This window comes from Sus scrofa, chromosome 15 (assembly GCF_054392235.1).
Source record: "Sus scrofa isolate SSC_HxYL_T2T_F1_AM1 chromosome 15, Sscrofa_HxYL_maternal_Yorkshire_Landrace_v2.0, whole genome shotgun sequence".
Taxonomy (NCBI): domain Eukaryota; kingdom Metazoa; phylum Chordata; class Mammalia; order Artiodactyla; family Suidae; genus Sus; species Sus scrofa.
Window position 1 is genome coordinate 132,277,011 of NC_139397.1, and position 72,089 is coordinate 132,349,099.

General features: G+C 38.4%; 1 long non-coding RNA gene across 1 annotated transcript; it reads left to right on the forward strand.

Annotated features, from left to right (window-relative positions):
- Nucleotides 1-8,073: 8,073 nt before the first annotated feature.
- LOC146396131 (uncharacterized) lies at nt 8,074-41,444 on the forward strand. The gene is made up of 3 exons (XR_014829288.1): nt 8,074-8,194; nt 38,779-38,923; nt 40,023-41,444. It is a non-coding gene; the product is annotated as an uncharacterized LOC146396131 (long non-coding RNA).
- The last annotated feature ends 30,645 nt before the right edge of the window (nt 41,445-72,089 follow it).

The window sequence follows — 72,089 nt, forward strand, 5'->3', positions numbered from 1 at the left end:
CATCTGCAATTTGTATTATTCAAAAATATGGTCACACTCTGAGGTACTGGAGGTTAGCATTTCAACATGAATTGCGGGGGGACACAGTTCCGCCCATAACACTTGCTTTCCAAGGTTTACAATCCAGTAATGGAGAGAGGCATACATGGTACTGGAGTTTGTTAAAAATTACTAGTTACTAGGATAAAATCATACTGGAATTTGTTCTCATAGCAAAGATTTTTCTACTGATATCTACCTACCATCTGTTTCACAATTTGTCAGTATGGTAATAAATATAACTGGTTTATAGACACATAAGTATTGTACACATATTTTAACCATGACAAAAAGGTGAATAACAATACTACTATAGAGAAATATTATGTGATTTTTTCTTTTTTTTAGTATGAGGTGAAAAGTAAAAAGGCTCAACAATGAATCCATTAAAGTAAGGTAGAAGGAAATAAAAGTGATATTGATGAAAGCCTTGCATTTCAATTTATCATAGCTAAAAAAGCAGAGTATTTAACCACTTAAATTGCATCTATGTGACAGGGCAGAATGGGACTTGGTGATTATCTGGTTAATCTAATCAGTTTGGGCATCCACTTGGATAATTCAAACTCCAAGTTAACAGAACAGATGTTTGAAAGATGGGGTTCAAAGAAGGAGGCTTAGAAGGTAGAGGTCAGGAAAGATGGTTTTGAGACTTTCTCCTGGACTTTTCAGGCTGATAATGATCATCAAAGGAATATAAACTTTTTTTTAAAAGGATTCAGATATACTTCAACAGATAAAATAAAGAATTCCAAGTGTGGTGGAGTCTTACCATAGGGACATTGAAGTCAATCCTGCATTTGCTGCTGTGAATATTGGGCACGTAATTTAACCTGATCCATTACTGATGGCTTTCCATTATGATGGAATCTGGGTATGGTTTCATCCAAATGTCACTTTATGTTCTATAGACATATTTCCTTGGGTATATTTTGTTGTACATTTTCTTGACCAAATAATAAAATATCATAAAAATTTTGCCTGATGTGAGGGTGTTATCTCGGGTTTTTTATTTTACATCAAAGTATCAAACGAAGTGGCTTTTCAAACACTTTTTCTTTCCATACTGTTATTTTCTCTTCTATGTACTACTTGAAACAAATACCAATCTGATGATGACATTCCTTTGCTGAAAATGCTTAAATGGCTTCCCACTGCCCTTGAAACCAAGTCCAAGCTCTGAAAGATGATCTGCAAAGTCCCGCAGGGTCTGACCCCAATTCACTTTTTTAGTCATTAGGAATAATTTGTTTTTATTCTTTCACTTTCACAAATATTCAAAGCTTTCTGTTGACTCTGAGCATTTGTCCCTGCTGTTCCCTTTAATCTGTATTTCCTCGTCACTGTCTGGTTAGCACTTATTCATCTTTCAGTAGATGTCACTTGTTCCAAGACCCACCTCTGATACCCAAGTGAACATGCCACCCCCTTTCTTTGTGGCATTTGGCACTTCCTCATTTTGTAGCATTTATCACATAATTGCCTGCTTGCTTGTGTGTATTCTCCCGTACACTATAATTTTTCCTGTGGTAAGACACTGATTTTTTTTTTTCTTCAGTATTGTATTCTCAATGCCTTGTGGACATAATTTGTGGACATACCTTGTTGGTACTAGAGAGTTTTTTGAACACAAGAATAAATGATTGAAGGAAAAAAGAAATACACTCTCTGTAATCTTTCTGGAAGATGAGTAACTACTAATAGTTGTGTTAAATATACTTTCTGTTCAAAAACAAGAAAAAAATCATTGCTAGTAATGAAGGTCAGAATAGTGGTTACCTTTGGGAGCACCAGCTGCAAAGAGGCACAAGGAAAACTCCTGAGGAATAGAAAATTTTCCCTCTCTTGCTCTGGGAATTAGTTTCATGGGTTTCTGCATTTATTCAAATTCACTGAGTGGTGCACTCAGGATCTACACACTTTATTGCATATGTTAATAAAAAAGAAAAAAATCTTTTTCACTATTTTTATCTCACTCTCATGCCAAGGGTATTTTATACCTTACATTAGCTCAAGAAAGCCTGGGTTCTGGTTTTAAGAGCAGTCTTGTAGTTCTGTTTAAGACTACAATTGTTTGATGAGATTGCCCTAAACCTCTGAACACGGGGAGGGTGGGCCAGGGAGGGCTTTTCCTTCTACCTCCAGAGCCCAGAGAAATTTCAAACTAGCTAAGGGGCCAGGGTTGGTCTTGGATGAGCATTCCCTGGGAATCAGCTCCCTTCCGGGCTCCCAGTCATACAAAATCCACTCTATCCTGTAAACAGCAACCAGACTGTACTTCCAAAGCTTCTTTTCAAATGGGTCTCAGCAAATCTAGGAATCCTTCTTATCATTAGTCACCCCAAACTCAACCCACCTCCAATAGTATTCACAGATCCCCTTTGACCGATGGTGGAATTCCCCATTTCTCAAATTGACGCCTCCAAGGGGGACTTCCAATGAATTCAGTGAAATTCTTGTAAAATTAAGCCATCATTCCAGCATATTATCATTTCAAATTGCTTCAAGAAATTATTCCATACTTTGAGGGGAATGGAATTAATTTTCCTCTTGTAAACTGATTTAAATGTGTATGCATGTTTATTAAATTCTCAAATTATGTTCATTTATAGTTACATTTGCTCCAAGTATAACTATCAACATTTTTCAAAATACACTCTTTATTCATTCTGGGGCCATATTTAAGATCAATTATAACATTTCTAAATCAACTGTATTCAAACCTTTCTCCCTCATCAAACTGATCTTTATTTGCTGTACTTCAGTCTTGCCATGGCTGAAAGTGTCTTCAGCCATTTGGAGGGTTAAATAGGCTATGCACACTGAACACAAATTGTCTGCATTTTGGTCTACATTGTTATTCTGGCTTTGTAGTATCCTGTGGTTATTCAATCTGGAGTAATGGTCAGAATCAAGTGCAAACTTGTAGTTGTCTTTGACTGAGGAATACTTATTATTGTTATTAGATGATGAACGAGCTATTGGTGCACTACTTATGGAGGCAGGAGCATGTTTCTCTCGGAAGATTTTATCTTTTAAAGAGCACATAAAATTTTTAGACTTGCATTTCAGCTTCATAAATACACATATAGTTGCACAGAGTTAACAAGAGATCATCCATCTTGCATTTTTTATGGTTCAAGAAGCCGATGAACTAAATCCCATATAACCTATATAAGCCTGTGTATTTAAATAAGTTTTAACGAGGGGAAAAAAAAGTTTGACTGCTTGATAATTCAGGACAAGAAAATATTGTAACTTGAATTTAACAATATTTTCAACAAAGTGATGTACCATCAGAAATGTGAGCTTAGCTGTAGCTTTTTTCAGCTCTATGTACATTAAATACATAAATATTTTTCAGAAGGTTCTAAAGTCTAATTTGAAGCCATATTAAAGATTTTTACTTCTAAACTTTAAAAACCAAGACACAACAGAATATTGTAGGTAATCTACTTATAGAAATATACACACACATACATAATACAGGACCAGTATTTGATAAGGTAGGTAAATAGAAATTATTCTGGAATTTAATAGCATTTTTGCCATAGTAATGATTTTTACCCTGTCTTCCCCACTGCTCTGCCTCCCCTCCCCCATTCAAGCATGGAGCCCAGTTCTGTGTTCATAACGCCTGGGAAAAGCAAGATTGGGTGAGAAACAGAAGTAACCCGAGAATCTTTAGCTTTGGTGTTTTCAACAGCTTGAGTCCTTTATGGTGGAGCTCCTGCTAGACGCTTGGGATACTAACATCACTTTAAAAGGAATTCTCTCTGAGGGAAAATCATCAAGATTAAATGAAAGAAGCATCTTACCCCCAGATATTAGAGTCCTGGGAGGAAAACCTAAATCTTACAGGTATTTCAACAGAGTGGGTTTAATTTCGTAAGTTGGCTCTCCAGGTTCAAAAGGGCTGAGAGACGGGAAGGGGCTCTGGGGTGCTGATCTGAAGGCAGTAACAAGAGGGAGCAAGGACCACTGGTCTGCTTGCAGGGAAGTCTCATGGAGGGGGCTCAGACCTGGGAGTGGGGGGCACCGCCCAGCTACTGTTGGCTATTCAGAGGGGCCCATGTGGAGGTTCTGGAAGTGCTGACAGATGCTAGAGCTGAGGTCTGAGCCAGCTGCCCCTCGTGGGACAAATCACCAGCCATGAGCCACCCTGACAAGACCAGCCATAAACAGGGAGGAAGCCACTTCTCCCCAGCCACCACCCCCCACTGCTTCCTTCTCCTCCACTGCTGCCAATTGGCAGGATGAGCAGAAAGGCTGCTGGCAAAAAGTCTGGGAAATACAGTTTCCAGAATCCCATTCCCAGCATCACAGAGCAGAGTGTACATAGGGTGAATTTGGAGCTGAGAGACAATAGGTAAATCACCAGCATATCCCTGTACCAGGAAAAAAAAAAAAAGAAGGAAAATGTACCACTGGATTTAGGAGAGAAGAAATTGGAAGCTGTTAAGAGCTAGAATTTGGTGGGTCCTGGGAATTTGTTTCCTAGGCAGAAGCATAGAAAATAAAGAGAAAGAATGCCAAGAGGGACAAAAGTTTCTTAGCAGAGACATATGTGGATGATTACTTGATGATTAAGTGCCCTCTCCCACGGCTGATGCAACCCTGTCAACTTGGATACACCCCCAGAAAAAAGGAGGTGTTCCTGAGTTGATTAAGATGAAATTTGGGTTCCCAGGCAGAGTAAGGACTTGAGATCGAAATTGATTTGAGCCTTAGAAAAATGAGGAAAGTTAATATTTCAAGTATGTCTGAATTGGTGGACTAGCAGTTAAAATCCTTTAGAGTGAACTTTCATTGCGTAAAAACTGCAGACATAGGAAAAATGTTGGAAGGTTAACACCAATTACTTTTGCAACTATTATTTCTAGAATCTAGCATTGTCATTGGTTCTTTTTTTTTCTTTATGTCTCATTATTTTCCCCAACAAGCATATACCACTTTTACAACACTAATTATTTTTTAAAAGCTTTCTGATGGAAATGTTATATTGCAATTTATTGTTATATCCTGCCTCAAATATATTTCTGAGCTGTCCTGATAAAAATAATCTAAACTTCTCCTTTTATTCTCATATTTTGTGTTAGAAAGTTTAGAAAACAGCAGATCCTAGGAGTTCCATCCCTTAATGTGTCCTCCTAAACCTCATGCATCTTCTGAATAAAAAGAGGGTAGTCTTCATTTTCTATTTCATTTTGACAAGAAAGTATTAATTCCAATCATTTTCTTATTTGAAATTTTCATAAACCCTTTCTTCTGCCTGTCGGCACCAGAGTCTGGCTCAATTAGGGTAGCACAGGATTGATCTTGAAAACATGGCAGAAATGATTTTCCGAAAATTTTTGGAGAACTGTTCCAAAAGCTCAGATAGAGTTCTGTTTTTGTCAGAAAAAGGCAGGCAATGGAACAAGGTCTGGGAGATAAATATGATTAAAGGGAAGAAACAGAAAAGAAAGGTCAGGCACTTTATTTTCCATAAAGCCTTTACACCATAATATTTACAGTATGAAAAACTCTTTTCTATATTTAAAAAAAAAAGAAGAAGAACAGAGAGAAAGACTGAGATTATTTAACTTTTGGAGAAGTTTGATTCCCAAGACAGACAAGGACCTTGGAGTTTAAAATTTGCATCTGCCTGTAGGCATCGTGCCTTGAAATCTGTTGCAAATTCCCTGTGTTATTAGTCCAGGAGATTTCACAGAGAGCAACATTCCTGAGTTTCAAAAGAAAGAAAAGACACCCATCAGAGGCGCATTCCAGTTAGCATCTGTAAACAGGACACCTGAAAGTGTATTTTAGGAGGAAATAAAAACAAGAAGAAAGAGAGAAAGAAAAAAGAATGAATGGAAGTCTGTGATCATCATTAGACTCAGCTATCTACCTTGCCAATTCCAGGAAAAATTACTCTTTTTTCCTCTGGAGTGCTTGTTGGACAAACACTAACCCTACCCACTCTGGTATTAGGCTTGGCCAGGTGATGTGCACTGGCTAATGAAATGTGAATGCGACTGATCTGTGCCACTTCTGTCTTCTAAGAAGACTACGAGCCAATACCTAACCCCCCAGTTCTCTCCTGCCAGTGCATAGTTGGCATCAGTCGAGGTTCTAAGCAGACCCAAATGAATAAAAGTTGGGCTGTTGATCCTTGGTGGACATGTAGCATGAGCAAAAAAATAATCTTTCATCTTTTAAGTCACTAAGATTTTGGGGTTGTTTGTTATTGCTTTATAACCTAGCCCATCGAATGTTATGATAGCCATCCTTAAAAGCATTTTAGGAGCTCCCGTTGTAGATCAGTGGGTTAAGAACACCACATAGTGTTTGTGAGGATGCAGATTAGGTCCCTGGCCTCACTCAGTGGGTTGCAGATGCATTAGGCTGCAGATGCAGTTTGGATCCAGTATTGCTGTGGCTGTGGCGTAGGCCCCAGCTGCAGCTCCTGTTCAACCCCTAGCCTGGGAACTTCCATATGTTACAGGAGTGGCTGTAAAAAGAAAGAAAAAATTTAAAGAATCTATGTTTATGTTTACCATGAGAGAGAGTTGCTGTAGGTAATCATTTCAGTGATTCAGGGCAGGGGGTTAGATATTTTATAACATGCCCTATATATAAGGATGTATGATGTTACACTTCCATTTAGTATAGACATTTTACTTCTGCCATGCCTTTCAAAAAACACTTTTTTTCTTTTCTTTTCTTTTCTTTTTTTTTTTTTTTTTTTAGGGCCACAGCATATGGAAGTTCCCAGGCTAGGGGTTGACAGAGCTGCAGCTGAAGCCACAGCCGCAGCCACGCACAGGATCTGAGCCACACATGCAAACTACACCACAGCTCATGGCAACACAGGATCTTTAACCTACTGATTGAGACCAGGGATCAAACCTGCATCCTTATGAATACTAGTCGGGTTCGTAACCCACCGAGCCCCAAGGGAACTTCTCGAAAAAACACTTTTAAACCTTGTGGGTTGAACCAGAGAGAGCTATAGCTGCTGACCTATACTACAGCCAGAGCAACTCAGGATCCAAGCTGCATTTGTGACCTACACCACAGTTCACAGCAATGCCAGATCCTTAACCCACTGAGCGAGGCCAGGGATCAAACCCACATCCTCATGGATACTAGCTGGATTCATTTCCACTGTGCCACAACAGGAACTCCTGAAAATTTTTGATAAATGCCTGATGTACATTCCCACGAATGTAACTGATAGATTTCTGCTTTTTCAAGCATTACATTTAGGTGTCTGCATCTACGTAAAAAAAAAAAAATTTCATTTTGATGTTTAGGTACTTCATCTGGCAACCACACATTAACTAGATTATACTCTTTTTCCCTTCAATAAACCCCTCAAGGAACAGAACAAGTAACAGGAAATTAGTGTTTGAAAAATCAGCCATTGCCTGAATGTGGGAAAAAAAAGCTCTCCAAGGACAAGACTATTATAGCTATGAATTAATGAAAAAATATTCAACTATTTTCTTTAAGTCAGTCTTTCCTCAACATCTTGTGAGGCCTTCTTCTGGGCTGCTAATAGTCTCCTTTATTCAAACTTGATCCTGGGCTTTTTGTTTGTTTGTTTTAATCATTCCATTTTTTCAGGTGCTCCCATCAGTCGGGTGAATTTCAAATTATTTCTGCTGGCTGTGGATCTTTTTGAGAGAACTGGCAAACCCAGGTGCCTTTGAAGCTGCATTTTTTCATCAGCTGGGGGCAGGAACTTGATCCCTGACTTCTGACTAGATCTGACCTGAGTGAACACAGCTTGCCTCTCACTGGATCAGATTGGAGGAAAGAGCGGGGCTGCAGGTCCCCAGCCAAGAAAAAGGGAAGGCAGGGGAAGATAAGAACTATGGTTTCAAATATCCTTAATGGGAATTCTCCATAGTCATTTGTCACTGGTGCTGGGTGCTGTCAAAGCTTTGATTACTGCCTCCTCTTCCCTGCAAATCCTTTCGTTTGGTCCCCCTAGTGTTTGGGCTTTGTCTGGAACAATTTTTTTTTTTTTCCCATGTTTTCCAGGTAACTGTGGGTCTGTCTCCTTAAAGCCCTGGAGTGACTGCTCCGTCTGTAACAGATAGACCACCGTCTGATTTTCAACAATCCAAGTTTTCCTCTCATATTCACGCCCTGAAAAGCAATGGTGAGATTTTTCTTTTTTCCCTTTGTTTTCCCACCTGTTATCTTGCTGGCTCAGAACACGTAAAATGTATTCAAGCCAAGGAATCGGGGATTTTTATCAGTCTTTTCACTTTGTATTTTGGGTTATGCATCCTGAAACTCAATCAACATGTTAAAAAAGAGAAGACGATCAGAAGAGGAGTGACATTTGTTCATGGTTTCTGGTGTCTGAATCTGAAGGACCTGTCAGGTGGAGCCTGGGAATGACTTCAATTAAATGTGGGACTGAAATGCTCTATCCGTGGGGCCCATTAAAGCCAAGCCATCCGATGAAAGCCAGAAAAGGGAGACTCAAAAAGATGCGCACAGGCCAGCTGTGAACATAAGCCTCACCACTCATTTTTGCCTGTGCCTCCACCCTGCTAATAAGAGGTAGTTCATCCAGACACATTTTCCAGTTCTTGGTTTGAGAAAGTAGCTGTGCATACTAATGAAGACCCACCCAATTTTTGCCTGTTCCTAACGTAGCGCCTGAAAGGGAGAAACACAGACAGTTTTTTTTTTTTTTTCTTTCAAATATGAAGGGGATTCCTTGAAGAATTTCAAGTCATGTGCCAGTAGGCTTATCCTGGCCGGGCTGCAGACCCCCCGAGGGGGTTACATCGCCTTCACAGGAACAGAGCTTAGCAGATTGTACACTGGGTCTGAGAGCTCATGGTCAAAAGAAGTCCAGGATTTTCAGGGATGCTCCTGACCTAGTCTGGAGAGGGGCCATGAGATGAATGCATTGTCTGCACCTCCATTTCTGCCAGTGACCTAGTGGTCTTTTCCATTATGAGTCTCAGCTGTGACCTTTTTCTGTCTCCAAAAAGGCTAAAACCAATGCTTGGTATTGTCAGGAAGGCTACTGAAAACCCAACAGAGAAGCAGACATATTTTATTTTATTTCATTCATTCATTCATTCATTCATTTTTGGCTTAAAATTTCTTAAAAATTTAGAAAATTTTTGAAGGTTACTTTTCATTTACCATTATTTACAAAATTATGGGCTATATTCCTCCTGTTGTACAATACATCCTTGAGCTTATCTTACACCCCCATAGTTTGTACCTCCCATTCCCCCACACCTCTGGTAACCACTAGTTTATTCTCTATATCTGTAAGTCAAAGCAGACTTATTCTTTTTTTTTTTTTTTTTTTTTTTTTTTTTTTAAGGGCTGCACTCGCCACATATGGAGGTTCCCAGGCTAGGGCTTGAATCAGAGCTACAGCTGCTGGCCTACTCCACAGCCACAGCAACTCGGGTTCCGAGCTGTGTCTGTGACCTTTGCTACAGCTCACGGCAACGCTGGAACCATAATCCACTGAGTGAGGCCAGGGATTGAACCTGCATCCTCATGGTTCCTAGTCAGATTTGTTTTTGCTGCACCATACCTGGAACTCCAAAGCAGACTTATTCTTGTTCCAACCCTGAGAGAACCACGTGCTGACCTGGGTGCCAAGATGCTGGTGCCGTTCTGGGCGAGGGCTCCTTCAGGAATGGGGGTCGTGTAGGAGATGGCTTGTGAGAGCGAATCAGGAAAAGACCATAGCTTTTCAATCCAAGGAGGCGAAAACTGAGAAAAGACATGCTGGAAGTCCTTAAACAAGACAATCTAGCACCGATAAGAGAAGATTGTGGCTTTATTGCCTGGGAATTGTGCCGGCTATATCTCGCACTCCTTTCCAACTCAAAAAACTCCCTTCAAGCCAAGAAGAATTTGTCACTGCTTCACAAACATGGCCTGCCCGTTCTTGTGGCCAGGCTCACACCTCACTCATGTCATTTTCCCCCACGTGGATGTCCTTGTTCTCTGCTACGCAGTTTACACCCAAGTGCGTATGAAAGACACGGTGCATAGTTTGCAGGAATTAGGTGGCTGCGCATAACAAAAACCTCAGGAAAACAGTTTAACAGGATAATTTTCTCTCTTAGGTAGGGAGAGAGTCTGATGTCATTAAAGATAGACGCCTCTCTTTCTGCTACACGGCTTCTGCCCTGAAGGTTACTTAATGAGGCAAGATGGCAGCCCAAGTTTCATTCACCTTGTCCTCAGTCAAAAGCTGGGGAAACCGAAAGAGAAGAGGAATGAGAGGCCTCAGGACCCTTTTATGATATCTCATTGGCCAATTCATTGTCATGTGTCTACCCTTGGCAATAAAGGAGATGAGAAAACAGTCTTAGCTTGGGTCATTGCCACCAGGTATAAAATACTTGTTTTGATACAAAGGAAGACTAGATGTTGGGTGTCAGCTAGCTGTCCCTGCCTCATGTTCTGATAAATAAGTTTATGGTGCATTATTTGAGTATTTAGGCTACCAGAAAACTGAAAACCATAGGACATTTTAATGAGTTATAGAGAAGTAATGATCTGGTGGTTTGCAGACCAAATTTGACCTGAAGACATACTTTATTCAGCCAACACAATGTTTAACACTTTTTTAAGCCAAAACTTAAAATGGGAGAATGGACATAAATTCCAGTGCAAGTGAAGAAATGGAATAAAGAGCTCTTCAAAGAAATCTACTTATTCCTCAAAACCCCCCCAAAACTTTTATGTGGGCTCACAAATTGATGCATCAATTAACAGTCATGACCACTTTGTCCCCCCCTCACTCCCCATGTTCTAGTCCCACTTGTGCACCAGCACAAAGGCTTTTCATGACTACTTCTCCAAGAGTCCACTGGAAATCACCAACATTGCCAGGGTCACTCTCAAGATGATCAGTCCTCAAGGCGCTAGAAGTTTCTCTGAAGTGTTGCTCAACTTGGAGGGAATTGTGACTTCTGTCTCCCAACTTTATCATTGCTCCCTTGGAGCAGCACTGTCCATGGCCTCTCCGAGTTCTGCCTATGTTTCTTACTTGTACCCTGACCCACATCCCCAAGTATCTAATTAAAAGCATGCATCTGCTTTTGGTTCCCAGATACCCTATGTGCCAAGTTACCAATTCAATATAAGATGCCCAGAAGAGAATAGTTGCTATGCCTTCCTCCTCCTCCACTTCCTCTCCCTTTTTTTAGACTGTGCCTCCAAACCAACTCTTCTCTCCTTCACTTAAAAATAAACCTGGAGCTCCTGTCGTGGCACAGTGGTTAACGAATCCGACTAGGAACCATAACATTGCGGGTTCGATCCCTGGCCTCAGTCAGTGGGTTAAGGATCCGGCGTTGCCGTGAGCTGTGGTGTAGGTTGCAGACGTGGCTGGGATCCCATGTTGCTGTTGCTGTGGCTGTGGTTTAGGCTGGCAGCTACCACACTGATTAGACCCCTAGCCTGGGAACCTTCATATGCCGCAAGTGCGGCCCTAGAAAATACAGAAAAAAAAAAAAATGAACTTGGCCTTGCCCATCTATGGATGGAAACTGTTAACTACTCTGGTCTTGGGGAGGCAGCACATGGCCATTTCAGAACTTCCCCTCAGCAAGTTGAAATGTCCCATTACTCAATGAATGGTCACCAAATCTCTAGGAAGCCTGGGCAGAATCCATCTGAATACCGAAGAAACTGAATTCAGGATTGCAGTATTTTTTAGGGAGTCAGAAAGGCAAAGACAGAGACATGGAAAGGCAGAGAGGGCTCTTTAATTGCTTGTTCAGTGTGGTCTCCACTGACTCATACTCCCATAACTATGAGCAAGATGCATTCCTTAAAATCTCAGAAAAAAATCAGACATGGAGAATGTCTGCTACAACCATGGGACCAAGTGTGGGACAAAAATTTTGTTGTTCCACAAGGGCTCTTTTAAGCCCAGAGGGGCATTTAATTTGATAATGCAAAAGAGATAGGATAACTTTTGCTTTCTCTGCTTCTTCCAGGCATCTGATAAGCCAGGATTAATGTTTATGTTCAGCTATGTGAGACCACGGCAACTTCTCATGGTTACCATGGGATACCTTCTAAATATGTGCCTGATGTTATTTCCCTAAGTTGTTATGCAATGAAAAGTCATAGATGCTAAGTATGGAGTTTTCTCAATTGCATACCCAGAGAAATATGATATTTCCCCCTAGGCTTGTATTGTTGTGGGCTTGGCTATGTGTCGGTAGATTTTGGTACTGGAGAATTAAGGTTTATCTAGCTACAGGGCACCAACAACTGGAAACTGATTCATCTGGGGTTGATAATTTGAATGATGCCATTTTTTTTTTATTTTTTTGAACAAGGGAAATTTCCTTCCTAAAAGATAACATAAGAAATATTTTCCACCTGGAGATTTTTACTTATGCCAGATGTGCTCATCACACCTTGTACAGCTTTTACGACTGAACTTTTATAGAGTGATTATTTGTTCAGTGTATCTCTTCTCTACTAAACACCAGCTTCTTGAGGGCATGGACTTCATTGCTTGTTTTTAATCCCCAACATCTGATGCATTGAGGGTTTCCCATAAATGGTGGCTAGTGAGCTAGCAGGTGATGCAATGCAATGGTCTACATAGATTAGTGGTACTGCGGAAAAGAGGGCTTAGAAGAAAGACAATGCCCAGGAATAAAATTTGTTCTAAATAAAAGTCTTTGCCATGCCCACAATGTTTCCTTCAGGGTGAGAATAACAATACTTTGACTGGTACTTCGCTTCCCCACAAATATATACAAATCCAGAAAACAGACTGAGAACTGAGAGCAGTAAGACAAAATCTTCATGGTCTATGGAATGAGTCTGGCCATCCTGTCACCCTGAAGGTAATTATATTTGCAGTTTAGATGGGGTGATGCTTTGTGTTTCTCCTGTTCCTCTGTGCTTCTACCATTTTCTCTGCTTCCTTCAGACACAGCCTTGAATCATAGTTTCTTTCCAGTGAGAGTGATTACTGTGGGCTTGCTAGAGTTAAAGGAAAAGAAAATTTTAAACCAAGATATTTAGGCTTGCCTGTGTAAAACTGCACGTAGATACTTTCTGAAAGACTTAGTCATTTCTCACCTCCCTTGTACATGTTGGGTGTGTTTCCTTTGAACTCTCCTTTATTTAAAGATAGCATAAACATCCATGCACATAGATCCCTCTGTCTTTCCTCTCTTCCTCATTATCCTTTCATCTTCAAATTTCTTTCCTATCCAGTGGGAAGCTCAGATCCTCAAAGCCTATTGGTTTGCAGCAGTGGCCACAGAGAAAGCTTGGGTGAAGTTCAAGTTTGCTTATTTATTGGAGGGGAGGAGTGAGGAGGTTCTGCCTCCACAGTAGTTGCTAGGTGGGGGACTCCTATCTATTTCTTCATATTCGTCATTTTTCTCTCTGAAACTTCTTGGGTCCTACATGGGTCTTGTCTTCCGAGCTGTGGTTGCCATGACTTCAAAGGTTTTTGCAAATTCAGCTCTTAGAAAGTTGTGCTTTCCTTCATGCTTGCCCATGATTATGGCCAGCAGCCATAACCAATGTTCTTTGCTTACCTGATTGCAGCCAAAAAGCCTCAGCATGATGTAGGTAAGGAACAACGTAATAGGCTCAACACAATCAGACAGCATTGGGCTCAAACACTGTCCTTAATGCTGTGTCTTTGAACGGATAACTTGCTCTCTTAGCCCTTTAAATTTTCTTTCTTTCTTCCTTTTTTTTTGGGGGGGGGTGGCGCGCCCAAGGCATATGGAAGTTCCCAGGCCAGGGGTCAAATCAGAACTGTAGCTGCCGGCCTACACCACAGCCACAGCCATGCCAGATCCAAGCCGTGTCTGTAACCTACACCGTAGTCCATGGCAATGCCAGATCCTTGACCACCTGAGCAAGGCCAGGGATCAAACCTGTGTCCTCATGGATGCTAGTCAGATTTGTTTCCACTGAGCCATGATGGGAACTCCTAGTGTCTTTATCTTTAACATGGGAATAGTAATGTCCACTTTGCTGAATTGTCATGGAGTTAAGTAAGATGATGTATGTAAAGTGCCCAGGAAAGAGTTGGTGCTTTATAGACAGTGCAGAGTAAATCCACTTTTGATTATCTCCCTTCCTCTCCCCTGGTAACAGAAGCTGAAAGATGGAGAAGATGGGAAAAGTGGCTTTGCTGTAATAACCTGTTCACTCTTTCAGGCCCACTTCTCCTACATTCTCTGGATAGAGGAGCTATGAAAGTCTCAGACGGGATGCATGAGGGAAAAAGAAAGTGAAAACATGTTCGTAAGTGACAAGTCTTAAGATTTGCCACAATACTTCATCTAGAAGATTCCCTTTCCTCCAAATTTAAAAATTACAAATAACCACTGTATATGCCTATCACTTTATTTGAATGAAGTCCAAAAAAAGTTCAAGGTAAAAGAGCTGATTCTGACCTGGGAAGCCTGTTTCTATGGCCACATACACTTAAAGTGGGCAGGGGAAGAGGGCAGGAAGAGAGCACTCTGAATTCACAGGTTAGGTCAGTTTTAATCCCCAAGTTGATAACACTCCTTTGTCTGATCACGGCATTTGCCCCATCTCACCAGCAATGTATTTGAGTGCGTGGCATTGCATATGGAGTGTCAGGAGCTAGAAGACCAATTTCGACCTAAGCCTCTACCTTCCCAGACCTTTAATCTAGCAAAAGACACACAAGAAACATTAAGTGAGGTCGATAGACATGCCTCTTAATTAGCCTCTTTCCAAAATCATGTGAGGCTGGAGAGGCATGTTAGGCCCTCTGGTTCTGCATTACTTAGGAGAGCAAAGTGTGCAGAGGAAATACCTTTAGCCACAGAGTCAGTCCTGTCATATGCATTTGCTGGATCCAGCTGTATTTCCTAAATGCTGAACATATTGTTCTGGCTGTTGATATTCTTGGCATCCAGCACCACTGTGCATTCCCAAGCGCCGAGAGCACACAGCACAGCAGTAGCTTTCCCTAAAAGGCCTGTAAAGCCACCACTAGTTTATTCCCCCAAAGATCCAAGGTACTTGTTAAAGCACAAGATCTGTTTCAACTGACACGGCTCTGAGTTAAATGTGTCGCAACACATTCTTAGGGAGATGGAGTTCCTTTGACTAACACTCTCCGTGTTTGTCAAAACTACTGTAGGCCAAAGGTTAGCAGCAGCATCTGGCAGCACAAAACCCAATTTAAAAAGCTAAAATAAGAGCTGGGCCAGTGAGCCCAGTTCCTGCTACGGCTTCCTGTCTCCACTACTCAAGGTCTGAATCCATGCTGCTGCAGAATAGAAATGTACAGGTGACATTGGCTGCGTGCAAACAAAGCCTAAACTTCAGTGGTTCACTGCCAGAGAAGGATGCACAAGCCTGCTTTGTAACAGCTCTCAGGGGAGGTTATAACATTTCCCCAAACATTTATTTCTGTATTCATGCAGAAGAATTTTGAATTAATGTTTTGAACGCTTTAAAGGAGGGGAACATAAATCCCCACCACTTTGGTGTGGATTTCACTTAGTGATGTTCTTCCATAGCACGACATGGAAAGAAAGACAAATCCAAATGAAAGACACTCTACAAAACACCTGACCAGTACTCCTCAAAAGTATCAAGGTCACCAAGAATGTGGAAATCTGAAAAAATATTAAGGTCTGAGGAGCCCAAGGAGACATGACCACAAAATGTAATGTGATATCCTGGATAGGGTCTGAAACAGGAAAAGAATATTAGGAAAAAACTAAAGAAATGTGAATAAAGAATGGGGTTCAGTTAATAATATTGTATTAATAAAGGCATTGATAATAACAAGATATCGATATTTGTGGTGCTACACTATGTAAAGTTTTAAAAATAGGGGAAATTGGGTGTGGGCTATATGGGTATCTGGCATTGTTTTCACAATTTTTCTGTAAATCTAAAACTATTTAAAATAAAAACGTAATTAAGCAAAGAATATATGCTGTAATTTTCCTCAATTTGTGATTAAATAGGTAGGTACCAACATATGTATGCATGGAAGACAGATAAAAATTTATATAAATCGAAATACTAACATTGATTATTGCTGGTGATGAAATTAGAGAGTTGTGTCTTCTTCTTTTGCTCATCTATACATATAATTTTAAAATATAATGAGAAAAAAGAAAATTGTAAGCATTCATTTGGGCCAGAATACTTCCCTGATTTAAGTACAAAAATAAGAATTATATAGACTATTTTAAGTGCCTAAAAATATTTAAAACACATAGTATGAAACAATTCTGTCAGGAGGTATGTGTAAAAATTACTCTTTCTTTTGGCTGTGCCTGCAGCATGTGAAAGTTCCCAGGCCAGGGACTAAACCCATGTCAGAGCTGTGAGCTGAGCTACTCACTCTAGCTGCTACAGCGACAACGCTGGATCCTTAACCTGCTCCGCCCCAAAGGAATGTCTAAAATTATTTTTTCATTTGATACTTTCTACCTAGTCTGTTCTTTGATAATACCTAAGGATAATAGTGAAGAAGAATACTTATATCTGAAGTAAGAATTTTATAAGATGTAATCAAGAAAGAATCTCAAATTAACCTTTAAGAGGAATTCTAATTCCCCATTTTAATTCCTCACTCTAAGTTCTTAGTAATTTAAAATGTTTAAAACCTCTAGAGAGGCTGCCATCCGGTCCAAGATGTCCCTTGAGTTCTGTTCCAAGCACACCTGCTAATACTGTCTCATGCTGGAGAGGAGAAGACGGCTGCCATGACAATATCAGAGTCCTGGTGTTGTCGTTACTGCCTCCTCTAGTGAGAAGCCATTAGCTGCTTTAAATAGAAATGTATTCTTTCATTCCCGTGATGGCTTGACTTATGCTGCATTGAATTATTAGAGCTCTTTTTGCCTGAGTTTATTGGGAATAAGCTACCTACATTTTTTTTTTTCATGGATCATTTCATTGACTTATTTTTTCATTATATAAATACTTATTAAAGGCTTACCATTTTTCAGCTTATGTGTTAATAACTGAAGCATATGAAGGCATGAATAATAATAAATAAGTAATAAATAATAATTTTAAGGAGATTCTAGGAAAGAGGGGAGTTTGCAGTGAAATAGATGAATTTCTCCACTTACTAGACAGAATAAATGCTATAAAGAAAATTTCAGGTAAAGTGAAATGAGCACTCACAGCAAAGAGAGATTATATCTATGTGGAAGGATATAGGGAGGAAAGGGCAAAAAAGATGACGAGAATTGGTCCTGGTTAATATTTGGGAGAGTGAAAGAATTGGGAGGATGTTTCTTCTCCTTTCTTCATTTTCCCATGTAGAGGAAATTCAGCTGCAGTAACATTCCTGGCCTTTCTCCTCACTCATTACTTCTCCACAGAGGGTTAAATAGTGAGTTTGAGAGCAGAAATTGAGCATGCTCTTCCCCTTCTGGTTTCTCTTTAGCTGGAACCTCTCTGCAGGACCATTATGTGATGGTCTATTTTCTGCCATGCAGTGAGAGATCCTAAATGGTAAACTAATAACAGACTTGGACATGTTAAGATAGAAGTGAGGGGACAAGAACAGCAGAGGCACAGATAAAAAATCTGGAAAAACATTAACTATGTTAAGTTGACAGGAATTCAATGAGCATGAATAAAGGGGGGAGTATAAAATGAAGCAAAAAGGGAGAGTGATGCTATGAACTAGATGTTTGTGTTCCTGCAAAATGTATATATTGAAACCCTACTTTCTAATGTGATGGTATTTGGTGATGGGGCCTTTTGGGGGTAATAAGGTCATAAGGGTGCTGCCCTCATGATGGAATTAATGTCTCTTATAAAAATAGCTTGGAGAGAGCTTGCTTCTCCATCCCCTCTACACCTAGTGTGAGAATACAGCAAGAAGATAATGGCCTACAGGCCAGGAAGAAGGGTCTAGGCTGAACGAGACCATACTGGCACACTAATCTTAGACTTTTACCTCCAGAACTGTGAGAAATACATATTTGTTGTTTGTCACCCAGTCTATGGTATATTTGTTATAGCAGCATGAACTAAGACAGTTGGAAATTATTCCCATAGGATCTTAAAAGCCAGATATGGGGTGTAGAATACATTCATAGTTAACAGAAAATTTCTGGTTGCATATAATTGCAGAGTATCTTTTTTTTTTTTTTTTGGCTGCACCAGTGGCATGATGAAGTTCCTGGTCCAGGGATTGAACCTATCCCACAGCAGTGACCTGAGCTGCTGTGACCTGAGTGACAATGCCAGATCCTCAACCCACTGTGCCACAGGAGAATTCCCATAGTATCTTATATTGGACTAACACTCCCAAAGAAAACAATTATAAACTGTGACCAAAGAGTTAAAAACAACTGAAGACACTGAGAGTAACCAAATGTAGGCAGGAACTGGAGGAGATGTGATCCAAAAAAACCAAAACCAACCAATCAAACAAAGAAAACCAATGCTGAGTGAAATCCACCCATGACTTTCCCACTGGATGCAGTCCCCAAGCCCATTGAGCTGGAATTAAATCCCTACTCTTATTATAGGAGTTGGAAGATAAGAGAGTCTGGGATTGGCAGAGTGGCTAGAAACTGAGGAGTAAAATCTTAGAGAGAAGGGAGTCATAAAGAGGTAACCCCAAAATGTGCATATAAATATCTCTTAATCCTTGGTTGACTGCTAAACTATGCATGTGAGAGGTGAGACCCCAAGGAACTCAGCAGGACCACTCCTAGAAACTTAAAGAGCCAAGAAAATAGTTTAGCAGCTGTCTAATGCAAAAGAGACAAAGGCTGGAATTAGAGGGACTTAGTAAAAATTTCGAGCTTTCAGTAAACCCCAAAAGAGCCAGGGCTTAGGAGTAAAGACTATGTTCTAGGACTGATGGATTTACCCTAGGTCTGAGGAGCAAGCTAATACCTCTTCAAGATGATATGACAGCAATTTAATTCCTGGCTAGGACAAATCTCAACACTTTCTAGAAGAAGATGACTGAATTTATATTATCTCTATAGTATTCAGTATATAATAAAAAAAAGTTACTAGTCATGTAAATAAACAAGAAATGTAATCTAGAGTCCAGAGAAAAAAATAGTCAAAAGAAACAGACTCACAGATGATACAGATTTTGAAATTTAATGAGAAGAATTTGAAATTAACTATGAAAAATATACGAAGGGAGCTATATGAAAAAATGAATATAATGGGTGAAAAGATGGGAATTTTAGGAGAAATATGAAAACCATCAAAATGGACAAAATGGAAAGCCCAGAACTAAAAAAAATCTTAAGTAAAAAAATGCATTAGCTGTAATTGACAGTACAGTGGACACAACAAGAGAGGCACTGAAGTGGAAACAGATCAATAAAATCATTCAAACTGAAGAACAGGGAGGAAAAATTGCAATAGTAAGCTCTCAGTGACCTGGGCAACAGTACCAAGTGGTCTAAAATCATGTATTTGGTGTACAATAAATAAATAAAGTAGGGGAGTGGCCAGAAATAGAGTATAACAATATGAAGAAATATAGGACAGCATGTTTCCAAATTTGATCTAAAACAACATTTCATAGATCCAGGAATCTCACTATAGCAGAATATACAACAGAGAATAACAAAGTTAAGGAAAGAAATCTTTTTTTTTTGGTCTTTTTTTTTTTTTTTTTTTGTCTTTTTTTGCTATTTCTTGGGCCGCTCCCATGGCATATGGAGGTTCCAAGGCTAGGGGTCGAATCAGAGCTGTAGCCACAGGCCTACACCACAGCTACAGCAACGCAGGATCCGAGCCACGACTGCAACCTACACCACAGCTCACGTCAACGCCGGATCGCCGGATCGTTAACCCACTGAGCAAGGGCAGGGACCGAACCCCTCAACCCCATGGTTCCTAGTCGGATTTGTTAACCACTGTGCCATGACAGGAACTCCAAGGAAAGAAATCTTAAAAGAAGTAGGTGAGAGGATAAAGTAAGAGAGAGAGACATGACATACAGTGGAACAAAGATAATATGAGCTGACTTTTTATCAGAAAACAACAGAGACCAGAAGACAATGTAAAGTTATTACTAAAGTCTATTATCCATGAAATATCTTTCAAAAATTAAAGTTAAATAAAGGCATTTTCAGATGAACAAAAACTGAGACCTTTTGTCCCAAGTACATCAACACTACAAGAAATGCAAAAGGAATACATTCAGATTGAAGGAGGATAATACTAGGTCGAAATTTGAATCTGTAGAAAGGAATGAAGAGACTGGAAATAGTTAAACATATAGGTATATGAAAGAACATTTTTCTTTTTAAAATTAAATTTATTAAAAGTCAATAAATGTTTAAAGAAAAATGACAATGTATTTTGAGGTTTACAATATTTACAGAAGTGAAATATATATAAACAACAGGATGTAAAGATAAGGAGAGAGTGTGAATGAGCTCAGTCAATGATGAGCGTAACAAGTTTTGAACGAGGGAATGACAGACGATTGAAATAATTTAAATTGTGCCTTTAGAAGAATCATCCAACAGCAGGACACAGGGTAGATGAGAGGGAGGAGCCTAATGTATCGAGGGAGAACACTCAGACTTGGAAATTGATTGGAGTGGTGCAGGGAAGATAATAGTGATGTTAAATAGCACTTCCGTTTTTGGAAGTTGGTGATAAAGAAGTTGATAACATCATTAGAGAGCAGAGACCCTGTGTGAAGAATTGCTATGGGAAGAAAATAGTGAATTTACTTATAACTTTATCGACTCTGAGGTGTAGGTGAGACCATGCAGGAGGAGAAGGATGACGAGCAATTCAAAATACAGGTCTCTCCTCTCAAAAAACTTTCAAAATGCCAGTCCTGGCAAATGTATCTCTATGTGACTTTTTTTCACCATATGCTACATGATTTATTATAAACATTTTAATATACCCAAGCTCTGAGCAAGATAAACAAATGTGAAACCATGACAGAATAAGGAATTTGATAGAGTTTTTGGTCCAGCCTCCCATCTCTGAGCAAAGGTCCAAGGCCAAAAGCCAGCAGACCCTGAGCTTCAGGCCAAAGGTACACATGCTTTGCTCCATAGACCTGCATGCAGGTTTCTGACTACTCTTTAGCTCCTGCCCATATTTCCACTTGCCCTTCCTTCTCTACATGCCTACATTTTTTGATGTTCTACATCTATCATCATGAACCCAGAAAAATGATAAGATTGACAGCAAAAACCAAGAAGCCAACCTTTCCTCCTTTTGTTACCCATCCCCTTCCCTCCCCTAGCAGTTATCACACCGAGGAACCATTTGTGCACTTGGCTGTGACAGATATCACTGGAGTGATCAGCCTTATGCCTACCTCATACTCAAGTTCTCATTCGGGAATCTTTCTAAGTGTTCTGGAATCAGTCCTACCCTCAACCAAACTGTGAAGTAGGTAGGTATTTTTTGTCACTCCCTCATTCTGCAATACTGTCCCACATTTGGGATCTATTACCCACGGTGACCAGTGCCATCTCACTGCCCTTGGACTGCCCAATGTCGATCTCTGATGCCCTTCACACCCTCCCCTCTCCATTCTTTTCTCTCACTTTTATACCCTCTAACTTTTGAAAACTCCAAGTTCCTTAGTATTACTAACTTCCATAAGGAGTTAAAAGAAAAAAACAGATTGATTAACCTGATGCAAATAGTAGTATAAATGCTGGAATCTGTGCCTCATCTAGAGCACTTAAAAAAAAAAAAAAAAAAAAAAAGCCCTTACATACTTAAGTGACTCTCTGTGTACCACATGACAGAGGGGTGAGGAAAAGTTCACACTTTATTTAATTCTATAATTTTATGATATTTAAAAAATTAGTGCTAACCCATGCTATTCATTTGAGTATATTCTGTTTCATAAAATCATGTTTAACATTCCAGGATAAAACCCAAATATAAAACAATGAAATAGTAATATCCTTAAGTTACATGTGGAAAAACTGCTAGACAGGGCTGCTTTCCTTCCTCCTTCTCTTGTGTCCTCATTGTCTCCTCTTGGGAGCAGCATTACTGATAGGCAGGTGGAAGTCCATTTTCTCTCCATCTGCTTCACAAACTTATTTTAATGACTTGGCTGCCTTACTCCCTTTTCTCTTTATTCAGGGCTATTTTCACCCTATTTCACCCTCTTGACCACTCAAGAATCAAATAATTTAGGTCCAAAGAGCCTATACTTTCTTCCCTCTTCTGGTCCAGGTTAAGACTGAAATCTATGTAATTCTGCAAGAGTTAAACAAAAGAGAGGAGTAACTAGGTCATTTCCTTACCCTGAGAGTAACTCTTCATTATGTAGATTGTTTCTCACCATTGGAATGTCTCTGCCCTCCTCCCAGTTCACCAAAGTCCCTTCCATCCCACAAAGCACGTCTCCATCCTCTTTCACTCTCCCAGGAAGCCAACACCAATGTCTTTCCTCTTCCTTATGCTTCATAGAACTTCTTGCCAAGTCACACACTTTTACTACATTTCAGCCTTCTCAACTTGCTCCACGTGTAAATACTACTTCCTCATTGAGACCATGAGTTCTCAGAGATGAGAGCATTGCCCTATAAATCTTAATACACCTTGTGGTTCAACGTGTGTAGTAAAAACTCAGTGACCAAAAGGGTTGAATTCTTTACATTAACAAAGAGACCCAGTGCTTCTAAAATAACTTAGAGGCTTGTCTCTTTGTCTTCAATTTTCCAGTTAATTTTCTAAAGTGAAAATCCCTAAATATTCATTGAGTATAAAGCACGACAGAAGCAATGAACACATGCAAAGTATCACACCCCAAATCTAATTGTTGAAGGAATTCTACATTCTTTCAGCTGATGTGTGCTAAACGTTTCCTGTGTTCGGATACGTGGTTGCTTGGGAAGAAAGTTGAAAGAAGACACATTTCCTGGGCTCCAGGAATGCAAATGAGACACTAGCAATGTAGAATCAAGGAATGACTAGATTCATGTGTTTTCAGGAATGAAGAGAATAGTAAATAAAAGAAAAAGTTAGAGAAGGCTAACGAGGATTTGCCCATTTCATCCTAATCATTATCATCAGTTCATCCTTAATTTTGTGGCAAAAGTATGCAAAAACATTGTGTTACTACAGTGAGTTAAAGTATACATAACAGAACACCAAAAACATGGATCTTCGTGGGTTTAAGTAAGAAAAATCAGAATTTAGATTATTATATACTGACTAACCGGGTGGCACTGATGGGTAGGGGAATCAAGCGTGCTTATTAACAGTATCATTTAAATATCAGCTTGACACATTGAGAGGAAAAGTAATTGCATATAGCCGAGACAATTTTCATGGCTGAAAAACACATTATATTGCCTTTATCTCTGAGCTGATTTGCTTTATATGTTTCACTAAAACTGAATCATAAGAAGCCAATGGAAACAAAGTAGAATGGAGCATGTTATTCTGCCTTTTATTCCTTTGGGAATAAGCTCAGTTCTGAATATACTGATGAAAGCCGTCTGGCCCTGTTTCTGCTGAGAATCAACACCAATATGTTGATGGAGTCTGTAGTCTCTGCCCCATGGATTGACATCTGGTGGAAAGTAAAAGGCCGCAATCTCAAAATCTAGGTGGGAAAAAAAATGCTAGAAATGCTAATTACTCTCTATCCTGCTTACTTTAATATGTTCATTTTATTAAAACCTTGGAGAAGAGCGGTACAACTTAAAAACCAACGAGCGTTCAAGACTACGTTATAAGAACACACACAGTTCTACACTGTTCCATCCACCTGGAAGGGTCTTCCCTCACCTCTTTAACCACACAACCACTTACTTTGAACAAATGTCACCTCTTCAGAAAGGATCCAAGATCACCTTATCTGCTCCTAACACTCCTTGACTCTTCATTAGGCTTCCAGGCAATATAATCTATGTTTGTGTTGCCATAATGACCAACCCCCCAAATATCAGTGGCTTAAAAAAATTTGGTCACTTACAAAAAAATCCACTGCCTGCTTGGGCAACTCTCATAGGCAGTCCTCCCCAATGAGTCCTTATCAGTGGGAGCCAACACACTTGCCATGGAGAGGTGAAAGTGAGGAGAGTTGAGGCCAGCAAATAAATGCTTCCACCCAGAAATGACAGAGATCACTTCCACTCACACTTCATTGCTCAAACCAACTAAAGCACAAGTAGGTATAAAGTACCATCCTGAGTCCAAGGGCACAGAGTAATGTCTGATGCATCCTGCTTTATTTACAACACCTCTCACTGAACATCATGTATTTTCGTGATTATTTATCTCTCTATACTAGACTATGAGCACAGTGAGGACATGGACCAGGTCTGTTTGTTCACATATACTTTCAGATCTTAGAACCTCAACAAATATTTGTTGGATGAACAAATAAGAATCCAAGAAATTATAGCTTTATACCATAAATTACAAGCTCATACGCCTAAAGAACCTAACCCTTTATATAACAAGGGAAGCAAACAAGATTGGAACTGTGGGAGTTTCCACTGTGGCTCAGCAGAACAAATCCAACTAGTATGCACGAGGATGTGGGTTTGATCCCTGGCCTCACTCAGTGGGTCAGGGATCCAGTGTTGCCAAGAGCTGTGGTGTAGGTCGCAGATGTGGCTTGGATCCCAAGTTGCTGTGGCTGTAATGTAGCCAGCACCTGTAACTCTGATTCATCCCCTAGCTTGGGAACTTCCATGTGTGGCAGGTGCAGTCCTAAAAAGCAAAATTAATTAATTAATTAATTAATTAAAATAGATTGGACCTGTGGTGAACTTTTGCCACTGCCTAAATCTTGCCAGATGTTGCCTTGATGGGCAATAGGTCTAGGGTAGCCAAATTCTCTAATTTCTCAGAAGTAGAAAATCAGGACTTTTAGGTGAAATTCCTAATTTTTTCATCATATTACTCAAAAGTTTTAAAAACGATCTGCAGATCATACCCAGCAAACATGATGTCAGCCTGTGTCTTTCACTTTAAGTGGAAAGACCAAAAATGTGTGTCTTGACATTGACCAAGTTTGAGTTAAAGGGAGAAAGAAAGAGAAGAGAGAGGAAGAATGGAATCTCCACATCCATTTCACCATCACCTAAACTGCAATTGTGAGGAATCTCTGCCCTTGGTCTTCACCCCTCCTCTCTGCCCCTCTTTACCCAGGAAATTAGAAAAATACTTCTTGTTATTCATAGCACCAGTTCCTTTATGTATTATCCAGTCCTCTTGTGAAAGTTAAGAAGGGATCAGCTCTGCCTTCACTGATGCTATTGTGTGTCTTACATAACAATATCTAAATAAATAAGAAGCCCTGGGGAAAGGTCTTCCAAGGTTAACATATTTAGAATAAAGAACTGTTGTGATGAACATGGCACTGGCAGAATAGAAGATCTAATATCTACTTCATATAACAGATGAGGTCTAAACCAGGAACTCTTCTCAGTAACCAATAATTTGACCTGATTACATAATGAGTGTTTCTTTTTCTTTGCCCTAAAGTTGAACTTTGTATATAGAGGGACTGCCAAACACATTTTCACTGTAAAGAAATGTTGTTTTTCAATTGTATCACCCAAGAGGCTTAAATTCAGATGAAAATGTTCAAAAATCAAATTTCTGTATTTCTTTGGAGTTATTGTGGCATGGTTTAGCAAGAAGCATCTACTTTTCTTTTCCAGAGGGAAATCTCTCTGAGCAAGCTCAGTCAAACTTTACATATAATTGTTCATTTTGGTGAACCTAAGCCCATACTTGGGACTTTTCCAGCTGTAGAGTCAATGAAAAACGCCCTGGACCCTCCAGTCAGGGACACAGTCCTGGATTCTGGGCAATCTGCTTTTCTAGGAAGCAGTTGAATTAAAACTAGCCTGCCCCTCCTCCCATGCAGAGAATTCCTGCCACTATGTGCCTGACTGTTCAAATATCCCCACATGCTCTCTTCCCTGCATAGAGCTGCCGTTTCAGATCCCTGCTGCTATGTCTGTCAGATTCTGGTTTTAATTCTAGGATAATCGGAGAAATAAATATTCAGTACTTCTTTCACTGCCCAGTCCCATCCTCCAGTTGAAATCCTTGTAAGAAATAGACTTCTGGTGGATTTTTGATGTATTTTAGCCTTCTCATTAGGCTACCTTGCTCAGCAATGGACACCATGAGTTTGACTAGGGCCTTGAAATAAATAAGGTCACCAGCCTATAGTTTTTTAAAATGAAATTATCAAGACTGAAATTGAAAATCTTGTTATTACAGGGGTAAAAGAAAATTTGAAAAATCTCTGGAGATAGTTCGTGGGCAAAATACAACTACTTTCATAGGATTCTACCAAAGCATCCATTTTAGAAATTTGAACATTGACTCAATTCTGAAAATAATTAACACCATGACCTTGCCAAAAGAATGTTCTTCAAGGTGGTCACTTATTTAGCATACAAAACACAGTTTTGGTCAATATGGAATTTTAAAGCTTATGCTTTGATATTACTTTTGCACATACACAATTATAGCCTAACAAACAGGCAAGGAATGTCTCTGGGTTGGTGACTGAATTTTAAATATCTCCTAAATTGGTTCAGAATTAAAAGATCCTAGAAGGCTATGTGAAAGCAGGTACAAAACTCCTAAATAGGAATAAGGCAGTGATGGTGGAATGAGGGAAGAAATAACTTTAGTATGAGAAAAACTTATAAACCGAAGCACTCAAATACACAAAGAAATAAAATACAGAGAAAGACCCCCCCACAAAAGCAACTATTGACACGTTAGTTCAATAGCGAAAAGATTAAAATATTAGAATAGTGGAAAAAAAGTTCTGAAAATGAGTGTGCTTAGCTTCTTCAAAATGATAAAATATGGGGAAAATTCAAAAATAACAAGAAATAACGAAGCAAAAGAGGAAGAAATAAGACAATAGATGGATGAGAAAAAGAACCAATTAGAAATCTTGCAAATGAAATACATAGTTAAGACTGAAGACAATTCCATAGATGAGACAAATAGGTTTATACACAGGTGAACAGTTTGTGGACTGGAAGGTTGTCCTAAGAAATTCACCAGGAATGAAATACAAAGGAACCAGCATGTCAGAATTATGAAAGGAAAGTTAAAGACAGGGAGTGTAGATTGAGTGGCTCCACCATATTTTAAACAGAAGCTCTACAGGAAGTGATATAGGAAATAGCAGAACCCTGTTAGAAGAAATAAGATGGGAATATACCCAGATTTAATTACTTGTCCTTAGATCCAAAATGCATGTTAATACCACTCAGGATGAGCAATATTGAATCTATACCTAGACAGAAAAGTTACACTTAAAAGTACTAAGAATAGAAAATCTTAGAAACTGTCAGGAAGAAAAAGAGAGATTATCTACAAAGGAAAAACAATCTGACTTGCAGACAGCAGGTGTCTAGATAGCAACAATAAAGCTAAAAAGTATAGATGTCAAATATAAAAGAATAACAACTCATATAAAACTTGAAATATACTCCATAGCTTCCAAACCAACAGATTAGAAAAGAATTGGGAGTCCCCATATGTGGGTCAGCCAGTTAAGAATGTAACATAGTCTCTGTGAGGGTGTGGGTTTGATCCCTGGCCTTGCTCAGTGGGTTAAAGATCCGGTATTACAGCAAGCTGTGGCATAGGTTCCAGATCCAAGCTGTGGCTTGGATCTGGTGTTGCTGTGGCTGTGGCTTAGGCCTCAGCTGCAACTCCAATTCAATCCCTAGTCTGTGAACTTCCACATGCTGCAGGTGTGGCTGTAAAAAGAAAAAAAAAAAAAAAACGGAAAAGAAAAATTAAGAAAAGTATTTGTTGACAATCCAACAGGAAGGAAGAAAAAATACAATATATTCAAAAACAATATATTAAAAATAATCAATTGCATTTCCATATGGCAGCAACAATAAGAAACTAAAATTTTAAAACAATCCTATTTATATTAGCAACAAAATTTTTATTTTTTTTATTTTTTTATTTTTTTGCCTTTTAGGGCTGTACCAGCGGCATATGGAAGTTTCCAGGCCAGGGGTCAAATAGGAGCTACAGCTGCCAGCCTACAGTATAGTCACAGCAACATGGAATCAAAGCCGCATCTGTAACCTATGCCACAGCTCACAGCAACACCAGATCCTTAACCCACTGAGCAAGGCCAGGAATGAAACCCACATCCTCATGGATACTAGTTGGGTTTGCTTCTGCTGGGCCACAACAGGAATTCTGGCATCAAAAAAAAAAAAAAAAAATAGAGATAAGCATAACAAACCAAAAACTAAAACACATTGAGGAGAGAAATTGAAGATCTTAATGAATGGAGACTGTGACCCTGGGTTTAAAAGGTCAATTATATTTAAGATATCATTCCTCTCCAAACTGATACATAGATTCAACACAATGCCATTCAAAATTCCAGCAGGGCAGCATTTCACCAAATGTGAGCAGATACTTCACAGGATTTAATAGATGGATGACAAATAACCACATGGCAAGATGTTCAACATCATGGTCATTAGGGAAATACATATTAAAACCACAATGAAGTATTGCTACATGCCCATTAGAAGAGCTAAACTTGAAAAAGTCTGGTCATACCAAGAGTTAGCAAGGGTGGGGATATAAATGATGCAGCCACTTTGGAAAACAGTTTGGAAGTTTCTTAAAAACTTAAAAATATCTGAGATAAGATCCAGGCATCCAATCCTTGGTATTCATCTAAAATGAATTAAAGGATATGTCCGCAAAAGACTCATAATTGTTACACACATTAGAATATCTAAAATCTAAAACACTGATGATGTGGAACAGCAGGAACTCTCTCATTCATTGCTGGTTGGAACACAAAATGGTACGGCCACCCTGAGAGAGAGTTGGGGGTTTCTTACAAAACTAACCATACCATACAATCCAACAGCTATGTTTCTTGGTACTCATGAAAACCCAGATTAATTGGAAACTTATGTCCACACAGAAGCTTGCACAAGTATGTTTATAGCAGCCTTATTCGTAACTGCCAAAACTTAGAAGCAACCAAGATGCTCTTCAGTAAGTGAATGGATAAATACATCCATTGTACATCCAGACAATGGAATATTACTTAGTACTAAAAAAGAAGTGTTATCAAGCCATGAAAAGACATGAAAGGACCTTAAATGCATATTATTGAGTGAAAGAAGTCAATCTGAATAGGCTACATTCTGTAAGATTCCAACTATATAACATCTTGGAAAAGGTAAAACTATGGAGACCATAGAAAGGTCAGGGGTTGCCAGACATGGTGGCGGGGAGGGTGTAGGTTTTATGCAGAGGATTTTTAGGGCAGTGAAACTCTTCTATATGATTTATAACAGTGGATATATGTCATTATACATTTGTCAAAGCCCACAGAAGGTATAACACCAAAAGTGAAGCCGCATAGCTACGGACTTTGGGTGATAGTGTGTCAATGTAGGTTCATTATTGTAACAAATATATCACTCTAGTGGGAGAGGCTGTGCATGGGCAGTAGGAGTACATGACAACTCTGCCTATACTTTCTGTTCAATTTTGCTATAAATCTAAAACCCCTTTTAAAAAGACATTAAAAAAAAAACTTATACGCAAATATTCTTACCAAATGTATTTGTAATAATCAAAAATTAGAAACAAGCCCAATGTCCATCAACAAAATGAATAAACAAATTACAATGTATCTGTATGATGGACTACTAGTCCACAATGAAAAGAATTATTGACACATAAAGAGCATGAGGAGCTTCAGAGTAACTATGCTGATTGAAATGTCAGGCAAAAAAGAGTACATGCTGTATGAGTCCACTTGTATACTATATGAATTTGAAAGCAGATCAGTGGCTGCCCGGGATGGTGGGTTAGGGTGGGGCAGGAAGAAAGGATTACAAAAGGGCATTAAGAAACTTTGGGGATAGGTTTGCTATCATGGTCGTGGTGATAGACAGATAGATATATAGATATAGATAGAGAGATGGATGACAGATATCAGAACTTATCAAATGGTGCATTTTATTTATTTATTTATTTGCTTTTTAGGGCTGCCCACACGGCATATATGGAAGTTTCCTAGCTAGGGGTCGAATCCACGCTACAGCTGCCAGCCTACATCACAGTCACAGCAACTCGGGATCCAAGCTTCATCTTCAACCTATACCACATCTTCAACCAACACCGCAGGAGTTCCCATCGGGGTGCAGCAGAAACGAATACAACTAGGAACCATGAGGTTGTGGGTTCGATCCCTGGCCTCTTTCAGTAGGTTAAGGATCTGGCGTTGCCTCAGGTGCAGCCCTAAAATGCAAAACAAAAACGAAAAAACAATGTTATGCCAATAATATGAAAGTTTGGTAAAAAGAAGCAATTTTTAGAAGAGTATAAAACATTGAATTAAGAGGGAGTAGAAAATAAGAATACAGCAGAAATTATTTGCTATGGGTTGAATTATCCCTCCCTGTCAAAAGATATATTGAAATCCTCACCCCCAGTACTCAGAATGTAACCTTATCTGGAAATAGGGTCTCTGTAGAGATAATCAAGTTAAAATGAGGTACTGGATAGGTTCCAATACTCAGTGTTGCTCCTACAGTGGCTGTGGCTTGACCCATGCCTAGTATACTTTTAAAATAAGGATATTTGAACACAGAGACAGACTTGTACAGAGGAAATAAGATGTGAAGACATACAGGAGGAAGCATGTGAATAGAGCAATGCCATCTGCATACCAAGCATGCCAAGGATTGCCACAAACACCAGACGCTGGAAGAACAAAAAAGGATTCTCCCTTAGAGTCTTCAGAGAGAGCATGGCCCTACTGATACATAGACTCCAGATATCTGACCTCCAGAATTATGAGACAAGCAATGGATAGATGGCATGTGGTAGAGAAATGAGAAAGAGATGGTAGCTGATTGGTGGATGGATGAATAGGTAGGTGGATGGATAGATAGATGGACAATGGGTGGATAGATAGATAGATAGACAGATGATAGATAGATAGATAGATAGGTAGATGATAGATAGATGATAAATAGATAGATAGATAGATAGATAGATAGATAGATAGATAGATAGATAGATAGATAAAGTCTTTTTTTAAACAATAATGCTCCTGGAAACTAAATGAATTGTTAACTATTTACACAGAACTGAAAGTATCTTTTTAGTCCTTTGCTGATGAGTAGAAATATGGTTTCTCAGTACATTCTTCTTCCCTTAACTCATTAACTCAGTGGACACTGATTAGCAGTGAAAAACTGCCACTCTACCAACCAAATGGTGAGGGTTTTTTAATTATTCTTTCTAATGACTTATACACAGCCTTGCTTCTCCAAGACTCATGACACCAAAGAGATCTAAGTGCTTAAAAAAGAGAGCGAGAGAGAGAAAGAAAAAAAGAAAAGAAAAGAAAGGGGAGAAAAGGCTAAAATCATCCCTAATTTTCACCTTTGTCCTATCCTCATCAAAGAGCAGAACCCGCCTTTGCTATCAGCCAGTTTCCAGAAATGACTACTTCCTCATTCTCTTCTTTGGTCTCAGGATTTGCCAGCCTTGAATTTCTGTCTCAGTGCTGCTTTATCTTTCCAGCTGTACAAACATCATCTCAAGTTCTCATTAAGTGTCGCCAGCTTCCTCTGCTTTGTCTGTATCTTTCTCATACCAGCTCTTCAGCAAAAGGTGACAAGCAAGAACATCTTAGTGTGTGGCGCTGATGTCCTCACACCATTCCCTGTGTGTGCTTTTCTTTGTCACATGGACCAAGTCTTCTACGTATCATTTTACCTGTGCTTCCCTGCCATATCCTCTTTGGTTCAACCGTCTCTTTAGCAACCTGACTAAATTCTTTGGCCTCTTGACCCTTTGCTAGAAAAGGCCTAGCAAGAGGCCTAGGCTGACCATGAGTCAGCATCAAGTCCCTTTTTTATTCCATTTTGGAAACATAAAGGCCCTCTTCTGAACCAGGTACCCTGCCCTGCCCTCTCTTTGCACTCCCAGATCATAGACCCAGGGGGCTGGGACCTCTCTTGTGAAGATCGACAAATGGCTTAGAACCTCTCTATCTCCTAGTAGAATTTAGTTTTGTGTCAGAGCACCAAAGCATAGAGATTGGAATCTTACATCAGTGCTTAGCAATATTTTTTCTACATGTAAACTGGAAACACTAAAGGTGTATGTCGTTACCAAAGACACTTATTTGTAACCTAAATTGGTTCGCAAATGACTGAGGCCTCAAATGTTTGTAATATAAAAAGATAATAAGGAAGTATTAAACAATACATAAGCATGAGATGAGGAAAATGTCTCTGCATGCCAAGAGTATGCTTCATGTTGGTTCTCCTTAAATGCTCCTAAAGTCCTTCTCTGCTATTTAAAACTCACCATCTGAACAGTCATCCAAGCTGGCCCAGGCAGTGGCTGAGAAATGGCCAAATTCATGCCTCATGTGACCTATCTGTTATATTATCTGGTAAGTTACTTGGAAACAGCAGGAATTTCATTTTTTTAAACAAGAGAATAGAACTGACCTGTCCTGAGTGACTTCAGTATAAGCTCCATTTGACAATCCATGAAGATGATGTAACCAAAAGCAGTTCATTCATCTCAAATCTTAAATTCCAAGTCACAGCAAATCAGGTTTAGATTTTTTATGGTGTATAGAACATTTTATTACTTTATAGAGTTTTGTTTCACTGAGCTAAACTCCTCTTTTAAAAAATAAATTGCTTGAGTTCTTAATTACTCTGAGATGCATGAGAGCTAAGTTTCAAACTTAGTAAAAAAGAATTTGAATACCCTTTAATGCATAGGTCAGGTTGCTAGTTAGGAAAAGTATTTGTAGAATGTGCTCTATTCAAGCAAATTAAAAGTCTGTTCCTTAACACTTTACACCAGTGCTGTTTACAGAAATTTCTTCAATGATGGAAATGTTTTAATGTCTGTGCTATTCAATATAGTAGCTATTAACACTTGATATGAAACTAGTGAGACTGAGGAACTGGGTCTTTTAATATTATTTCTTTTTAATTTACGGTAATTTTAATGGCTATACTTGCTGATGTCTACCTTGTTGGACAGAGCACACTAAGTGAAATAAATTAGGTCTAAGTCATGATTGTATTATTATTAGTAGTAATGGAACTGAAAGTGAAACTATCACAGCAGCCTTTACAGATCATATCACCATTGCCATTGATTTCCCCAGGCAACACTCTGAGGTCAAAGGCATAAGTAACATCATCATCGCCATGACATGTGAGGAAACTGGCGCTATCAGACACATTTCATCATTTAAATCATGATTTAAGTGACCTGTCACTCAAACTACTTGTTCTTTCCACCAAACTGCATGAGAAACCGTGGAAGAAGATGGTGACTTCCATGGAACATACCAAAAGTTTCCTCTGAAATAAACCTTGAGAAACTTGAGAAGGGGGGCAGAGAGAGGAAATAAAACTACATAGCTAACACTGGACATTGTTTTAAGTAAAGAGCTAGGTCAAATTTTGCACAAGCATATTCCACTGCTGCCAAAATTCGATTTATTGTGTTTTCGACATGCGTAGAGCCCAACCTAAGACACACACATTGCTGCTTCTGTCAGTGCTGTGAAACCCATAGATTTTTTTTTCTCTGTTGTCTATCTTTCTGTCTCTCTTTTTCATTGTTTGTGCTGTTCTTTTTTCTCTCTGTATTATGTGATGTCAGCTCAGAGACTTTCTGTATTAAAATGGTAATTCCTATATAACAACAATCTAATAAAGTATGGGTGACAATAACATGTTTTCTTAGTCTTTAGAAAATGTGCTGGAACTTGCAAGGAGAAAAATTCATCTTCTTTTTTAAATTAGCATAATAAAATATATTAAATTGAATATGTATGGTGGGTAATAGCTTAGGGAAAAATGAATTGCATATTGTAGTATCTAGTCTGTTTGCAGACATATTAATGAAGACCCTATAACCTGTTTTTGTGATAAGCCTGCATGCTAAGGAAATAGGGCCCATATCACTGAGAAAAATTCTGGGCCTGCTAAACAGCTTATATTTTATAAATTTACATTGGAAAGGCAAACGTTTAAATTGGCCCATCTAAAACCTAAGACTGTGGTTTCGTGGATTCTTGATAATTGAAAACAGGGCTTCAGTGCACTAAATCCACCTCTTCTGGGCTCTTTGCCATACCACGCTCCAATCTGAAAACACTTGTTTTAAAAGAAACCTCTTATACAAAGGCAGGAGAAAGAGGGAAACAGTGAGGAAGAAAAATTTTTATCAGCATATTAAAGCAAACATACTTGTCACTTGCTAAATACACTTTGCTTAGGTTGCCTCTCTGCTAATATCACAACTCTTCAAATAATGCTTAAGGTTCCTAAACCACCCATCTTGCTTTTGCAAACTGTATAGGAAGAAAGCCACCTGAGCCTGAAGGACTGGGCCACTGACTGTCCATCCCCACCAGTGACTACAAGTTTATAAACCCAGGAAGCCTGGCTGGAGGCACTTCCTGCTGCAGTCAGAACACAAGAAAGCATTGATTTTAATTCCGATGGCTGGCATGCACCATCACCATTATAAGGATTGTTAAATATGGAGAAAAATAGTACGTATTTTCTAGGCAGAAATATTTTTAAAAAAATACTTAGGAAGAATTTACAATTTTGGTTGGAAATACTGGCAAAACAAAACTGCATGAAATATATAAATATTATGCATGCTGTTTTGGAGGTAGAAATAGAAATAGATTGCCAAATAAATTAAATCCCACTTCCTTGTTGGTTATTTATTGGTAATGATTTCATTTTAATGAAAAATATAGAAAATTTAATGTTTTGCAAAGTTTGAGTCTTTTTAATAAAAGAAAAAAAAAAAACAATAGCACAATTGGTGGGTCCAGTTGGAATTCTTTCTTATCTTTCCCCAAACCCTTTGGCCTCTCTTCCTCCTCGGATATAATTATATCTTCATCATTTGATATTCTAATTTTTTCACTAAGTACATACATAGCCATAAAATAATACTATTTTGGTGTTTTAAACTTGACATCATTCTGAAACTATCCTTCTGCAACTAGATTTTTATTGTTCCATTGTATGTTTGAAGAATATAGCCACCTTGGTAATATAACTCAAGTTCATTCATTTTAATTACAGGTTAGCATTCCATTGAATGAGTGTACCATAGTTTATCAATTTGCTCTCCTGTTGATGGGAGACTTTGATTTTAAACAATGCCACAATGAACATTCTTGTACATAATCTCTTTGTGTACATTGAGAGGGTTTCTCTCCTAGTACCTGGAATTGCTGGCTTCCAGGAAAGACACAGGTTTAGCTTTATTAGATCTAGATATTGTCAAATGCTCTCCAAAACAGTTATTTGGTTTTTTCCGTGTTTGCCTTCTTACTGTCTATTCTCCACACAGAAAGTCACATTGTGTCACCCTCTGCTCAAGACCCTGCATTGTCTCTCCATTACACGCCAAATGGTCAACAAAGCCCTAACCGATCTCATCCTGGCCTCTGTCCTTATTACCTCTAAGGCCTCTTTTTCTCACTTGCAGCTCCTCAAACACACCAGGTCCCTCCCCACTTAGGGTCTTTGTTCTAGCTGTTTGCTTTGCCAAACCAGCTCTTCTCCCTGACTCTGCAAAATTCTTCACTTTCTTTTAAGTCTTTGTTAAAACTTTACCCTAACAATGAAGCCTACTGTTATTATCTTGTCACACACTCCATCCCTGTTTTCTTGCTTGTTATTTTTCTTTCATAGTACCCACACCCTTAGACTGCAATGTATAATTTCTCAGACTAAATTATCTAATGTCTCATCCTCCCCCTAGGCTGACAGCCCCATGAGGGCAGGAATCTTTGCTGTATTCACTGACATACCGAAGCACCAACAACAGAGTCTGATGCCTGGTAGACATTTAATTAAATCTAGGAAAGGTGAATTGTGTATGTTTGTGATTCTCATTATACTTTACAGGATGTTAGCTGAGAAGGACTTGTGATATTTTTCTTGGTAATATATGGAGGCTTTGGTTTGAGAAATAACTAAAATTCAGTCCTTATTCAGAATATGAGCTCCTTATGGACAGGGACCAAGTATGTCTTTTTACCACTGTGTTCTTAATGTCAATATAATTGCCTGGCATACAGCATTTACTGAATGAATGAAGAGAGATCTGTTGAGAAGTTTACCCCACAATTTGAAAGCTGATAATATTGAAAGTTAGATTTGTCAACAGATCTAACAAACCTGACTTGTTGTAGATTTGCTCATCCAAAAAAACAAGCAGCTGACACTTCCTACTTCTAAATTTATTCATTGGGCCATGAATTGCCCTTTTTGGAAATCCTTTCCTTTTAAAAGTTCCTCTGTAGGGAATTCCCATTGTGGTTTAGTGGTAATGAATCCGACTACTATCCATGAGGACGAGGGTTCAATCCATGGCCCTCTCGGTGGATTAAGGAACCGGCCTTGCCATGAGCTGTGATGTAGGTCGAAGAGGCAGCTCAGATGCTGCATTGCTGTAGCTGCGGTGTAGGTGGGCAGCTATAGCCCCAATTTGACCTCTAGCCTGGGAACTTCTATATGCCATGGGTGAGGCCCTAAAAAGACCAAAAAAAAAAAAAAACAAAGTTTTTCTGTAAAATCTGATTGGGGAAGAGAAAGGATGGAAATTTGCTCAGTCGAACACTTGTTAGTAGAATATTTCTCATATTTGACTAATGATAAGAATCTTTCAGGGAATGTCTGTCAAAAATACAGATTCTTAGACCTAATCTCTAAATCAGAATCTCCAGGACAGAATCCTGAGAACCACCCCGACAAATTTTTTTATCATCAGATGTGAAAGGGAAACAAACCTTAGTAAACAGGATCCATTGTTAGGTCAAAGAACAACATGGTGCCTGAAATGTCTACAGGAGACAATGCCTACAAATAACTGTGTTCAAAATAATAGTCAAACCGCTGGTAGATGCAAGATAACCTCCTGCATTCTAGTCGAGTCTGTCCTTCTGCTGTGCCTACCTAACATGGTCATCAGGGCCTCAGGGAACTTGGGAGTGACTCATAGCCCTGTGTTGATGAGTTAGTCATAGGGAGCACAACTGGAAGTGAGGAGGCTGCCTGCTGGTCCCAGCTGTTTCCAACAACCCATCTCCATTCTGCTTACATCAGCTGTGTCACAGGTCGATGAAGAAGATAGAATGGAAAATAAAGGTCTGGAAGGAAGCAACCTAAGTGTCCATCAACAGAGAAATGGATAAGGAAGATGTGGTATATTTTATACAATGGAATATCACTCAGTCATACAAAAGAACAAAATAATGCCATTTGCAACAACATGGATGGACTTAGAGGTTATCATACTAAGTGATGTAAAGTAAGTCAGACAGAGAAAGACGTATCATTTATCACTTATGTATAGAATCTTAAAAAGAGAGAGATACAGATGAACTTATTTACCAAACAGAAATAGGCTCAGATATAGGAAACAAACTTATTGTTACCAAAGGGGGACGAGGGCATGAGGGATAAAGTAGGAGGATGGGATTAACACATACACACTCCTGTATGTAAAATAAATAACCAACAAGGACCTAATGCATAGCACAGAGAACTGTACTCAATATTTTATAATAATGCATAATGGAAAAAATATGAAAAAGAATATGTATATTAATATATGTGTGTGTATGTAGGTGTGTGTGTGTATTTATATAACATACCTAAATCATTTTCTGTACACTTGATATTAATATGACATTGTAAATCAACTGAACTTCAATAACAAGAAAAGAAAGATCTAGGTTACTCAGTAAAAGGGAAAAGTAACATTGCAAAACACAAGGAGAAAAGATGGGGTCATTTAGGCTTGTGAAGAACTATGGTCCAGGACTATTTTATCATTCTCCCAACATAGAAGCCTTTCTTTATACGGAGGTCACTTGGTATACATTTAACATATTCTACCAGATAGTGACATAGATATCAAGGTTCTAAACAGCTTAAACTATAATCCCCGCTTGAGAAGAAGAGGAGTTTACTACCTCTATTGTGTGTTTATATTTATTCTGTTGAAGTTGCTGGTAAAATTGGTTTTGAATGTAATTTTTCTACTTCAGCTTTTAAACATTTGTATTTTGAATCCTCTTCCCAGAATCTTTCCAGTAAAAGACATTTTATTAAAACCTACAGAAAGGGAAGTTGGTGGAAAAAGACCTATAATTTAATCAAATGAAAACCCTCTCCACTTTTAAATTTGGCATATGTTTTAGGTGCTCGTGTTTCCGGTCCATTTTAGTTATTTCATCTTTTTTCCCCTATTTTGGCAACCAAGTTGAATTTGGCTGATGGGATGAGAGGGGAAAAGGTACACTGGAGACCCTATGGGATTTCACAACTCTTTGCTGAAATCAGCACATGTTTATTAAGAGGTGGGCATGAAGCTTCCCATCTGTTAGTTTTCTCCAAGTGCTGACGGGAACATTCCAATTTCTAGCTTTAATATATATTTTAAAATTTCTTTTCTCCACCTACTCTAACCAGAGAGAGGCTGTCTCAGTGTCCAAAGACAGACAAAAGATAATGCTTTCATTTTTAAATACAGCATTGCAAGTAATAGAACCAGCCAAAACTTCAGGCTTACAGATATCTTTGCCAGCTTGCAAAATAGGTATTAGACTTACCTAATGATACCTACTCTTAGAATTGACCCTGATTTTTTCGGTTGTTGCCCCTCATATCCCTCTTTCAGGAGAAACCCAGACCTTGCTACAGACAGATACCCCCTGAGTCCTCCTCTAAAGGCAGTGGAAAAAGGAGAACTTTGGATCTGTTGCCAGCTTCCTTGAACATGGAAAATGCTCAGTTTTACTTGCTGGGAGTAATAGGGAGAGTCGGTGAGTGATTTCACTTTGCTCCATTTCAGGTCACATTAATTAACCTAATTTATGTCTTCTTACTCCAGCTCTGCTCCCTTCCTTTCTCCATCCATTTCCATCTTAGCCTTGCTGATGCCAGCCTGCCTGGCAAGTCTCAGGGAGTCTCCCCAAACCTCTTAGTGGAAGTTGAGCCTATAATTCTCCTTCTCAGAGAATGGGTTCTAATTGTTTAATAATTTTTCCTGCAATTACTTCTTTACTATCTGTTGTAGACAGAGCTCTAAGATGTCCCTAAAATTTCCACCTCCAGGTGTATAAGCCCGTATAATTGCCTCCCTTTGAATGTGGGCAGGACCTGTGAATACAGTGACATATCATACCTGTAATTATGCACCAGTATATGGCAAAGATGAGGGAATTTTGCAGGTGCAATTAAGGTGCCTAATCAGTTGACTTTACGTTAATCAAAGGAATAGTATCTTGGGTGAGCCAGCCCTTTAGAAGAGGGTATAAGTAGTCCCTGGAGTCAGAGACACTAGCTTACTGGCCTTGAAAAACCAAGCTGACATGAGTTTCACAGCTGCAAGGAACTGAGTTCTGCCAAAAACCAGGAAGCTTGGAGGAGAACTTGGAGCCTCCAATGAGACAGGAATCCTTGCCAATGCCTTGATTGTGGCCTCATGAGACTGAGTGGAGGATCCAGCTGAGCCCTGCCTAGACTTCTGAACTGTGAGATAATAAATGGGCGTTGGTTTGGCTGCTAAGGTTGTGGTTATTTGTTATGTAGTAACAGAGAACTAATACAATATCTCAGAGGCAGTGACTCTGAGACCATGTGCCCAATGCCTACCACAGCATCTGGGCCTGAAAAGCTTGCTAAGTATTTACCAAAAGACAGACAGACCTGAATTGATGGACAGGTTCCATAGATGGTGAGCTGCCAAGTGTACATCAAACTTTCAAGAGAAATTTCATGAGGATAAAATATAAATCAGCCAGCTTTAACAAGCCTGGCTGATCACCTTCTAAGTCACTCTTCTACCTGATGAAAGAGATCAAGAGGAAAAGAGATGAAAAGCCTTTAATAAATCTCCCTCACATTTGTTTCTGTTTTTAGGTAAGTCTGCTGAATTTTAAACTGTTCTCCAAAACCTCCCTGCATTGACCAAACCTTTTGAAAAGCAACTTACCCCATCCCCACCACGCCATCCCCTCCAAGAGACCACCTGTTCTGTCACATTGGACTCAGCTGCAAGTCTGGACCATGGATCCTGGGCAAGTTACCCAAGCAAAATCCAGCCAAGCTCCAGGACAGGCTCGTGACTCAAGGAGAAGCAGTGTTTCTCCTTGAATCAGCCTGAGCTCAGCCACATCTGAAGGAAGGCACAGCCACGAGCTCAACCACGGCCCGGCTGTGTGTGGACACAGGGATTCTGCACCGTCTCAGATGAGACTACATGTCTGCTGATTCACTTGCACCTGGGGTTTCCTGGCTGGACATCTGGAAAGGGCTTCTTTTGCTAGCTCAAGTTTTATTTATCCAAAGCAATCTTTAAAAAATTTTTTTTTTAGATTTCTTCAAAGCATCTGGACACACTGTGGAATGTGGTTTATTTTTGTCCACATTGCAGCAGACCCTGATGTCGTAAGGTGCTGATGGGCCTGCCATCAGGATACAGGCTGACACCAAGTTTTACTGAGTCACAAGGCAGAACTGTGGAGGAAAACAGAGGAAATAAAAGGGTATCCGCACACCACTGTGCCAAATAAAGCTTGAGCTCAGGTAGCCCACAGGTCTGAAGAGTGTATTACCAGAGATCAAAGCACACACGCTAATGGAGGATTTGAAACTGGATTTGTTAGAGATGATAAGAAACAAAATTTATCCGCTGTGCTTAATAGTTTACAAGAAGTTTCATACGCAGGAGATCATATATCCTCATAACACACAATGAGGTAAGGAGAACGTGTAATCTTAACCCCCTTCTTATACCTAAGGGACAAGACAAGCACAGGGATTCAGTGGAAAAGAGAGAACCGGATCCAAGTTTGGGTCTCAGCCCTGCCATACATTGGGAAAATTCATATTAATGAGTTTCCAATTATTCACCTGTTACTGTAATGCAGTTAACAATTTCTTCCAGCAAAGTTATTGTTAGGATAATGAGTGTGTACCTAAAAGCACCTAAGATTCTGACTCCTGATACAACACTCAGCTAATTTTAATTTAAGGCTCAGACATGTTTAAGAATCTGTCAAGGACCCTTAGCTTGTAAGGGAAAGAGCTGGGAATTCGGTTGTCCCTTCTTGATTCTTTTATTGGCCTCTAGAACTTGAAGCTTTAAAAAAACAATATCCTCCCCAGGCCTTCACGTTCCCACTGGGCTCTAAAATGGCCTTGGTTTGCTCTTTCTTTGTTACTAGCTTCCTTCTCTCCAGGCCCTTCCCCATTCCACCCGTCTTAAATCCCTTTTTCCCAAAAATCTCTTTCCAGATGTTCAGGATATATTGTTAAATAAAAAAAAGGTAAGTTCAAAAAGCACATTTAATAAAAATGATAAAAGATGTACCATCCTTATGGAAGAAAAATGTGATAATATTTTAAAAGATGGGGGATAAATATTAACACATTGATAGTGGTTATTTTTGAGTGGTGGGATTAGACTCAACTTTTATTCTAGGAGTTCTCATTGTGGCCCAGGGGAAATGAACCTGACTAGGAATCATGAGAATGGGGTTTCGGTCCCTGGCCTCACGCAGTAGGTCAGGGATCCAGCGTTGCCATGAGCTGTGGTGTAGGTTGCAGATGCAGCTCAGATCTGGCATTGCTATGGCTATGGTGTAGGCCAGCAGCTGTAGCTCTGATTCGACCCCTAGGCTGGGAACTTCCATATACCATGAGTGTGGCCCTAAAAAAAGCAACAACAAAAAACCATTTTATTCTAATTTTTATTCTTTTTTTTTTTTTTTTTTTTGGAGTTCAGGCAATTTATTTATTTATTTATTTATTTATTTATTTATTTATTTATATTTTCCCACTGTACAGCAAGGGGATCAAGTTATCCTTACATGTATACATTACAATTACATTTTTTTCCCCACCCTTTGTTCTGCTGCAACATGAGTATCTAGACAAAGTTCTCAATGCTTAATTTTTATTCTAATTTTTGCCTTTCTAGAGTTTCCAAACTTTCTACAATAAATATGCATCACTTTAGTATTTGGGGGTGGGGATGGATCCCCAATCCTTTTTATTTTTATTATTTATTTATTTGTCTTTTTAGGGCCACACCCACAGCACATGGAGGTTCCCAGGCTAGAGGTCAAATCGGAGCTGTAGCTACAGGCCTATACCACAGCCACAGCAATGCTAGATCAGAACCATATCTGCGACCTATATATCACAACTCATGGCAGTGCCAGATGCTTTAACCCACTAAGCGAGGCCGGGGTTTGAACCCGAGTCCATATGGACACTAGTGCAATTCATTACCACTGAGCCACACTGGGAAGTCCCCCAATCCTTTTTTAAATATCTCTAAATTCTCTCTTGAGCAAACTTAGATCTTTTGTCTCTGGATTGTATGTTACCAACTGCTATATCCTTGACCTCTACATTCTCCACGTCTCCTCTGTCTCAGCCCCATGAAATCTGCTTCAGTTTCGTTCTTCTACATTAATCCACAGGCTCCAGGAGTCTAAAGCTTTCTTGAGAGCTCAAGTCGTGGAAACAGCTGTCAGCTCTTCCACTAAATGTGTAAATCCTTCCCATGATTAAAGTAATAATTCACACACATCTGAATGCCTACATCTAAATACAAGAAGCCCCAACCTATAAGGAAGACGTAATTCCTCATCAAGCCTCTCAGTGTTTGCCAGCTCTCTTACACGACTGTTCACTTACACACTAGGCATGATAATCATTTCTTCTCTTAGATTACAAACTCCCTGAAGGCGGGAATTGATTATTTCCATCTTCTATAAATTTCAGGAAAACCACACATTTCTCTCTGAGCGTCTCACTGTGTTTATGAACTGTGAGTAAATTATGTCTTGGCAAATTAGCAGATTGAAGTGTTGAATTTACACATCCTTAGACTTGTAAATGTAACCACTATTAATGTTTCATAAAAGTTTTAACTTTTTTTTTCTCTTTTCAAAATTTGGGTTAGTATTTCCCACTGAGGACTTCTTTAAGCCAAATTTAACACTTATAGCTCCAAGTGTCCTGAAAGTCAGGCAGCCAGACAGCGAAACACATTAGAAAGATTTTTTTCTATGTCATGTTTATTTCCTTCAAAAGCAACTGAAAGATATTTCTCTCCAAGCTTTTAGGAGATCACCTATCCTGCGTATGGCAACTTCACACTCAGAAAGAAGTAGACTGCAAAGAAGGAAAGTGTGTGTTTCATTGGTTAACCCAATATTTGTCATTTTGGCTGTTTTTGATGATGATTTCTCCATGAAACAAGGCAAAGGAGGTGAAAGCAGTTGAGACATGAGGGGAAATAGCAGATGCCTTAAGTGTCTACAAATTTTACAGAGTCAGCAAAGGTTTCTTATTAGCATTAACACTGAGTCATGCTTCTTGAGACACCTCTGGCCAGGGCTCCTGGCACAGAGAACCAGCGAGCAGGCCACCCACCTGCTCTGAAGATGTATTCCATCTTGTAGTAGGATCCTGTGGGAGTTGCAGTTGAAGTGGGAAGGATAGCCTTCTTAAGACAAACTGCAGTAGGTAGTCACCTAAGAGGCTTTTTTTTTTTTTTTTTTTTTTTTTTTTTGCTTTTTTAGGGCCACACCTGCAGCATATGGAAGTTCCAGGCTAGGGGTCAAATTGGAGCTGCAGCTGCTGGCCTACACCACAGCCACAGCAACATGGAATCTGAGCTGGATCTTTGACCTACACCACAACTCACAGCAATGCCGGATACTTAACATGCTGAGCAAGACCTGGGATCCAACCTTCATCCTTATAGATACTAGTTGGGTTCAAAACCAATGAGCCACGGTAGGAACTCCCAAGGCATGTCTTAAGGAGACAAAGACCCATCTGCCCACAGATCTTCAGTTTTCACCAACTGAGTCAATCCTCTGGATTAAAAATATTGGCTCCAATTGGCCTTTTAAAATGGGGGCTTGGAGACCCACTAAGACATAGGTATCCTTTGAAACCTAAGCACAAAGCATTTATCATATATGTTGTTATTCAATCATCCATCAAGTGTCTGAGAGAACATACAGAAAATATCATCTCTTAAAGTTGGAAGAGTAGAGAGTTGCCTGAAATTAAGACATCTAGTTGAAGAGAAGGCATCAAAGGAGAGATCTTATCAGTGAAGACAATGAGAAAGCCTGGAAAATATGGTGCCATATTGGAAGAAACCCAGGAAAATCACTTGATTATCAGTTTTGTCTGAGTCAGGCCCAGAGATAGGCCAAATCAAAGGAAATTATGAAATAAGGAAAAAGGAGTTGGCAATATTAGAAGAGATTTCAATATTTTTTGTAATTATTTTTATTTTTTCCGTTATAGCTGATTTACATTTTTCTGTCCGTTTTCTGCTGCACAGCAAGGTGACTCAGTCACACACCTATGTATACATTCATTTTTCTCACATTATCATGCTCCATCACCAGTGACCAGACATAGTTTCCAGTGCTATACCACAGAACCTCATTGCTAATCCATTCCAAAGGCAATAGTTTGCATCTATTAACCCCAAATTCCCAGTTCCTCCCATTCCCTCCCTGTCCATCTTGGCAACCACAAGTGTGTTCTGCATGTCCATGATTTTCTTTTCTAGGGAAAGATTCATTTGTGCCATATATTAGATTCCAGATATAAGTGAAATCATATGGTATTTGTCTTTCTCTTTCTGACTGACTTCACCTAGTAGGAGAATCTCTAGTTCCATCCATGTTGCTGCAAATGGCATTGTTTTGTTCTTTTTTATAGCTGAGTAGTGTTCCATTATGTACACGTACCACAACTTCTTAATCCAATAGTCTGTCGATGGACATTTAGGTTGTTTCCATGTCTTGGCTATTGTGAATAGTGCTACAAGGAACATGCAGGTGCACATGTCATTTTCAAGGAAAGTTTTGTCCAGCTATATGCCCAAGAGTGGGATTGCTAGGTCATGTGGTAGTTCTATGTATGGTTTTCTAAGGTACATCCATACTGTTTTCCATAGCAGTTGTACCAATTTACATTCCCACCGACAGTGCAGGAGAGTTCCCTTTTCTCCACACCCCCTCCAGCATTTGCTATTTGTGGACTTATTAATGATGGCCATTCTGACTGGTGTGAGGTGGTACCTCATAGTAGTTTTGATTTGCATTTCTCTAATAATCAGTGATGTTGAGCATTTTTTAATGTGCTTGTTGGCCATCTGTATATCTTCTTTGGCGAAATGTCTGTTCAGGTCTTTGCCCATTTTTCCATTGGGTTGTTGGGTTTTTTTCTGTTGAGTTGTATAAGTTGTTTGTATATTTTAGAGATTAAACCCTTGTCAGTTTCATTGTTTGAAACTATTTTCTTCTATCCTGTAAGATTTCAATATTTTGGAAAGGATAAATTCTCCCAGTCCAGTCCTGCTAGTGCTAGAGTGTGTATGTGTATGTGTGCGTGTCGGTGTGTCAGTGTGTATGTATGTTTGTGTGTGTGTGTGTGGTATTGGTGGTGGTGATGGAAGTGATGATGCTTGAAAGTAACCCTCCTCTTTTTTCTTTCTTTTTTTTTCTTAGAGCCACACCCATGGCATATGAAGTTCCAAGGCTAGGGGTCCAGTTGCCAGCCTACACCACAGCCACAGCAATGCCAGATCCAAGCTACATCTGTGACCGACACCACAGCTGACAACAACACTGAATCCTTAATCCACTGAGCAAGGCCAGGGATCAAACCTGCATCCTCATGGATAATAGTGGGATTTGTTCCTGCTGAGCCATAATGGGAACTCCCAACCACTCTCTTTCCTCACCATGAAGTCCATACCATCACCATTTATTACTCAGTAAGAGGATCCTCTGCCCACATATTTTCTTTCTTAAAATCATTTCAAGTATCTAAATTCTATAGTAAAGTTTTCCGTTAAAACATTCATAAATAGACCTTCCGTGGTGGCTCAGTGGGTTAAGGATCTGGTGTCATCACTGTTGTGACTCGGGTTCTGTCCTCAGCCCAGGAACTTCCACCTGCCCCAGAGGCAGCCAAAAAAACCCAAAACGAAACATTCCTGGTTAGGTAGATGGTCTGACTGTCTAGCTACAGGTCCAGCAAGACCTACTTAAATTTAACTTACTGTGATACTTCGAATGTTTCAGATTATATCAGAAAGTCAAGCATACCTTAACAAAGTCAGGAAGTATTTTGCTTTTATATAGAAACTTGATGCTTTTTCAAAAAAAAAAATTAGTTTTTGCAGTAAACACATTGGAAAACCATTATAAAAACAGTGGGTATGAAAGCTCTATTTTGCTCACTTTTACTCAAGTGTCTGCCTCTTTTGGGCACTAAATTTGCCATCATCTATTAGCTGTGTAAACCATGCTGACAAAACCCCTTTTAGAACGATTTTCTTTCACTAGCACCTTATTTCAGAATCTCACAAAATGACTCATCTAAGTGAGGCTGGGTCCTCTGGCCCAAAGAGAACAGCTAAGTGAGTGACTAATATTTTGTACTCAGGAGAGAACAGAAAATTAACTTTATGTTTATTATTGGAAAAAGACATTGAAGGCTTGTGACAAGTACTAGGAAATATTTGAATCCCAGGAAATGTCACTCATCTATTTGCCTAAATGTTGTTATTGGATTTTATTGCTATTGGATTTGGAAGTGCCTCATCTTATAAGTAGGGGTTAAGAGGTATGATGATAATGCACAAAAAAAAAATTAGCTGATAACAGGCATGTCCATTTTGACATGGATATCACAAGTTCCTGGATGAAAGAAATGAGGCCTCCATTTCATTTTGACTTCTAATTTTGTGTTGGCTCAAATAAAATACAATTAATAAGATTTTCTTTCAATTTACATTTAAGTCTGCCACCTGAAACCAAGCTTGCAATGAAACCTTTCAGTTTGACCCATCTTGTGAGTTTTTTATGATTTTCATGGAAATTTTTTTTTTGGTAAATGAAGATTGCATACTTGAACAAGGCCTATGATTCATGGAATGAGGCCAGGGATCAAACCTGAAACCTCAGAGTTTCTGCTGCACCACGATGGGAACTCCAAAAAAATATATATTTTAATTTTCTGTGTATAGTGTTTCCATGACTCCAGATGTAAGCAGTTTACCTAGACAAAGTACACAATGAAATATCATACAATTCCTTCTTTATTGATTTTGGTGAGAAGATTGCTCTAGTCAGTTTTGACTGCTGATTGGATTGTAGGTCTTTTCATCAAAAGACAGTTCATTTCCTTTTTCTACCTGTTCAGCATGTCCCCACGAAACACATTACTGCGCAGTAATGATGACGGCTGTCTATTGAATAAAAGTGAACATTTCTGGCAGGCCAAAGAGCCAAACCTTAATTATCTTGGTTATTGGGGAAAGAAAAAGCATGAATAAATTGAATCTGCTAATCACCCCAAACTGAGATTTTAAACATCCTTTCCCACCAAACCGATGACAACATGTGAAAACCTTTTTTTTTTTTTTTTTTTTAGACTTTCCTCTCTCCTTTTCTTTGAAGACTTTGAAGATTGTAGACAAAAAGTGAAATGACAAAAGCATGTCACGTTTTGGATCAGATGAACAAACAACTGCAGCCAATATCATATTTGCTTTACCTCATTAGCATAATTCTACTAAATAATAACTAAAGCTTCCTATTGCTTCCAATGGCAAGAATTTTCTCCAGCATTCCCCTTCCATTGTAAACAGGAAAACAGATTTTGATCTTTTAGTGCATGGACAAATGTCCTGAGAGAATCTCTCATTAGTGTCTCTACAGATTACTCCATGCATTGTTCCCTAGGTCAGAGTCCAGGAGGACCCTTCTTGTATATTCATAACTTAGGATAAAAGCACAACCTTGTTAGCAAAGTCAAACAGATATTTTTTAGTTCTATATTTTCTGATTCCATCTATGCTGACTTCTTTCAGATTTCCATTGCTGTGTTCATCTATATATGAAAAACAAACACAAGAGTAGGCCCTTGGCAAAATTTTAAGTAAATCGGTATCTCTCACATAGTCTTCTTTCCTTCTTTCTTCTCCTCCCAAGCATCACCTTTATGCTCTTTCTTCTTTCCAAGATATCAACCCACAAAGCGATGCCATTATAAATGGAATCCCAAATGTTCTTCAAAGTTAACTTTTCCTTCATCCCATTCTCCCGGAACTCTGTCAACTAGGTAAGGCAAGCTGATAAACTATTGTTTTCTAGGGTAAGACTGGCTTAATAAGTTACTGCATAGATGATATATTTGCATTCCAACCAAAATTCTCATTACCGTAAATCAACATTTTCCACATTGCATTTTTGAAGACAAAGAAAACTATCTGGAAGGGTAAATATTCTTGAGGATGATAATGAAGCTATTTAGGAGTGAGGAGAGCCCTGACATGATGAAAATGCTGAACCTGTCATTTTCCTTTCTTTTAACTAAGGTGCACAGGGTCCCCCAGTGAACTAGCCACCTTTCTGAATACAACTCAAGATGTTGGCCGTTTTCACCTTTGTAGAGCTTGCTTCTTCAGCTTAGCCTTTTATTTTCTTTCTGTATAAGGTCCCTTCTACCATAGCCGTGTTCTGAATCCTTTCCTAATTCAATTGCTTGTGTCCAGAAGAAAACAAAAATGTTGGGAACCAAGATCTCTCTGATTTTCGAGTAGTCAGGGAGCAGAGAAAAAACTATTGTTCCAATGGATTAAGAAGATGTGGAAATTTGGGGGGAAAGACTGTGTATTTCAACTTAAGCAGTGAGGAGAGAGGGAAGTAAAACAAGTGAGTTGAGGAAAATGATAAGGAAGGGAAGCGTTTCAAGATTCTTAAAGGCTAATTTCTCCAGCACTCTCATTTAATAGCATAGCTCATAAGGGCAATGAAAGCTGCTAGCGCTGTGAAGAAATGCACATCCCCAGAGACTGACATAATCAGACAAGCCTTCTGTGGATGTGTGAATTCATGATGCGATATCCCTCAGCTTGCATGTTGTCTGTTTGCCAGAGATTCAGGTTTTGCTGGCACCACAGGGAGCTGTCTTTCTAGTCAATTTCAGCTGTCCAGGGAGATTTGGTCCAGTGTTCACAGGTGATTGCATTGCATATTCCCTGAAAAGAGACAGAAATTCACTTAGTTCTAGAGCAGAGGCTCAACTTCACCCACAATGACATTATTTTAGAAATTAAAGGTGAAACTAAGATGTCCTACATTGCACAGGACATCTCTGTCAATTTCAGGGAATGTGTTGCCGAGAGACACATTTAAAGAGGGTTCTTAATACACTGTGCTCTCTGGCAGCATTCCTGTTGGAGATGCAATGCTGATATCAGGCAGGTTATTTTTACATTATACATTAAAATCACATCTGGTAACTTAATCTCTGGGAATATGTAAATCCCTCCCTGCTAAGTGACTTTCCAAGTGGCAGCTTTAAAAGAATATAAAAAACAATGCAAATCAAAGAAATCCGCTTGTTTTCACACTCCAAAAGTGTCTTTCCTCTGGTGTTTTCCTCTCCCACCACTGCTCCAAAGCACCAGATGCACAAAGGTGTAAGTGAAGGCCTCCTGGTGGTGATAAAGAATTGGAGGGGATTCGTGGGACAGGCCAAGAAAACTCTCTCTAACATTGTCACGCTCCAGTGGAGGAAAACGCTCCCAGCACTTCTTTGGAGACCACAATGGGAACTTGACCAGATGCCTGATGAATGCCCAGCGCACACCTACGCCAAGGTAGCTCACTAAATCCACTACATCCTGGACTCTCTATGCTTGGCACACTCAGCCACCCCCATAGGAGGAAACCCAGCTGTTTCTACACATGATAACAATCCCAGGGAAGTCTGACTTTGGAAGAGAATAGAGAAGAATCAATGACTCCCCTCTGAGGACAACGAGATTTCCCAATGAGCTCTTTTTTGTTGTTTTGTTTTGTTTTGTTTTGTTTTGTTTTGTTTTACCTTATAGACTTACAAACTTTATTCACTTTAGTAAGGAAAAATTCATTTAAAAAATGATAACTAATTTTTTTAATTAGAGTATAGCTGATTTACAGTGTTGTGCCAATTTCTCCTGTACGGCATAGTGACCCAATCATACATATATATACATTCTTTTTCTTATACTATCTTCTATCAAGTTATATACCTAGAGACTGAATAGAGTTCCCTGTGCTGTACAGTAAGATTTCATTGCTTATCCATTCTAAACATAATAATTTCATCTACCAACCCCAAACTTCCCATCCATCCCACTCTCTCTCCCCCACCCCCATTGGCAACTTCAAGTCTGTTCTCTACGTCTGTGAGTTTGTTTCTGTTTTGTATATAGGTTTAATGATAAGGAAATATGTTCTCCATACAATATCCTCCTTGCAGGTTAGTTAACGTTGTAAGCTGTTTTGGAAGCCTATAGAAAAAGAGGAGGTTGAGGGGGAAAAGCCACTGAATACGATGTCTTTCCTTGTAGATTTTTCTCTAAATAGTGACAGTTTACACCAACAGTTGTTAACACAAGCAAGCAACACTTCAGATTAATGCTTTAGCAGGGGCAGCAAAATCTGACAGAGAATTTGTTAGAAAATGTAAGAAGGCCTGGAATAAATTATTTATTATTTTGTAACCCTGTACAAGTCAGCCACAACAGAATAATAGAGTTTGGCCGTGAAAACAGAAAGAGTGAAAAATTAGGAAACATTTTTTTCCCCACCATATAAAAATATGCTTTATATTATGGTTAATATAAAGCATAAATGATATCCTTTCCTATTCTAGGGGAGAAATGTCACAAGGTAAACTCAAGAGCATAAATAGACATGGTATTGAGAATTCCTTGTCCTGGCTGAGGCTTTCTCAGTTGATCTGCCTGCTCTATGTTCCTTCTGGGGGCCAGCAGTGTTTGGCGAAGGCAGGTTGCATTTATTCAGGAAAGAAAATAGCTGTCCAAACGGTGCTTAGATTCTGGAGGGGTGTGAGTAGCCGCTGTGCTTGGGAAGTGACTGGATGAGGTGGGCAGGGATGGGAACAAGGCAAGACCCTATAAACCAGGGCTCTTGAAGGAATGGACCTCAGCTTTGTCCTAGTCTTTGAGCCAGTAGTAAATTTGGCAAAGATATGGATTATTTGATACAAAAGGGAGGCTAAGCATTTGGGTTTCCCATCTGACAGTCAGAATCTGATGGCCCAGGTTGGCTTCCTGGGGTGAAACCTCACAGTCATGCCCTGCTCACTGTCACCAAGACACAGATGTTCTACTACCCTGCTGTCCATCTTGAACTTCTACCCAAGGCTTCCCTCTCAGTTCTGATCATCCACCCTACCTAGGAATTCTGGAGAACAGAAGTTTCCCTCCCTCTTTGGCAGGGCCAGCTCTTTCTCTAAGCCAGACATTGCTGTCCTGTTTCAATCAGTGCATTGGCTGTGGCTGGAATACATGGGGAGTATCTCCCAGAATACCTACCTTCTGTGCCTGGCTTCCCCTAGGTAAGCTTCATCAGGTTAATGGGATCCCCTATTACTACCCATTCTGGATTTAGGAAAAAAGGCCCTCTGATCCACCCCGTCTCAGCCAAGGAACTCATCAAAGGAACTGGTCATTTCCAGCTTTCCTCTCCAAGTCCTTATGCAAAGAAAATCCTTCTCCCCTCTACAGAAAGGGTATCTTTTCATTCCCGACACCTGGGATAGTAATCTTACTGCCATATAAACAGCTTTAGGGAAGCTCTGGTTCAATATTTCCCAAATCCCTCTCTTTGTCTTTTTACTTTTAGGCCTTTTAAGCTTGTATAGCACAGCAAACCAAGATGAGAAAACCAAATGGAAATGCTTTTCAAAGCAAAATGAATGGAACCATTAAAATAAGATAAACGAGGCCACCTTCAACTGCAAAACTTGGCTTCAGAGACTCTTATCTCTGTCTTAACAACTTCTGTCTTCATATCAATACCAAAGCTCAAATCCTAGCCTTAATTATTATACAAACATGGCTACACCTAAGCACAGTAGGTAAAGTCTAGGCTACCTGTTGGCAATGCAAAGGGATGAAAAATCACTCTAAACTCCTTCTGAGATGACTATGGGGATTTGGGATTGATTAACAACCGCATTTTCAATTCTACTGCAAACCAGTTTTTGAAAACAGTAAAACTTTTGTCTCTAGAAAATAGACACTTTTGAACGTGCTGAATGCATACAGAAAGTTTTTGAAGACTCACCTCTCCCAGGATTCCCTCAGGACTCTGAACAAGTAACCAGTCTCTGCAACTACCATTTGTTCTGTCATCCTTTCTGAGATCTGGTGACAGATGAATAGATGAATAGAGCAATGTGTGCTATTATTACCCAGTCTTTTGGGTTATTAGTGCTACTCACAACAGGATTTGGCTAGGCTCACTTATCAATTAGTAAAATCACTGAATGGTGTGATGGGCCCCAACCTCAGTGATAGGTTCAACTTCTACCATTAACATGACACATTGGTCAAGTCACTCGAGATTTTGCCTGTTCACCGAAAAGATGCAGAAAAAAAATTTCTCCATACTTCGTTACTCTACAAAAACAATGTGACATTAACAATTAATATATTCATATAACTGCCTGAAATAATCTATGCACAAACATGTTCCTTTGCACTTATGTCTGCACCATCTGGAAACATCAAATGATCTGACAGCCCTGTTAGGCCCCAAGCCACTCACTTTTTGGCCTGTGCCAAGTCCATTCCTGATTGTTTGAGAGTTGCCTGGTCTGACCACTCCTGTTGCTGTCAGTTGACACCAACTCTGCTTCCCTCTTTCACTTGCTAAGTTTTATCTCTTCCTTATTGTTCCCCCAGCTACTCAAATGAACTTACAGAAATAGTCATTTAGACCAGTGCACACAAAAGAATGATAGAGAGATCTTATTCATGCAGATTCCTGGGCCCTACCCTTAGAGTTTCTGATACAATAGATCTGGGTAGGGGGCCTGAGAACTTGCATTTCTAGCAAGCTCCCAGGGGATGCTGAACCTTGCTAGTCACTTTGAGTAGCACTGATATAAATAAGGGGTTATTTACTACTCATGAAACTATTGAGGAATTGGGAAGTAATGTGGAGGTTGAGAGGAAATGAGAGAAAAGGGGGATAATTATAAGTGAATAGTACTTGGAGCCAAGAGCTCAACAGCAGTAAGAAAGCAGAAGTAAATAGTCCTACTCCAGGGGTTCATGAAGATAACAGAAGATAACATAACTGATGTTCTGCTGTGGTTTTCCCACTGTGGAAATACAAATTGGCATACAGAGCTGAATATGTAATTTGGGAACTACATAGAAGTCTTGACCATTGTTCTTTTTTTTTTTTTTTTTTTTGTGACTGGTGTGATCTTAGAATACTCAAATATGTCACACTGAAATAATTTTCTTTTCTAGACACCAGTTTCTTAAAAAAAGGAAGTGGAGTAGAAAAACTAAAAAGGGATTCAGAAAAACTCAAGATACAGAACAATCACTGCTTCAGAAATACAAGCTTTTAAAGAGTTTAAAACATATTTAGCAAATGTAAAACATTTAGACAAAGACTAAGCAAATATAATCACCATCCTCCATAAGGTAAAAGTGAACACTAATGAGATACGTGGAAATACAGACTCTCACAACAGAAAAATAGAATTTTTTAAAAGAAGCAAATGAAAATTTTAGACCTGAAAACATAAAATCCGAATTAAATAATTCACTGAATAAGCTCAATAGTGTAATCTAAATGATAGAAGAGTTTGCTTACAGGTAAACCTATATATATTACCCAATTTATCCAAATTATCCCAGAACAAAGATAAAAGCTTTAAAAAATAAATATAGTCTTAAGTATCATTAAGAAAATACCTATTACAATTATAATTAGAAAACAGAAAATTATTGGTTCAGAAAAAATATCAAATCAATAATGACTAAAAACTTCTTAAATATGGTGAAAGACATATGTTCACAGATTCAAGAAGCTCAGCAAATCCTAAAATTTAATTTAAATTTAGAGACTATCATGCCCAAATACATCAAATTCAAACTTTTGAAAACCAAAGATAAAGGAAAAGTTTGAAAACAGCCAGAGGAGGGAAAAATGACACATTGCATAAGGGGAAACTATTTGAAGAATGGTTTCTTTCTCATCTAGACACCTTGGAGGCTAGAAAAATGTACAACAAGACTTTAGAGTGTTGAAATACAAGAACTGTCATTACTGAAAATATGCTCAGAACTGAAGGCAAAGTAAGGCCTTTTTAGATGAAAGTAAACTAAGAATTCATCACCAGCAGAATTTTTTTTTAAATGCTAAATGAAATTTTTCAGGTTGGAGAGTGGTGATAACAGAAGGAAGCTTGGAAATTCAGGAATGAAATAAAGCATCTTAAATAGTAAATATCTTAGGAAATATACTATTTTTCCGCTCTTCAGTATTTAAACATGTATCACTGTTTAAAGCAAAAATTATAACATTGCTTAGTGGGTTTTTCAACATACATGGATATAATATATAAGGCCTATAACATAAAGGAAGGAGATTTAAAAATGTATAAAGCTGTGAGCTGTGGTATAGGTTGCAGATGTGGCTGGATCCTGTGTTGCTGTGGCTGTGGTGTAGGCAAGAGGCTACAGCTCCAAGTCAACACCTAGCCTGGGAACCTCCATATGCCACAGGTGAGCCCTAAAAAGACAAACAAACAAACAAACAAACAAAAACCTATATGGTTGCAAGGCTTCCACATTTTACTTGAAATGGTAAAATATCCATTCTAAGTAGACTTTGGAAAATTAGGTATATATACTGTAATTCCTTGAACAACAACAAAAACATACAAAGTGATATAGTCAAAAGGCCAGTTGACACGTTGAAATGTACAAAAAAGTATTCATGTAAGCCAAAAGAAATCCAAGAATGGGAGGAGAGATGAGGAGAAAACAGAGAAGACAAATAGAAGACAGTTGCAGGGTAGACTTAAAATCAACTATTGTCAGTAAAAACACTAAACAGAAATGATTCAAACACAAGTAAAAAGGCACAGCTTGTCAGATTGGATTAAAATATACATTAGGCTGCCTATCAGAAACTCATTTTAAATATAATGATCCAAATAAGTTAAAAGTAAAAGGAAGAAATAGAATATACAATGTGAATGCTAATTAAAAGAAAGCTGGAGGAGTTATATTAATATCAAAGGTGACTATGGAATAAGCAATATATCCAGGGATAAAAAGAAATATTAAATAATGACAAAATGGAAAATTCACCAAGAAGACATAACAGTTCTAAATGTACATGTACTTAACAACATAGCTTCACAATATGTAAAGCAAATATGGTATAAATGCAAGGAGAAATTAAATATATTCATAATTGTACTTTGAGGCTTCAACATTCTTTGCTCAACAATCAATACAACAAGTATATATAAAATCAGCAAGTATACAGAAGACCCAACACCATCTGCCACTTTGACCTAAATTCCAATTAAAAAGCACTCTATTCAACAAAAGCAAAACACACATTTTTTCACACATAGATCATTTGTTTTAAAATAGATCATATCCCAGGTCCTAAACATGAACAAATTTAAAATAATTTAAATCATTTAAAGTATGCTCTCTGAACATAAATTAAAAATAAAACAGAAATATATCTGCAAAACTTCTGAGTGTTTGGAAATTTTGGAAATTAAACCCATGATTCTAAGTAACCCATGGATTAAAATGAAAGTCTCAAAGGAAATTAGGAGATATTTTGAACTGGGTGAAATGGGAAAATATAAAACTAAATTGTTCAAAAGAAAATATGAGACTTTGGCTTAGGTAAAAAGTTCTTAAACATAACCCTAAAAGCAAATCACAGAAAAACTGATGGATTACCTTTACCTTTATTATAATAATCCATGTTGATTGTAGATTTAATTCAGGGTTTCTTAACCTCAGCATTATTGACATTTTAGGCAAGAAAACTCTTTGTTAGGAAGGGTTACCTCTTGTATAGCAGATATTTAACAGCAGCCCTAGCTGCCAATAACATGCACCCCCACACTCCCTGTCCAGTTGTGACAACAAAAATGTCTCTAGACATTGTCAATTATCCTTTGCGGACAAAAGAAACCACAGACAAAATGAAAAGACAACCTGTGGAATGGAAGAAAATACCTGCAAACGATATGACTGACAAGGGCTTAATTTCCAAAATATAAGAACAACTCATAAAACTCAATATCAAAAAAAAATGTGTAGAAGAACTAAATAAACATTTCTCCAAAGACAACATACAGATAGCCAATAGGCACATGAAAAAATGTTCAATATTACATTATTAGATAAATGCAAATCAAAACCACAACAAGGTATCACCTTACACCAGTCAGAATGGCCATCAACAAAATGTCTCCAAATAATAAATGCCAGAGAGGCTGCAGAGAAAAGGGACCCTTCCTACACTATTCATGGAAAAGTAAATTAGTGTAGCCACTATGGAGAACAGTATGGTGGCTCCTCAAAAAACTAAAAACAGAGCTACCATATGATACAGCAATTCCACTCTTGGGCATATATCCAGAGAAAACTCTAATTCAAAAATATGCATGCACCCCAATATTCACAGCAGTGCTATTTACAATAGACAAAACATGAATCAACCTAAATGTCCATCTACAGATGAACAAATAAAGAAGATGTATATATAAACAATAGAATACTACTCATCCATAAAAATAAATGAAATAATGCCTTTTGCAGCAACTTGGATACACCCAGAGATTATCATGCTAAGTGAAGAAAGACAGAGAAAGATAAACATCATGTGATATCACCTGTATGTAGAATCTAAAAAAAATATACAAACTCATTTACACAATATAAATAGATTCGTAGGCATAGAAAACAACTTAGTTAACCAAAGTGCAAAGGGGACAAAAGAGGGATAAATTTAGAATTTGAGATTAACAGATACAGACTACAATATATGTAATAGATGAATAAGGACCTACTGTATAGTGCAGGGAATTATATTCCATATCTTCTTGTAACACCTATAAAGGAAAAGAATCTGAAAGAGAATATATATTTTCAATGTATTCTGAAGCATTGTAAATCAACTATACGTCAATAAAAAATTAAAAATAATAAAATAAAAGCAACTTCCAAGGATAAACTTTAGTAAAAGAAACAGGTAACAAATTGAGCAAAGTGTATTATAGGTATTGATGCATTTGATTTCAATTCACATAGATTTGAACAACTTTCAAATAAAGGTCCATAGAAAAGTACATAGAAATAAAAATAAACTAAAATTTATGTTTTAAAAAAGTCTCTAGACACTGCCTGTTGTTCTTGTGGGGACAAAATAATCCCCAACCTCCAGAGTTGAAAAGCACTGCTGTAATTCATTCATTTTAATTGATTTTTTCTTTCTTTTTTCTTTATAATATAAATGCTACATTTTATATTGTCAAACTTAATTTTTGCAATCTGATGGGTATGAAGTAGAATTTCCTTTGTATTTCCTTGATCTGCATTAAGCTGAGGATATTTTTGTACATTTACTGTCCATTTGGTTTTCTTTTTCTGTGCATTGTTCATGTTCTTTATCTAAGCTTTCTTTTCCTATTAAGTATCAATTTCTTTATACATTCTGGATATTAATTTTTTGTTAATTACATGTATTGCAAATATACTTTTAAAGACTGTGGCTTGTTCTATCCTTTGTTTATTAGCATTTTGATGTACAGAAAGTTTAAAACATTTCCCAGAATCAATTTATCAACTTCTTCTTTTACTGTTTGAGCTTGTCATGTCTTGTTTAAAAATTCATTACTTTTCCTAAGGTTATAAAGAGAATTCTCTTAATTTTCTTTTGGAAAATTTAGTCTTGTTTCTAAATCTGCATTTGATTTCTATGTATAGTAAAGATTCAGTTTCATTTTGTTCCATATAAACAACTAGCTGTCCTAGCATCATGCATTAAATACTATGTATTTTACCACTAGCTAGCCACCCCCGTCATATTTTTGTATTGTGTTTTATTAGTATATATGTTTTTTCTTGAATAGTACCACCTCATCTTAATTACTGAAACCTTATAATAATTTTTTATATTAAAACATAGTCCCTCTAACATGCTCTTTTTCAAAACTGGCGTGACTTTCATTGTACCTTTGTTATTTTAAATATATTTTATTTTCTATTTTTTTAAAAAATGGAATCTTTGACATGTTTATTTTATATTGACATGAGGGAGTAGGGATTTCTGTCTTTTCTTTTCTTTCTTTCTTTCTTTTTTTTTGGCCATGTCAGCAGCACGTGGAAGTTCCCTAGCCAGGGATCAAACCCAAGCCACAGCAGCAACCTGAGCACTGCCGTGACAATGCCAAATCCTTAATCCACTGCACCACAAGGGAATTCCTATTTTATATACATTTTAGAATTGAGTTATCACATACTCTTTACAGAATTTTAATTGAGAGTGCATTGAATTTATAGATTAATTTGGGAAGAAAAGACATCTTTATAATATGGTATGTTCCTTTAAATATTTTTTCTCTCCATCTATTGAGGCCTCTATAATTGCCTTTAAATAAAGTTATGTAAATGTATTTATAAATCTCTAGCCCAAATTTTGTTATATTTTGTTCATATTTGGAAAGGGGTTGTAGCTATATAAAAGTCAATTTTTAAAAATGAAATTTTCCTATTTGTCACTAGCAAAGAAGGCAACAGTGGTATTTTGTATCTTGATACTACATACTGCAACCTTGTTGTATGCTGTAATTAATTTAATAATTTTTCAGTAGATCCTCAAAGGTTTTCCATGTATATCATCTATGAATACTACCAGTTTTATTTCTTCCTTTCCATTACTTAGAACTTGTTCTCTTTGCCTTATTCTGATGACTATGATCTTAAAAAACGTTAAAAGAGAGCATCAACAGCAGGCATCCTTGTCTTATTGCTGAACTGAAAGAAAATATTTCTTATATTTTATTATTAAATGTTATGCTTGTATTAGCATTCTGGAGATACCCTTTATAAACAGGTAAGGAACTTAGCCATATTTCAAGTTAATTGATTAATTCACCCAGGTATGAAATAGAATTTTCATTTTCTTTAATACTTCTCTCTCCACAGCCTTGTAAATAGGTTTACTTTTCTCTTAGATACTATCAGCCCCCAGTGCTAACCTCATTTGGAGGCAGAGAAGAGGGCATAGGATTCAACAGAATTGAGATGGGATAACTCAAGGCTGTCTATTGATATCTCTTTTTGAAAAAGAATGATCCAAACTGATAAAGCCTTTACATCCTTTTTTTTACAGAATAGGATGAGAATAGTTAAATAAATACTAGCATAACAACTTATTTTTTTTAAACCTATATTTTAATAACTATGGTTAAAGTGAAAATAAACAGTGCAGAGTTAGCCCCCAATTCTATATTTACGGTTCCCAAACTCAATTATACATTCAAATCATTTGGCTTTTGTTGTTGATGTTGTTTTTGTTTTTTGGAGGGTTTTTGTTGTTGTTGGTTGGTTGGTCAGTTTTTTTAACCCATGTTCCCTGTAATTTAGTCATCCTTTCTTAGAGAAATTTGTTCCCTGATTCCCTGTCATTCTCACTTCCTTTCTCTGCCTTGGTTTATTTTTCTGCTTACCCCTCCCGCCCCAACACACAGATGTTGCGTAATAACTTTTATTTATACAATGTCTTGATAATACCACTTCTTCCCAAAAGGCCCCATTTCTAAAATTTCCATTGTAAAAATTTTTTTTGCTAATAATTGAGCAGAGGGCATTTTTAACATCTACCCTTTTTGCCCAGTGAGGCTCAGACTAGGGAATGTGTGTTATTTAGGACAAATCTACCACTAGAAAAACATGTAGCTTCAATATACTTACATCAGAGAGCCATAGCCATAGGACTTGGTAGCTGGTAAAGTGGGTGCTCAGCACTACCACACACCCAGCATGGTTACCTCACGGCTACGCTGCAATGCCTTGCTATCAGGCCCCTTTCTCATTCCCATCTCCTTCCTCTCCACTGTCCTGTCCTGCTTGACTTCCATCCAGTGACTCATGTTTTAAGGGAAATCAGAAAAAGCTTCTATTTTTAGAAAGGGCTAAAAGTATGTCAAAAGTGTTGCCAAAAAATTAATAAATCAAGATAACAGATGGGTTTAGCAAAATGGAAAAAAAAAAAAAAAAAAAAAGAGCCCTTGGGTGTCATGCAAAGCTTACAGAATGTCTGAGGTTTTCTTATTCCTCCCTCTTTAAATTTTGGTTTCCTAAAGGATATCTCTTGCTTTTCAGTGTCCTTATGCTTTCCTTTGGCAACTTCCAGATTTCTTTTTCTAGTATATCGGCTGACCTGCAGTTATGACTTCTGCCTCTTCACCAAAACAAGTCAACATTCAGATTCAAACATTGGAAAGGTGTTCACAAATGGTAAGAATTTGAGACATCAAAAGAAGGAAACTTGAAGCACTGTGAGCCACACCAAGAAAAAGTAGAGCTGAAGAACTGCACTTATATGTTTGCACTTATAGGTTGAGTAAGTTTAAACTCAACTGGAAGACAGAACTAAAACTAAATTGATTTCATGATTTTTTTCCCCCCCAGTTCTTACAGTCTTTCTTTTTAATTTTTTTCAGGAGTCAGTCAGCTAAAGATGTGTAGTTTTTCTGAATAGTCAAAAGGACAAGGATTTGCACTTTGGTATATAACTTGTTTTCATTCTGGCATTTAACATCTGTTTTCTGAGTATGAGATAAATGCTCTGGAAAAAAAAAAATGGCTTTTGATGATGCAAGATTAGATTATTTACCTTTCAGGTCAAAGCTAGGGAAAAAAATTGCTGCTTCATTAAATATATCTCACAGCTTCAAAGAAAGGGATTTTTAAGAGAGGAAAACCAAAGATGGTAAGGAAGTAGTGAACATTAAAGTTTAGCTTGATATTTCCCAATGTTTGTTTGAAAAAAAAAAAAAATTAAGTAAACTTTTTTTAAGCAGATATGGGAAAAAGTGAAAGGAGGTGAATGACCCTAGTTTTAATTCCTAACTTCTCTGACCTTAATAAAGCCCAGTGGGGTCAGGGGACTTTCCCACGGTCATACAGAAAACTCCAGTCTTCATCAACTCAGTTTGCATCTCTTTCTGTTACATTACATGCCAAGAATTGTTCTTTAAAATATCATTAGAGTAGATATTATTTCTGTGCTTACTTATCACAATATGGGCAATTGAACACTTTATCACTAGTAGCAGTTAGGTAATAATCATATGGAAATTTCTGAATTCATTTTTATAAAGTATATCAGAAACATTAAATATCTGTAGTTATATTTTTTGGAAATATGAAAAAAGATAGTTCTATAACATCGTGAATGAAAACTAAGGCCCTATGCATTTTGTGGGCCATAAACAATCAGAAAAATTTTGGAAATGGATGTTTCCAAGAGAAACGACTAGTGATAGCTTTTAAAATATGTTTTTAACATCAATTAAGTACCTTTTAAAATTGGCCAAATAATGCTAAAGTAAATCAAGTGCTTAAACAGTGTGAAGATAGTATCTGAAGTCTAAATAAATGTTCAGTCATTCCATCAGGAGCAAATCATAAAGAAAAGATATAAAGAAAATACCAGATCGGTTAATGTGTCCTTTATTCATGGTTTACTCCCTGAAACATTGTTCATGATTTTTTTTTCCAAATTCTTACAGTCTTTCTTTTTAATTTTTTTCTTTTTATGTTTCCCCAAGTTCACACTTCACACAAAATACCCGTTGAAGCAAACAGAAAAATGACACCAGCTCTTGGGCATTCCAATCAGTTTGTACATTAAAATGGCGATTATTGAAAGCACACAAAAGAGTTTGCAATTTGACATCAGGAATAGGGGGCAGACTCGTTTGCAAAGTGATAAGGGAGAGTTGAAGACTTGTAGGGTTAATGAAGTAAGTACGCAATGCTGAAACTCAGGCCAGAAAAAAAGCCAGACGGCACTGGACATGGATGGAGCCAGGGGCGAGGGGAGGCACTTGGAAAAGATGTACAAGGTTGTGGTTTCCTGCTAAATTAAAATGACATAGACAGCACCACAGGGCTTGCTTCATTATATTATTGTGAAATTTGGACTCAAACAGAGTGAGGTAAACCCACAAGTTAAAGTGTTTTTAAAGTGGCTTAATAATCACTTTGGAAAAAAAAAAGGAACACTCTTTCAGCAGTACGACTGGAACTTTGATCAACATACACCCAAGGGACACAACCAGTCTTTTGCAAACAAACAGAAGTATCATGGCAGGGGTGGGCTTGGAGGTTCTTGCCCTAGAAAGATGATTTTCTTCCTAAATTGTGAAAGCTGGTAGTAGTGTTATGTGATGGAATGCTTTTCAGATATTCTGTAGGAAATTTGCCCTCCTGAAAGGACTGATAAATGTTATAGGAGATAACACAGGGCTATTTGATTTCATTTTAAAAATGAAATACATTAAATTTTTTAGATCTCCCCCATTTTATTTCCTCATTGAAGAATCAGCTGCCCAAAGCACCAAATCCCACCTGGGCATACTGCCAACTGAAGTAGATTTTTGTTCTCAATTTTCATTTTCTGGATTCCTTGATGACCTGATTTCCTGTCATTTCATGCTGCAGAGATAAGGATGATTGGCTACAAATCAGGGCTCTCTGTGGAGTGGGATGGGAGATTGAAGAAGAGGAAGAGAAGGAGGGAGGCCACAGCTCATCTCATGGTTGGTGGTTTTCTCAGGCTTTCCTTATGCTGCCTGTAAATTTCATCCAGAGATAAGCTCATCCTACATTTGTCATGGATTCTCATATTGGGATAGAAGGTGCAGACCAGGGATTTGGGAACCATTCATTTACCAGTGTCACATGACTTCAAAGGATTCCCCCCAGGGCCGCTTGCTGTGCTGGGATACCAGCTCTTCCTCTGAATCCCTAACCCATTACTTAAGCAAAAAGTGCTGTTTCTCGAACTTTTCCGACAATTGGTCATGCATTCATCTATATATTCAAAACATAGGTTTTTTTTTTTTCTAGTACCTGCCATGTGTAAGGCCTTATTCTGGCCCTAGGAATGCAACTTTGAACAAAACACAGTCACTGATTTCATGGTGTTTACATTTCAAGGGAGAACTGTTCATTTTTAAAATCGAAGGACCTTTCATAAAATTGTAGCATAGTAAGTGAAAGTGCTCTGGTCAAGGCTGGGACCACAGCCCACCATGAGCTTCACACAAGGTGAGGAATTAATGCTTATTAAGCACTTAATGTGTGCCAGGCCTTGAGGAAGTTACTGTACATTCACTTATTTATTGGGTGGGAAACTGAGCTGGATGCTTTCTAGAGTACCCATTAAAATCTAGATTATTTGGTGGGTTACTTTATGGTAAAAGTCTTGCTTTTTTTTTTTTGCCTAGAGTTTAAGATGTGGTAAAAAGTATATATCTATATTCTAGAAGTCTCCTGAAATGACTTGCATTTGGGGGATGAGAGAGTCTAATAAGTTATGTCATATACAGTGGAAAGATCTACCCAGGTTCAAATCCTAGTTGCTCCACTAACCTTTCTGAGCCTCCTCAGTAAGTTGGGGTTAACTTATTTCTCTTAGTATTACTGTGAAGATTAACTTTATTTAACAAATATTTATGGTGTGCTTATTGTATACTGAATACTGTCCTTGCAACTAAGGATGTAGTAATTGACACAGAGTCACTGCCCCCATGATGTGATTTGGGTCCTAGTGTCTCTCCTTTGTCTTTTTCTTTTCTTTTCTTTTCTTTTCTTTTTTTTTTTTTTTTTTTTTTGGAGGAGGAGGTCATTTGGTCACTTGTTGATAGAAGACAGGATCCAGTTTTGTGTGAAACCCACTGGCTGTCTCCAGGTAAACCTTGACAGTGTCAGACAGGTGGAGCCACCTCTGAGCCAGATCTGGGACCTGTCAGGGGATGTTTGGAATCCAGCCAAACCTGTTCCCTGGAGTGACAGTCATTGGGAAGGGCTTCCCAACCTGGGCTGAAAGGCCAAAACATTACCTTATGTTCAAAGGGTTCCCTGATAAAATCTATTTGTAAATGTATTTGCAGAGCTTTAACAACGTGCCTTGTTAAAAAGCTTTACGTATTTAAAAATCAGTAAACTCTTCTTTACCTCCCTCCATTTTTCTCTTTCTCAGAATGATGACAATACTGTTCCAACCCAACCACTATGTACACTATGCAGAGTTCAATACCATCTTTATTTTTATTTTATTTTATTTTATTTTATTTTTTTGTCTTTTTGCCATTTCTAGGGCCGCTCCTGCGGCATATGGAGGTTCCCAGGCTAGGGGTCTAATTGGAGCTGTAGCCACCGGCCTACAACCAGAGCCACAGCAACTCGGAATCCAAGCTGTGTCTGCAACCTACACCACAGCTCACGGCAACGCCGGATCCCCAACCCACTGAGCAAGGCCAAGGACCGAACCCGCAACCTCATGGTTCCCAGTCGGATTCGTTAACCACTGCGCCACGACGGGAACGCCCAATACCATCTTTATTTTTAAGAAAATCTTAAGCACAAGAAAAATATTTATTCCTGGAGTGAGTTAAACCTTTTTTTTTTTTTCAATAAACTAAGGAATATATAAATCTTGAAAAAATGTTGATGAATAAAACACAAGTATAGTTCAATTTTATTTTTATGTGATTAGAGACACTTACCCATACAGGAGTCCATGAAACATACAGAAAGGATGACAATAAGAATAGCACAATAAGAATAGAATAAGGAGTTCCCTTGCAGCATGGTGGGTTAAGGATCTGGTGTTGTCACTGCTGTGGCTGGGGTTGCCGCTGTGGCCCCAGTTTGATCCCTGGCCCAGGAATTTCCACATGCCAAGGACACAGCCAAAAAAAAAAAGAAAGAAAGAAAGAAAAAGAAAAAGAAAAAGAAAAAGAAAAAAGAATGGTGCAGTTTATACAGGTCAATGGCTCCTAAAATTAATGAATGCTAGATACGTTCCAGATATCTAGTGTTTGGTTTGGGGTTTTTTTGTTTTGTTTTGTTTTGTTTAACCTGCCAACTCTTTCTTTAACACTCTATAACCTCCGTGCCAGTGGAGTTTACTGCTCTGGAGTAAAGATTTGTTGAATTCTCTGCAATTGTTTAATATGCCTAGAAACGTAAACATGTTAAAAATTAAGTTAAAGGAGAAAAGAGGAGAGAGGGTGAGAGAGCTGACCTGAGATCCCTTATAATCCTCCCTGAAGTTAATCTATGGACAATCAGCTCTCTGAAAGGCGATTACATTGAATCTCCCTCCTAATGCCAAGGATAGGTCTTTACTGCCATTTCTAAGAGAACCTGGAGGGGCTGTGGACAGCACTGGAAAAGGAAATCAATGTGGATGATCTCATTTTGCTGTGAAACAATTAATTTTGGTACAGTGGGGTTAAACAGCTGCAGATAGATTTAACATGACAATTTGGGGTAAGAGAGTACATCAGTGATTTTGAGGTGGAAGTTGTGTTTTGTCTTCTTTGCTTTATTTTTATTTTATTTTAATTTTAACATGACTGAGGGAAAAGGAATCAGCTGTATTTTTTATTTGTTCAAGTTTCAAAGTGCTATGGCAAGAAAAAGTGTCTTTGTTTTTTTCCACAGAAATAAATCAAAGGGAATCAGAGACATGTGAGTTGACTTTTTAAAGGGAAACAGACAAGAATCTGGTGTCAAATGTTTTTGTCCAGAATTCCATATTGATGATAAGTGGAGCTGCTTTCTAGAATTCCTGTGAAGTAATTATGACCAGATTTGTTTTTGTGGTATTCACATCCCATCCCATTTCCCCACCACTCACACACCCTTCCAACCTCTCCATCTCATGGAGGTCGTTTCTTTTTTTTTGCCCAAGAATAACCACATATATGAAAACAATGCATTCAGCTCAGGAACATCAGAAGAGTCAAAACAGTCATTCTGAAAACCAGGTCCTGTATCATTTTGCTTCACCACTTAATGAAGGGTAGTTTTCTTATGTTGAGTTCTTGGAGGAGCTATGTTCTTAGACACTGAGCCAAAAACAATGAATTTGCCTTTCCTTCTATGGGAACTGGCCCTGCAATCTGAGCTGCTCAAACAAACTCTGAGCTATAATCCCATCGGCCTCTTAGAGAGAGATGGTGGAAACCAGGAATTGTTCTTCCAACTTGAGGATTTTTTTTTATTTTCTCTCATGGGTCTTAAAGTTAATAAGAGCAGTATGAAAACACATTGTGGGTTCAGTGTAGTAATCAAAACTACTATATTTAACAATAGAAAAGAACTCCTCATTCATAATCATTTCCATTTTCTTGTTGAAAATTTCAGGGTTTGAGAAAAAATGTTTGCATTAATTTTTCTGTAGTCTAACATATCCTTCCCTGAACAAGTATAACTATTCTATATCACTAAGTTAACAGTAATCAGAAAAATCATATGTTCAAGATAAACACCAGACTATGTAATTTTGGAGATTTCCACAAATAACAATGGTTAAAAAGACAATTTTGTCCTTTTAAGGCAACGAATTTCAGAATAAGAGGTGGCAATTCAGTTAAGCACCACTCTTTAGAACCACCCCCCCACCCCCACCCCACCCATGTGTCTCTCCTACCCTCGTTAAGGTTGAAGTCTTGTGTTACTAACCAAAAAGAACAGCATAGTGTAATAGTTAAAAATGGGGGCTTCCTAAGTTTACAGTTTTTCCTAGGCTATAATTCTTATTTTTTATAATGATTTTTTTTTTCCCATTTTAGCTGATGTATAGTGTTCTGTCAGTTTTCTACTGCACAGCAAGGTGACTCAGTCATGTATACATGTATACATTCTTTTTTCTCACATTATCATGCTCCATCACAAGACATAGTTCCCAGTGCTATACAGCAGGATCTCATTGCTTATCCACTCCAAAGGCAATAGTTTGCATCTATTAACCCCAAATTCCCAGTCCCTCCCTGTCCCTCCCCCTCCCTCTTGGCAACCACAAGTCTGTTCTCCATGTCCACAGTTTTCTTTCCTGTGGAAAGGTTCATTTGTGCCATATATTAGGTTCCGGGTATAAGTGAAATCATATGGTATTTGTCTTTCTCTTTCTGACTTACTTCACTTGGTATGAGAGTCTCTAGTTCCATCCATGTTGCTGAAAAATGGCATTATTTTTTTCTTTTTAATGGCTGAGTAGTATTTCATTGTGTATATATACCACATTGTCTTAATCCAATCATCTGTCAATGAACATTTAAGTTGTTTCTATCCTAGGCTACAATTCTTAATACTCAAGTGCTCCTGGGCAAGTTACTTCTCTTCTTGTTTTCTCACTTGTACAATGGAACAAATTGTCACTTGTACAATGGAACAAATTATCATGAGAATAAGCATGTAGCACAACACCTGCAACAATGGCAAAGGCTCAATCAATGTTAGCTGTGATGATTACTTAAACCTCCCAATTCACTTTGTATCCTCTATGCCTAAAATGAAAATTCAAGGGTACTTTAAGAAATCTCTGGATGCAGACTATTGCCTTTGGAATGGATTAGCAATGAGATCCTGCTGTGTAGCACTGGGAACTATGTCTGGTCACTTATGATGGAGCATGATAATTTGAGAAAAAAGAATGTATATGTGTATGTGTAACTGGGTCACCGTGCTGTACAGTAGAAAGTTGACAGAACACTGTAAACCAGCTATAATGGAAAAAAATAAAAATCCCTGTATAGAAAAAAAAGAAATCTCCGAAAGAGCCTTTCTTAACCTCAGTTCAGTTGGCATTTGGGACTGAATAATTCTTTGTTGTGGGAGGCTGTTCTGCGCATTGAAGTGATATTTAACAACATTCCTGGCCTCTACCCACTATCGCTAGATATTGTCAAAGGTCCCTTGGTAGGGGAGCGTACAGTGGTATAATTATTATCCCTGATGAGAACCAGCACTCTAGAATACTTAATAATACTCAACAATATACAGTGCATGTCTTGAGCTAATTCTCTATCAATGGAATTGTCTGAAATATTGTCAAAAGATTCAAACCACATTCTATTTCTTTTTCTTTTTCAGAATCTAATTCTGAATAGAATAATTTAGTTACAATTCAAAAAAAGCTGAAACAAGGAAATAAAAAAGGAAGACAGGAAAGAAGCTCCTTTATTATACAAAAACAATTCCATGCTATTTAATTCCTCTCACCTTATAGGCTGCAATACTGTCAGTTTCTTTAGCTGAAGCCCATACCTGGAACCTGGTTGACTTTTCTAGAAAACTTTCTTTAAGATTAAGGAAAATTCCATGAAATGGTTAAAGACCTGGGATGTTTCATTATGTATAAGATATAGGTTAAATTAAAGATCAAACACTCCTTTCAATGCTCACTTCCAAAATGAGTTTGTTTGTTTGTTTTTTTTTTTTTTTTTTTTGGAGGGAAGAAAGGAAAAAAGGAACTGGAAAACATGTTTATTCTTTTCGGGAAAATTGATTTTAGTATTTATTTCCATCCAGCTCTTTGTTAGATGGGAACTTCGTTATTGCATTACTCATCCTTTTTTGTTCCTTTGACAAAAATCACATTTTCTTCTGGTCACAACAAAATAATTTAAAACAACCTCATTAAAGCTCAGATTGGTGACAAGCTAATTTAGCAGTTTGGCTTTTGAAGCCTGAAGAGGAGGAAAAGTTCGTATTTAATTCTAACCAGCAAAATGCAATTCTGGTCCCCAAATAGAACCAATAAGTCCTTGGGGCAAATATAAAATGCATATGTGAACATAAAATAAATAATGGACCAGCCCAAATTCAGTGCTGCATTTAAGAAACGGGGAGTTCCTACTGCCTCTCAGTGGGTTAAGAATCTGACTAGTATCAGTGAGGATGAGGGTTCTATCCCTGGCTTTGCTCAGTGGGTTAAGGATCTGGCATATCCATGAGCTGTGGTGTAGGTCAGAGATGTGGCTTGGATCTGGCATCATCGTGGCTGTGGCATAGGCCAGCAGCTGCAGCTCCAATTCAGCCCCTAACCTGGGAACTTCCAGGGTGCAGCTGTAAAAAGAAAAGAAAACAAAAGAAAAAGAAACATCGGCCTAACATCCAAGAATAACTACAAAGAGTGTGAATGTTCTCTGGAAATTATGTTCACGATGCACTACAGAATCTCTTTACAATTGGTTTTATCCATTTGCCCACTAGCATTGCTCCCCACATGCTGCAATGGCCCCCAAAATTTCTCTCCTCTCTCTGAAGCTTCCCTAGAACTTTGCCTTTAACTCAGTCCATACACCTTCTTTGATTTCACTCATCCCTTCCACTTTATAAATGTGTTTATTTTCTTCACACAGTAATTCCCTGTGCTTTCAATGTCTCCAGTTATAAATTCCTATTCTCGGGAGGCCATCAAGTAGGGAAAGACAGGTAGTTCTCGTTGTGGCTCACTGGGTTAAGAATTTGACCACTATCCGTGAAAAATGCCGGTTCAATATCTGGCCTTGCTTAGTGGGTTAAGGATCCAGCATTGCCGTGAGCTGCAGGCTAGTTTGCAGACATGGCTCAGATCTGGCATTGCTATGGCTGTCGTATAGCCCAGCATATGTTGCCCCGATTTGACTGCAACCCTGCAAACTTCCATATGCCACAGGTACAGCCTAAAAAGAAAAAAGAAAAAAAAGTAGGAAAAGATGGAATTTCTACCATTTAGTACAAAGGGCAGAAGCTATGAATACTCATAAAAGGAAATGTGATAAACATGTATTACCCATTCCTGTCACAAATAAAAGTAAGGGAATTATCTGCTTATAGAATAATGAAACATGGAGCTAGTCCTAGAGAATCTTCATACTAGATCTATGAAACTTTTGCCAAAAATGAAGATAATTTGTGTGGACTTCAAGGTAAATGGCTTGGCTAAAGCGTGTTCCATCCATCCTTTTCTGGCTGCATCAGAGGAAGTAAGGTGAAGGTAAGAATCAACGCCAATGACTCTTTCATTTATAGCTCTGCCTTCTATTTGCTTTGAAAGCATCAGAAAGAGGCCAAACTCACTTTGATGTTATCGTTAGAGTGGCGTTCCACAGTCACATAAGTGGCTAAAAGTCTTAAAAAAGTCCAGATAAGTGGTTCACCACATTTTCACTTTTGATGTATTCTCCCATATATGTTTTGTGCTCTAAAATATTTTTCTTAAGGAAAAAAAAAAAAAAAAAAAAAAAGGAGTGCCCTTCATGGCCCAGTGGTTAACCCAGTTAGGATCCAGGAGGATGCGGTCCCATTCCTGGCCTCACTCAGTGGGTCAGGGATCCGGCATTGTGGTGAGCTGTGGCATAGATCACAGATGCGGCTCGGATCCCAAGTTGCTGTGGCTGTGGTGTAGGCCAGCAGCTGTAGCTTTGATTGGACCCCTAGCCTGGGAACTTCCACGTGCCACGGGTGTGGCCCCAAAAGAGCAAATGACAAAAAATCAAAAACAAACAAACAAAAAAAAGCCCTGCCTTACCACAACACACCTATTAGAATAGCCAAAATCTGGGACACTGGTGTACAGGGACAGAATTTTGCCCCAAATGAGTCTCTTTGGCCTGGGGATTAATTTTGGCTGATTATCTTTAGGAAACAAAAGACAGAAAGTTTTTCTTTTTACCTCCCCCTTAGCTGCCTAAAGCATATAGACAGAGGACCTGGTCCAGGAAGGGTGCTATCACCCCAGATAACTTCAGTATGAACTAAATGTGGTAGATAGGGAGGAACCCAGCAAGGTCTGTTTGTTAAAATTCCTCTGGTGTCCCATTGTCTCTATGTGGCCAGCAAACATTTATTTACCAAGCATCTGTTTTTCCACCTCCATGTCAATTGCCTTTCTCTGCTTTGAAGTAGCCCCCTCTCCACCCTTGACATCCCCCAACAATTACCCAACATCCTTTTTTATCTTTAGCTGAAGATGGTATTTGAGGTGGAGGCTTTGGCCATTTAGGCAAATTACTCAGTTTTCTTGGGTCTCTCCTATGTATCCGTGTTATTAAATTTTCTTTGATTTTCTCCTGTTCATCACTTTCATGTCAATGTAATTCTTTTTTTTTTTTTTTTTTTTATTTTCCCACTGTACAGCAAGGGGGTCAGGTTATCCTTACATGTATACATTACAATTACAGTTTTTCCCCCACCCTTTCTTCTGTTGCAACATGAGTATCTAGACATAGTTCTCAATGCTATTCAGCAGGATCTCCTTGTAAATCTATTCTAAGTTGTGTCTGATAAGCCCAAGCTCCCGATCCCTCCCACTCCCTCCCCCTCCCATCAGGCAACCACAAGTCTCAATGTAATTCTTAGAATAGTAAAAAGAACCCAGCAGGGTAGAGAAAAATTTCTTCTTCCCTGACAGTGACAACACCAAATCCTGAAGAGGATATTGAACAACAGGAACGTCCATTCTTTAGTGGTGGAGATGCAAAACCCTGCAGCCACCTTGCAAGGTAGTTTGGTGGTTTCTTACACAAAACATATCTTTACCATATGATCCAGCGTTCACACTCCTTGGGAGGTGAAAACTTGTGTCCACACAAAAACCTGTATAAGGGTATTTATAGCAATTTTATTCATAATTGCAAAGACTTGGAAGCAACCAAGATGACTTTCATTAGATGAATGGATAAATAAACTGTGGTACATCCAGACAATGGAATATTATTCATCGCTAAAAAGAAACAAACTCTCAAGCCATGAAAAGCCATGAAGGAACTTTAAATGCATTTTACTAAGTGAAAGAAGCCAATCTGAAAAGATTATATACTGTATGATTCCAAATATGCGACATTCTGGAAAAAGCAAAACTATGGAGACAGTAGAAAAATCAATAGTTGATAGGAGTTGAAGGGGTGCGGGGGGTGGGGGATGAATGGTTGGAGCACAAAGGATTTTTAGGGCCAACAAAATGCTCTATATGATACTATAATGATGGATATATCTATCATTAT